The sequence below is a fragment of the Primulina tabacum genome, chromosome 16 (genome assembly GCF_025594145.1).
Source record: "Primulina tabacum isolate GXHZ01 chromosome 16, ASM2559414v2, whole genome shotgun sequence".
NCBI lineage: Eukaryota > Viridiplantae > Streptophyta > Magnoliopsida > Lamiales > Gesneriaceae > Primulina > Primulina tabacum.
In genome coordinates this window covers 29,512,380-29,584,468 of record NC_134565.1, presented here as the reverse complement: position 1 = coordinate 29,584,468, position 72,089 = coordinate 29,512,380, and the positions used below count along the sequence as shown (strand labels likewise).

Here is a 72,089-nt window from a genome sequence, read left to right as displayed (position 1 = left end):
AATAAATGCAAACATAATATTAAATTTGCATGTACATATCAAACACTTATCCACAATATTTGACATTATATCTAACATGCAAAAATAATTTCTAAACATGTATTAAAAATTACGTCGAACTTGAATTATTTTAATATGTACAAATTATTTAACTAAATGCTATATGTATACTGAAGTATACATATAACTTAATAACACATTAATCATTATTTATTTATTATTATTATTAATTTTTTAAAATAATAATAATAATAATAAAAACTTTATCGACAATTTTTCAATTGTCATATGTTGTGGGTTCCGCAATATTAATTGTAGGGTCCCACATTAATTATTTATTTTAATTAATAAAAAATAAAAATAAAAACTTGCATAGCATTTCACGTGAATGATACCAAATGATAAATTCTGAAAAACTTTCAACGACAACTTCTATCACATGGGCCATGCTCATTATATTTGATATTAAATTAAGTTATCAGAAGGAATTCAATTTGGAATGCAGTATTACTTCGTCTTCTTCCTCTCATCAATTTCTCTCATATATCATTTGTTCATCTCCGAAAATTTCAGAAAACAAAATCTCCAATTTTTTTTAAGATTTCAAGGAAGAAGTTTAAGGTGTAACCGAGAACAATACTCTCAGGTAAGTTTCTTAATATCATTTATAATATCCAAAATTCCATTTTTTATGTAAACTTTATGATATCGAAACTTCAATTTCTTAAAGTTCATGATATCCGATCTTCAGAAAACAAAATATTTCAAGGCAGAGGTATCACGGTTCTGATACCAAATGTTAAATTCTTCTTAAAAATCATGTTTTTACGTATATATGAACATGATAAAACTATATGCGGAAATAAATCGGGTTACCTCCGGCCATTGAAAATTTTTGATTTCTTTGCTTTTCTTCTCGGTTGATGCCTTCTAAGCACTCCGTCCTCTCGATAGATGGTGTATAATTTTCTTATGAGGTGTGTTCTTAGGGACCTCAATCGCTGCTATTTATAGGCATCTCATACCATCAACGAGTTTATTGTGGGAGCTTGATTGTCAAAGAAGAAGTGCGTGCACGTCTCAATTTTTCAAAAATTTGAGGCTGCATGTGCTGTTCATAAAAAATGGTAGGTTTCTTGGCCGTCGCCAATTTCTACACGCCACGTCTCTTTTATTATGTGTCATATTTCTTACATCACAATGATCGGAACCCCATTTGAGAAAACAGAAATCGTGCCCAGGATCGTGAAATTAAACAGCAAAATGTAAAAAGTGACAGCGTCAACGGGTATGTTGAATTGCTGCATGATCGAAATCAATATGGAGCTGCCCATGGATGAGAAGATAATGAAGACGGAGAAGCGCGTGTAGTGCACGAGAAATTTGGTGAACCGGTAGTAGAAGAGGAAAACGAGAAGGAAGGTTACGATGGTGATAATGAGGACGAAAACGACGGCGTTTAGGATAGTGCCCTCGACTTTTTGGACCGAGGAATCGGAAGGGGACTCGAGGTAGACTAAATTGGCGGCGGTGCGAAAGGTGGAGGCCCCAGTGGAGTCAGTGGCAGATGGGTTGTAGACAGTGTAGACTAGAAGGACCACAAGGAACATGCAGACGGAGACTGGCGACATAACGCCAATGATTTCGTGTCCGATCGTTTCCAAGATGCTGCCGCTATCCATTTCCGGTGCGGAGAGGACGGCGTTGGAAAACAACTAAATATGTTTGTTTGTTTGCTTTCTTTTTCATACAAATTTGAAAAATCATTAAAAAAAATTTACAAACAAGTTTTCTATTTTATTTTTATTCAATTCATTCAAAAAATTATTAAAATACTTTTCGAGAGTTAGTTATTAAAAATATAATATACAAAAATGCTACTAAAGTTAGAAATTAGATTATATGTTTGTGATAGTCAGAAAAATGAAAGAAAATTATATAATTGAGATGAAGAGAGTAGCATGTTGGTAGTATATTATCTAATAAACGTCAATTTAAATTTTTCATTAGCTAACACATATTTATGTTAAAATTTTATCATTTATTATTATATTCTATTTATTTACTCAACAAAATATAATTACAAATTAGCATATACATACCATCTAAAGTTATATCAATATCTGAAAGTAACTATCTTGATATTTTAGTGAAAAGATAAAAATATCTCTTATTTTAACCAATAAAAGTTATTAATGATTCAAACTTTTTGTATCATTGTCTTGGTACTTGTTTGAGATGGTACAAACTATTCTTTAATCTGCATATGAGGTACTTTTTCCCTTTTTCTACAAGTCTCTCTGATTGCTCTATGTAGATTTTTTCATCCAAATCCCTATGATAGAATGCGGTCTTGACATCTATTTTTCTCATCTCCAAATCAGACTCAACTGCTAACTCTAGAACAATCCGAATGGATGTCATCTTCACCACAGGTGAAAATATTTTGTCAAAGTTGACCCCATGTTTCTGCTCGAAACTTTTGACAACAATCCTAGCGTTGAATCTTGGTTGACTACTGTGTTTACCGACTCCAATGATGGTCATCTACGCAGCACATCTAAAAATATATTGAGTTTTGGAGGATCCAGACTTGAGCTTGCAGGTTACACAGATGCAGACATGACAGGAGATGTTGACTCCCGAAAATCCAAACTGGGATACTTGATAATATTTGCAGTGGGAGCTGTGTATGGCAATTAAAGTTACAAAAATGTGTAGCCTTATCAACCACTGAAGCAGAGTTTATTGCAGCAACTGAGGTATACAAGGAGTTGTTGTGTGCAAGATCAATAAAAATTATGTTTTGGACGAATTATGTTTTGTGTAAGATCAATACAAATTGTTCTGTGACAGTCAGAGTGCAATTCATCTTGGAAAGAATCATTCAATTCATTCAAGATATAAGCATATTGATGTTTGTTATCATTGGATATGAGATGTATTGGAGAAAAAGTTGTTACATCTTAAAAAAAGTTCACACATATGAAAATGGAAGTTGGAATACTGCAGAGATGTTGCAGATTTGATCGAATTCACAAAATAGACTTAAGGGAGAGAATTGCTAAGTAAACAAGCAAACTTTGAATTCAAATAATACCTATTTTAAATTATAAACACATGTGTTGATTATTAAAAAATTATTAGGTTTTATTATGCATGCAATGATGTATAATTGTTTGTTTTATTCTCTAAACTTCACATATAAATACTCATTTATTATTCATTTAAAAAACATACCAAAACACAATATCTTCTCATTTACAATCACATATATTGAAGTGAAATGGTAGAATTAGTGTGAGAGTTCTTGAGGAATATTTTATCCTTAGAATGAATAAAATTAGTATAGAGAAAATAAGTATTAAAATCAGAGCGTTATGAATGAAATAATTTGGATTTTCAATTATCTTTTCTTCTTTGTTATTAATAAAGAAATAATCTTCTTGGTATGTTTAAAGTGGGGGCAGCTTAATTTTGAGGTCATGAACCACTATAAATTTCGATGTCCATCTTATTCAATTGTTAATGTTACATTCCGTTATGATATTACTTTGTTTATTTCTCTGATATGTCAACAATTTCGTCGGTCATAATCAATGTACGAATTAACATTAATAGCAAATTATGCATGACTACGACATGACCATAAAAGTAATGTTAGATAAACCATCGAATATTGTATAATAATTATTGTTATTACTATTATTTTATAAAAATATACTTACATTTTTAATTTTTAATACTCAATTATTTTTGAAAATGTATTTGCCCAATAAAAGCTCCTGGCCCGGCTTTGAATTTAGAGTAGGTCTCAAATAATACATTCTCACGTTCACATATTTATATTTATGAGAGAAGTCGATTCAGTCCATATTAACAGTGAAAATGAATACTTTTGACATTAAAAGAGTTTGATCAGATATTCATATCACAAAATTGACTCGTGAGAAAGTCTTGTTGGAGTTTTTGTGCTGAATTTATTGTTTTATTTATCAAATATAATTACTTGAATTAAATTCTCGACCTAAAAGTCTTGATATGGAGTAAAGACATGGCCTAAAGCATTAAATGACATCTATAGGATTTGGGTCTATGTTATATTAAGAGTATTACTCTCGATGCATTTATACAAGATATTTATATGAATATCTGAATTCAAAACAAATAATTTGAGTAAAAAATATATAAATCATGTAAGCACTGTCGGTGCATGAACAGATAAGAAATATGAACTCGAGTAACAACTTTGATATTATAAAATTTATTATGATAAGGTTAATTTTGTCATTACAATCTAATATATAAATTTAATCACTCTTATTAAAATCATACCAAACATTAAATATAATATCATACATCTTATTTATCATTAACTTATCTTTATATTATGATGTGATCCGGGTGAAATGGGTGAGCTGGGTCGGGTGCTCCGCCGGATCTGCTATCAGTATGATGAGGGAAATAAGAGCAGAATGTTTGAAACATAAGCTTTCCTCCTTTAAGAAGCCAAGAAGATCTGTGAACAAGAAAGTAACTACGTGAATAGGCGCCGGAGGGGTATCCGGCGTGACCACTCCGATGCTTAAGTCAGTGAAGGACTCAAGCTATAAACCAATGTAACCAAGTGATGGCTATGAGATTGGTGTGGAAGGTGAGTAGTAAATGCACAATAAATGAGTGTATTCAATATCTGAATAGATAGTAAATGCAAAGAGTGAACCTAGTATTTATAGTAAAGGATGTAATGATGACCTCGTTCTTTGTGATGCTCATTAATTATAGTAGGGTGGCTGATCATACCCTATTATTCTGACATGTCAAATCTCATACTAGTCACATCCAGCCTACCTGATTTTTTCAACCACTTGTACTGGTGTCAGAGATAGGTCGGTCGCACACACCCTACTTTGTCGGCGTAATTAAATGTGGCACGTTTATCGAAGTGACTCGGGTGGAATGCCTCTCGCGAATTTACATGAGAGCCTGGGCATCCAATAGCCCGGGTAGGTTAAGTTCCGGGTGTTCAATGACCCGGTCTCTTTACATATTCTCCTGTCAAGTCATACTCCCAACGTCTCGAGCAGCTTAAGATCCAGATTTCTACTCAGATTATCGTCTTATTTGACCCGGGAGTAATCCACCCTCCTGACCCGGGCACTATCCATGGCCCGGCTCCATGACCTGGCTCCAATGCCCGGGACATCCCGGGCATTATCCATAACCCGGGACATCCCGGGGTATCATCACTCCCTCCTTAAATAGTCGGGCCAGAGTCGTACTCGCTGTCCCGATCAGTCTTGTGTGCCCGGTCAGGAGAAATAATTTGTCGCTTAGTTTCCCCGAGGTGATAAGGATGATGTCACCCTATTGGTGTTGACGTAAGCTCTTTCTTCAAGGATAATATCTTCTTCTGAGGAGTAGAAGATTTCTTCTATTTTCTGGTCTTCTAATTCTTCCAAGAATCTGTTGTACATTCTAGTATAAAAGTAAAAAGTTTTGGGGGCATCTGTATAAAAATCTGAAAAATGATCAACGCATGGTGATGAACTCAATATGTAGATTTTGTAAATCTAGTTCATAAAATATAATCTGTAGTCTTCGTTTCTTTTTTCGATGAATTTATGCTTGAAGGCTAATGTCTGTAATCTCTGATGTTTTATTTGTTTTTGGATTGTAGCACTGCAAATGGCTGGATGATGGACTTTGGGTTCCGCTTCTTGTCTTAGCCATTTAAAAAAGGGCTTGACCCAAATTCTGTGAACTGCTGGTTCTAAATCTTTTCTAATCCATTCTGGACATGTTGATCTTATTTCTAATTTTACTTCATTATTGCCGGTATCAAAGATATATTGGATTGCACTTTTAAGGGCAACACTGTTGAGACTGTCTATGTTATCTTTATCTGTAATGATGATTTCGGAAACTAATCCTAAATCTAATAAGGAATTTATACTTATTCTTTCTTCCTTATTATTAAATTGAAAGAAAAAATCTCTAAATGATGAAAAGTGTATTTGGGTAGAAAGGATGTAGAATTGAAGTTGACAAGAACAATTATCTATGTCTAAAGTTTCTTTTTCACAATCAATTTTATGTTTGGCATATTCATTTATTCCTTTTAAAGGAATAATTTTTATGTCATCAGGTTTTAAGAAAAGAATTTCTAGGATCATTTGGAATTTTTTGTAGAAATTTTCTTTGGCTTTTGAGAAAATAATGTCATTTATTTGGGTAGGTAATATGCTTAATTCTGTAAGTGGTCTAAAGAAAAATCTTGTTGGGCTCAGTTTTTGGCTAGAATTAAATAGACTAGGTCTGTCTAATAGACTGGGTTTGTCTATTTCAAAATCTTGAATCTTTTTAAGAAGGTCCAAGTTTATACGGTTTGCCTTAAGGGCTGCTTCTGTTTTTTGTAATTTTTCCGTCAATTCCTTTATTTTATCAGACATTAATGATTTCGAATCATTTAGTCTTTTAAAATTTTTTACCATCGTCTCGCAATGATTACAAAATTGAAAATCAGTTTTTAAATCTTTTTTAGGAATTTCATAAAAACTCTTTTTTGGAAAATTATTTTCATTGGCTATTTGTTTACCATAACTCTATTGGGTATTTATATCTTTTCGGACTGGATAATCAATAAAGTAATTTGGACCAATAAAACGGTTGGCTGATTCAAGAGCTTCAGGAAGGGTTTTAAAACTTTTATAAAAAGAATTTTGTTCATTTTTAATAACTTCAACCACTCGGGTCCAATGGTTGTAGATTTCTGTCACCTTCCCTTGGTAAACAACGTAATATAATATGGTTTCTGAATCAGCTTCATGTGCTGATTGGGAAGAAAGATTTATTTGATTGAAATAATAGGCCAAGGTGTTTAAGACTATGACTTTTTGATTGGAATCGTTTGGTTGGACGTTCCATATTGAATTTAATAAAGTTTTTTGGGATTTTTCTAGATGAAAAGGTTTTGAAGTCCTGAAACATTTTTGTGAGTTTTGAGGATAAACAGGGAGATTGATATCTCCAAAAGAAATTAATTCTGTGGGGGATTTCTGTTGGAAATAATTAACTTTGCTTGATGACGCCATTTTCCTGCATGGATCAAATAAATTTGTTAGAATTCTTTCATAATCCCCAGAAGTTTTTATTCTTTTTAGAGAAATATTATTTTGAAAATTTTTTCCTTGAATTAGTGCATTAATACTATTTTCATATATAGAATATGTTTTTATTAAATTGAGATTTTTTGTACGAGGTTTTTCTAAGAATTCAAAATCTAATTTTTTATAATTAAATTTAAAAGAGATAGAATTATTATTTACTTTATATGGAGTAATTAATTCTATAAAGGGTGTTCCAAGAATTACAGTATGATGTATGTCATTAACTAAAATAAATGTAGTTTTAATAAAAACTACATTGTTTAAAATTCATGCTTCTGTTTTTGAATTAACATTTAATTTAGAATTGTTAGCAGCCGAAAGTTTTTCATTAGTTTTTTCTTGAAAATTTTTAGGTACTATCCCTGATTTTATACAATTTAAATCAGCACCAGTATCAAAAAGCGTTATTGTACTGATTTTAAAATTTTCTGAAAATACCAGATTTATTTTTAGTATGTATTTTCTAGAGGTTATTTCTCTTAATACAAAAAGAAAATCTTCTGGAATTTTCTCAAGGTTTTGAATGTTTTTAATTTCATTATCTTCAGATTCTTCGGAATTTTTAATATTATCTAATATTCCTTTGAATATTTCAGAATCTTGTTTTTGTTTTTCTTTTAATTCTTTTAGTTCTAGTTTTATTTCTTTTATATCTTTTTGTAAATCTTGGATTGTTAACTCTTTATTTTTTCTAAAATATTGGTTAGGTCGTAAGTATTTTTAGAATTATTTGGTAAAGTAGTATATTTTATTTCTATTTTTTCTTCTTTATTTTCTTTTAGAGATTTTAAAATTTTATCAAGATATTCTTTTTGAATATTGGGTTCATTTATATTTTTTAGAATATCAATAAGGAATTGTTGATCTTTTGAAATCATGTTAATTTGTTTTTCAGATTCGTTACTAGATGTAATTAATTCATCTATTTGTAAAGACTCATTTTCATCTTTAGAAGAAAACTTTTCTAATTCTGACTCAGAAGAATCAATTAAAAGATTAGAAATTTTATTTAATATTTCTTCATTTAATTCTAATTCATTTAACTGTTTATTCAATCTACAATAATTAGCAGTATGTCCTTTTTTATGACATTTATAACATTCAATATTGTAAAGGCCCGTATTTCGTATTCATAATTTTGCGGAATTATAAAAATTGTTCTAAATAAATAATTATCTTGTCTTGTTTAATTAAAATAAACATGTAAATAATTTTTAACTTTAAAATAACAGCGGAAGCGAATAACGTTTCAACCAACAATTTAAAAATAAACTAACGTAAACATCGATTTAAAATAATCCAACGTATTAAAACTGAATTTGAATAATAAAAAGTGCATAAACTAAATCATGAGGTCCTCGGGTTTACTACTGCTGTCTCAAGATCGCTCACTGGTCCACGCCCTCCGTCTCGGCCTCAACAATACCTACAACAATCAAGTCTAGTGAGTCTAAAGACTCAACATGTATATATCGTGAATAACAAGAAAATATATCATAAAATCGCATGCAACTTAAAAATAAAGTATCGTAAGGCGTACGGGGAAAATCGTATCATGAATAATTATAACTACGTGCATATCTGAAAATCATACGTAAAAGCTTTGCTCAATAGAGCTCTGTCATAACATATCATAATTTTCTGGTAGAGATAATGTTTCTAAGCAAGTGGCACATAACATAGCGTAAGCGCCTGATCAGACTAAACCACAGTATACTGGGCGGTAGAGATCAATCACAGCCCTTGGACTGGATGTCCGTACCCATACATAATCATAAACCGGTCGTAAGTCACCGGGCGGAGAGGTCCTCGGTTGCGCCTACCGACTTCCAAACCCATAAGCATAAGGTGGCCACAAGACATATAGCATATATCTCAAAAATAAACATTTTATATTTTTATGCACGTAACATAATTATAACCTTATTTTTACCGGATAAGTTGGATCGTTCCCATGCTTGCTGCGACTCAATTCTAATATGTGACACATGCAATAAATCTTAACTTGACAAAAACTTAACAATCGAACTAAAAACGAGACAAATAGAACCAATAACTTGATTTTTACCCATGGCTTCGTACCAACCCGACCCAACATTAAACCGACGTTTAACCATGATTAAAAATACCACAAAATACTGAAAAATATGCATAATAAGTGTAAAACACGAAAATAGGTGAAAGGAGTCCAAAAACATAAAACGCTCTTTCGAGAGTCATTTTGGCACCTTTCGCCGTAAATTCTCGTACGACCTCTAAACTCGACCAAATCATGAACGGCCAAAAACATGACCTTCCTAACTCATTGAGGTACTTTCCAGTCCAAGGCCATGGGCTAAAAGCCAACCAAGAACTCATACCACCCCAAAAACCGAAACCATAGCTGCTGTCAAATTTCAGTAGTGACAGTTTGTATCTTTTGTAGTGAAATTCCTGAATTTTATGACTATGGGCTTGAACCACCACCCAAGGACTCTTACCAACATCCTAAGGCATGGCTTGGACCATGGCTAAGGGCTAAAAGCCAACCATAAACCAAGCCATTACCTAAGACACTGAAACATCCCAACCGAGAACTCAATTTCTGTGTAGTGATATGTATTGAATTGTTTTATTATCTTGTGTCGTTCCAATGGCCATTTCATCGACCATGGCTCGATCTAGACATGATGTAGTGTTGTATGAACTATGGCTATGGGCTAGGAGCCACCCACAATCCAAGCAACACCCAAAAACCGAACTCATACCCACACCGAAATTCAAAATTTAAAACCGATGAGCACCTTACTTGGTTATTTAAAAATCTTGTGGATCCGTGAACCAAATATTGAAAGGATGATTTGATCACGTCCTAGACATGATAAGGAATGATTCTAACCCTGGCTACAGTCCTTAAGACAACCAAGATTCGAAACCCCACTTTAAACACCCAATGACAGAAACTTGAACATAAAACTGTAACTCATGGAAATGATGGAAATGTTGCTGTAACTTCTTTGTTGTGCTTGTATGGACTTGAACCATTGAACCAAAATCATCCTAACACATTCTAATTTATTCCTAAATGCAGCCTTGTGTGCCTGGAAAACGAGACAACCTCCTGAAGCACCAAACAATTCAAAACTGTGAGTCACCAAGCATAAGCCAAAAAAATCTGTGCAGAAACCTTGGTATTGTTGCTGTCAAAATCTCGTTTTTGCCTCATAAATCCTGAGCATATGGTGTTTTAAAATATCTATAGTACTTGATTGAAGAGCAAAGAAGCAACATATACACGCCTGGAAATCGTTTTGAAGAAGAACAAACCAATACGACATTACGGCGCGGCGGAACCGAGTTGGATTTCCTTTCTTGTTCTTGTGCTGTTCTTACACGATTAAGCTGCTGATATTCTGATGCATTTTCGAAGGTGAGGGTGTAGGTTTGTTAGGCAATGAAGAAGGGTGTTATAGGAGGTGTTAAGGGGGTAATAATATGCATTTAGTTAGGAGTTACAAGTGCAAGAGTTGAATGGGTTTTTGAATTGTGTCTTCTCCCTTAGTTGCCGATTCCTTTCCTCATTTTGTTGCATGATTTCGTTCAGTTACTAGCATGATGGGTTAAGGAAGACTCTAGGTATATTATTGTGTTTGAATTCACTAATAACTAATGAATTAAAGGTGAGGAATTGTATTCACCTTAAAGGCTAATGAGGTGATTTGAATGAGGTTTACTACAATTTTTGAATTGTCTTAACATAATATTATTACTACCTCTTGCATGGTATGCTAGTGTTTTATTTCTTGCATTTTAAATTCTTAAGGTTTAATACATTCATTATATATTTTTTTTATGAATGACAATTTAATTTAGAATAGAACATTGCATGGCATACTTGACTTAAAATTTAAGTATTAAAATGTTATGTTTAATTTCTTGACTATTTTATACCTAGATTAATTCATCCTCCCTTTATTTACATATTTTTTTTAAGCTTTAATTAAATATTAATCAAAAGAACTTATTTACCAACTTAACTCTAATTAATTTATTAAATCCCAAGGACCTTCTTTTTCTTTAAATTAAATTATTCTTTGACTTAAATTAAATTTAGGAATGTCTTTCTTATTATTAATCTTATCTCTAATCTCCAAACTCCGGTCCGGCCTCGCGTATTTAACTGAAAAGATAAAACTAAACTTTTGCATTTAAAATAAATAGTTATGACTTGTCAAATATCAAAATGAATTAGACCCTTCATATATATATATATATATATATATATATATATATAAAATCATTTTTAAATTTAAATAGTAATAATTATGCATGGCTTATACGTAGTCTGATTTTCGGGTCGTTACAAATATCTTTAAAGGATTTTTTAGGATATTGTTTGAAATTTTTAATTTTCTTATAAGGTTTCTTATAAAATTCTTCTTTTGATTTAATATTTTTCTTATTGTATTTAAAAATTTTTCTATATGGTTTTTCATTAGATTCACTACAGTTTCCTAGGCATTTAGAAGGAGAAGGTGTATTAGGATTTATATCGAATTGTTGACAGAAAGTTCCTAATTCTTGTTTCGTTCTTTTCATTTCCCATTTTAAATATTTTTGAAAATTTAGATCTTGACATATTTTTAAACCTTCTTGTTGAGTTAGACTAATTAATTGACCATAAGTAAATTCATTATAAGGAATTATTTGTTTTTCACATGATTCCCTAATTTTATTTCTAACCTTTTCTCCTAAAAGAGTTGGTAATCCTGCTAGGAATTTTTCTTTCCAAAATGGTTTATTAGAGTCTTCCCTAAGCATAACTCTGGTTAGAAAAGTATTTTTATACCATTGAAAATCACTTAATTTTTTACATTTAAGATTTGATAATAATTCAGCATTTTTACCTTTTAAATGTGAAGGATCACCTATAAAATGTAAAGAGATTGTTATGATTAAAGTAGCTACAGCATCTTGTTGGGGATTTTCATCTTGATCTAAAATTGGTATCCCGTCTTCATCAGTTTTTATAGAATTTAGAATTTCTTCTTGTTGTTGATTTGTAAGATAATAGTCCCACCAACCCTTAATTTGACCAGAAAAACCAGCTTATAAGGAGTTCGGCTATGGTTCTATCTTGTGTATTTGTTTGAGTTTTATAAGCATTTGCTGCCATAGTCATTTGTTGTAAAATACTAAGAATATTATATTCAGTCATTCCATCTATGTTCCAATCATAAACGGAAGAAGCATTAAAACGAAATTGTGTTATGGGTTTTATTATTCCTAAATCTGGAGCAGGAATAATTTGTAACTTTTATGAAGATTGATTCCAATCCATTTTATTGATTTTATTTGTAGGATTTTGGAATTGTTCTAAAGCTTCACTAATATCTGAATCATGATTTAAGGTATTTATTCTAAGATTAGAGGTTGGTGTTTCAGGAGCAGTTTGATCTATGGGTTGATTTGAGCTACTAGCTGTTGTTGTCATTTTACTTAATTTATCTTGCATTATTTTTATAAATTCAAAATTATTCTCTTTGATATTTTTAACACTATGTTCAGTTATTTGGTATGGTTTAAAAATTGGGTTTTTAAGTTTACTATCTGTATTCGAGGTTTCTATTTTAGTTGTTGGTTGTTTTTGCATTTGTTTTTCTATCCGATCTAGTTGTTTTCCTATGGTATTTAAATTTGTATTTGTGAAATTATTTTGTATTATGATGTTTTTATATTAATTTTATCATTATCCCCTGGATTTTTTATAGGAATTGCTTCAATTTGTTGATTTTGTACCAGTATTTTAATTCCTTGTAAAGAAGGATGATTAGATTGAATTTTTCTAGAATCAGTAATGGTTTTCCATTCTGGTGATTTATTTCTCATTGTAATAGGATTTACATAGTTTGAAAATGGGTATTCTAAAGAATTTTGAGAGGAGTATATTTCAAACCAATCGAAGAATAAAATGTGAATTTTATATTTATTTATAAATTCATAGAATTTTTCTTGAATATCTTTTCTGGTATTCATAAAATTTTCAAAAAATCATAATCTTTTTGCTTTATTATGTATATCATAAAAATCTTTATGTAGAAAGTTTTTATCTATTTGGAATTCTTTTTCTATAACATTTAGTTCATTAATTATATTTTCTGTTATTGAGGAAAAAGTTGGACTAGTTGGATCTTGTTCTGATTCAAATTGTTGTTCTGGAATATTCAATTGTCTTTCTATCCTATTTTTGGTATATATAGGTCTATGTATTTCTGAGGTATAATCTACATTTCTTATTACAGAATTGGGTATATCTGAAGTAGAATATCTAGGTTGAGTTTTATAAGGAGAGTTTATTTGTGATATTCTTCCTAAATCTATAGTATCTGAAGTTGAAGAATCATCAGATCTACTGTTATGACTACTTGTTCTATCAAAAGAAAGTTTAACTTTTCCATCTAAATATTGAGTTATTTCTTTTAATTGGGTGTTGGGTTCTTCTTGTTCTATAAATTCTGTTTTGACAATACCTTCTAAAATCCATTCTTCTGGAAGTGTTATATCATTCCATTGAATCGGTTTAGGAATTACTGTATTAGATTTTCTTAAATCTGTTTGTAATAAAAGAGTTTCTCCTTTTTTACTATGAAATTTTACTTTTGTCGCAAAAGCAGAAATCATGGCTTTATAATGTACTTTAAAAATTAAGGCTACGAGAATTGAACCGTGAAGCATATTATAATTATGAGTTTTAACTTGTAGAACTAAAGATTTTAAAATATTTTTATCATTTAAGGAGACTGAAAATTTTGGATAGCAATCAAAAGAAATTGGTCCCGTACACAGACTGGATTCAACAGAACTTAACAAGGAGTCTTCAAAGTTTGTGAATCTAGCATCTCTTAAAATAGCAAGAATATAGGTATTTAATCCTTATTTTGTTAAAGGTTTTATCCCAACTTGGACTAATCCAATATGAAGGTATTTATAATTCTTTTCTCTATGTTTTTGTAAAGAATTTTGGGAAAATAAATTTATTGTTTCAAATGGTTTTGTAAGTTGGATATCTCTTTCTTCTGTTTTGATTGTAAAATCAGTTTTGAAAAATTGATACCTTGAAGTTTTATAGATTTGATCTTTATTTATTTTAGGAATTTCCCAGTTATCAATTGATTTATCAAAATCTTCTATGACTATTTCTTCGGTATTTATTATCCTTCTATTCTCATAAGAAGTTGAAGTAACAGAGTTAAGAGAAGTAGATCTACAGAAAATTGAATTCATTTTATTAAAATTTGTGTTTCGATTTTTAATTTCTCTCTACAACCCTAAGCAATTCTATGGTTTTACAGCCTTAACGTTAGGACTTACTACCCAGACCTTCTTAGGCAAAAAACACTCAAGAGAAACTAAAATTCTTAAACTCAAATTAAAATATCGTAAAAACAATTCTTATAACTCTACCCCCCCGGGCTCTGATACCAAAGACTACCCAGTGATACTTAGGGGGATAATTGAACACCAATAGAAATATTCATAAACAATAATAATGAGCAATTAATAAAAAGAAAATGCAACAACAATAAATAAATTAGGCGGTAGAACCAGCCATATAATATGTATAATAATATATATATATATAAATGCGGAATTTAAAGACATGAATTTAAATACAAGAATTTAAATGCAGGAATTTAAAGATCTTTAAAGATTTGAGGTTCCTCCAGTTTCTGATTGCATACAATCTTTAAAGGATTGTATGTAGAGCATACTTTTGCAAAGAACAAACAAAATCTTCAAAGATATATATATATAATATATATATATAGGTATTTATATATATTTAGGCGGTTTAACCGGCCATATAATATAATATATATATATATACAAGTATTTAACACATAAATAAAACACACCTTGGAATCAAAATAAGAACTTCAATATAAATCTTCAAAGGATTTACAAATTCTTCAAGAACATAAAGCTTGAAAGGTAAGAACACCTTGAATGTGAGTGGAGAAAGTAGGAAAAGTAAGAAAGAGAAGAGAGAAGAAAGAAAGAGAAAGTGGGAATCAAAACTTGGTATCAAAAAACTTGCCTTTCCTCGGAGGCCTTATCTTCTTTTTATAGACATCTTCAAGGGTATTTTCGGAATCTTGAATAGTATTTGTCTTTGTCATGCTTGCATCATTTTGATGTCATTTTTCATTTTTTTAATAATACAAATATTACAATCAAAATACAAAAATTATAAATTACAATTCATATTTACATTCCACTATTTCCAAAAATAGGTCCATCATCATCATCGTCCAAATGGATAGAGGGCTCTGGAGATTCTGATCTGTTTGATAAGGCTGGTGTAAATTTCGTCAATATCGCCTGCATTTCTTCAGGAGTTTTTGTTGTTGCAAGCATAGCTGCCATTTGAGATTTTTGTTCCAAAAAGTCTGTCTGCTGTGGTGTTTGGAATGTTTCTGGATTATTGATATTACAGTCTTTAATCCACTTTTTAATATTCATAATTGAAAGGCTTGGAGGACTTTTAAATTTATCTCACCATTTAACTTTGAATCTTCTTATGAGCACTGGGTGTTTTTGATCAGAAAGTTCTACTGTCCATGCAAGAACCCATGGAACATAGAATTTTGTACAAAAAAAGGGCCAAGGGTTGTAATGATTTTTCTTCATCTGTGGGTTTATACTGGGCTTTGAATAAATCGAACGAACTTTGGATTGGGGGTTTTAGAATTTCATATGATGATCTGAAAAATTCCCACCATGAATTTCACCAAAATGGAAATTGTTTGGGATCACATATTTTTGTGTCAAAATAGAAAAGCCATGTGTGTTTATGTTTTTGGTTTTGGATCAAAAAGGAGTTTTACCATGCTTGTTGATAATCCCAATAATTAAAAGGTATTTCAAAGAAAGGTGTTTCTTTAAGTTTTTCTGGAAAGAATAGGGATTTGGTTAAGTCATATCCCCAATCAGCCGGAGCAATGACTTTGAGAATCTTACAAGTAGAATATGCCGGATCTTCATGTTTCTCTTCTAGGAAGAAATTTTTAAATATTACGGATTCTGTAATTTCAAGAATGGCTTGATAGAAATAAGGGGTTTTATTAAAATCATATGGTTTATAATATCTTCCTTTCCCAAAATATTTTTGAAGAATCTGGAATGGTTCAGAACTATCGAATCCTCTTTCAGTATTAATAATATTTTGCCACATAGGTTTTTCAAAAAATTCTGAAGAGGTTTTTAAATAAGGTTGGGTCAAAGAAAGCTGAGGATTTAAAGATTGTTTTTGTGAAGATGTTGTAGGGGAATCATATGAATTTGATAATACCTGGAAAGTATTTGAAACTTGGATTTTTGAGGTTTTTTCTTCGGAATTTTCTTTTTCTAGAGCTTTTTTGTCCTTTGATGCTTCAAGAAGAGCTTCAAGAATTTGAAGTCTAGTTTCAATATCACAGTTTTCTTTCTTTGGAATTTGGAGTTTGTACTGGGCAGTGTTGAGCTCTTCTTCATTTGTAACAATTTCATACCAACTTTTTGGTTTTACTGGATCAACAGAGGTTTGGATAGGCTTTTTGTCTTTATCTTTTTTCGGCGGCATTGACTCTGTCTTGAAGAAATTCTCGAGTAAGGAAGTCTGGTAGAGAATTTGTATCTCCTTTGATAAATTCAATATTAAAATCAAAAATACTTAATATAGCCTGTCATCGTGCAAAAATTTGTTTTGATGCAAGATTTTGAACATCTTTTTGTAAAATTTCTTTCGCACTTTTACAATCTATTCTTAGTAAAAAATTTTGATTTAATAAGTCACTTTGAAATTTTTGAATGCATAAAACAATGCCCAAAATTTCCTTTTTTATAGTAGAATAATTCTTTTGGGTGTCATTCCAATGGGCTGATGTATACTGAACTATACACTCTCTGTCTCCTTGTTTTTGTTTTAAAATACCTCCATATCCTAGATCCGAGGCATCTGTCTCAACTATTTTCGGTAGGCTAGGATCTGCAATATGTAAACATGGGATTTCTAATACTTGTTTTTTGATTATCTGGACTAATTCTGTATGTTTTTCTGTCCATGAAACTGGGTTTTTCTTAAGCCTATCATGTAAAGGTTTTGCTATTCTATTAATGTTAGGACAGAAATCTAGAACATAATTTAAACTTCCTAAAAATCTTTGTAATTGATTTTTATCAAGTATTTTATCAGGGAATTTATTTGCAAATTGCAAAGATCTTTCAATAGGTGTAATAGTTCCTTGTGATAAGTAGTGTCCTAAAAATCTGATTTTAGTCTGAAATAGGCTCATTTTTTATTTGGATACCACTAAACCATTTTGTTTTGTAATATAAAGGAATGTTTTTAGGTGTTTTATATGCTCATCTATGTTGTTCGAAAATACTAAGACATCATCGATATAAACTATGCAATATTTTGAATAATCATTGAAAATTTCATTCATAATTCTTTGGAATTCAGAAAGGGGCATTTTTCAACCCAAAAGGCATTACATTTCATTCATATTGTCCAAAAGGGACTGTAAAAGCAGTTTTGTATCTGTCCTTTCGAGAAATTTGTATTTGCCAAAATCCGGATTTCATATCAAATTTTGAAAATATAGAAGCATTATGAAGTTTTTGTAATAGATCTTTTTTATTTTGTATAGGGTGTCTGATCCATTTTAATGCTTTATTTAATGGTTTATAAATTATTACTAATCTGGGAATCCCTCTTTCGATTTCAGAATTTTTATTAACATAAAAAGCAGCACACAACTCCAAGGAGATCTAGATTTGGAAATTAGACCTTTCTTTTCTAAATCTTGTATTTCTTTTTTACAATGTTCTTCTAGATCAGAATTCATTTGTATTGGTCTAGCTTTGGTTGGGATTTGTTTATCATTAAAATCTTGTTCATAAGGGAGATCTACAATATGTTGTTTTCTATTCCAGAAAGCATTTGGAATTTCAGAACAAATTTCTGTTTCTAATAGTTTTTGGAGTTTTGAAATTTTATTTTGAAATTCTTGTGTTTCTAACTGTTTTATTATTCTTTTTTTGGAAATATCTTTTTTGAGATTTTCTAGGTGAAAATTTTTTCCTTGAATTAGAACATTAATACTATTTTCATATATAAAATATGCTTTTATTAAATTGAGATTTCTTGTACGAGGTTTTCTAAGAATTCAAGTTCTAATTTTTTGTAATTATATTTAAAAGAGATAGAATTATTATTTACTTTATATGGAGTAATTAATCCTATAAAAAGTGTTCCTAGAATTACAGTATGATGTATATCATTAACTAGAATAAATGTAGTTTTAATAAAAACTCCATTGTTTAATATTGATGCTTCTGTTTTTGAATTAACATTTAATTTAGAATTGTTAGCAGCCGAAAGTTTTTCATTAGTTTTTTCTTGAAAATTTTTAGGTACTATCCCTGATTTTATACAATTTTAATCAGCACCAGTATCAAAAAGCGCTATTGTACTGATTTTAAAATTTTCTGAAAATACCAGATTTATTTTTATTATGTATTTTCTAGAGGTTATTTCTCTTAATACAAAAAGAAAGTCTTCTGGAATTTTCTCAAGGTTTTAAATGTTTTTAATTTCATTATCTTCAGAGTCTTCGGAATTTTTAATATTATCTAATATTCCTTTGAATATTTCAGAATCTTGTTTTTGTTTTTCTTTTAATTCTTTTAGTTCTAGTTTTATTTCTTTTATATCTTTTTGTAAATCTTGGATTGTTAACTCTTTATTTTTGATTTTCTTTCTTTTTTCTAAAATATTGGTTAGGTCGTAAGTATTTTTAGAATTATTTGGTAAAGTAGTATATTTTATTTCTGTTTTTTCTTCTTTATTTTCTTTTAGAGATTTTAAAATTTTATCAAGATATTCTTTTTGAATATTGGGATCATTTATATTTTTTAGAATATCAATAAGGAATTGTTGATCTTTTGAAAGCATGTTAATTTGTTTTTCAGATTCGTTACTAGATGTAATTAATTCATCTATTTGTAAAGACTCATTTTCATCTTTAGAAGAAAATTTTTCTAATTCTGACTCAGAAGAATCAATTAAAAGATTAGAAATTTTATTTAATATTTCTTCATTTAATTCTAATTCATTTAACTGTTTATTCAATCTACAATAATTAGCAGTATGTCCTTTTTTATGACATTTATAACATTCAATATCTTTAAAGGATTTTTTAGGATATTGTTTGAAATTTTTAATTTTCTTATAAGGTTTCTTATAAAATTCTTCTTTTGATTTAATATTTTTCTTATTGTATTTAAAAAATTTTCTATATGGTTTTTCATTAGATTCACTACAGTTTCCTAGGTATTTAGAAGGAGAATGTTCATTAGGATTTATATCGAATTGTTGACAGAAAGTTCCTAATTCTTGTTTCGTTCTTTTCATTACCGATTTTAAATGTTTTTGTAATTTTAGATCTTGACATATTTTTAAACCTTCTTGTTGAGTTAGACTAATTAATTGACCATAAGTAAATTCATTATAAGGAATTATTTGTTTTCCACATGATTCCCTAATTTTATTTCTAACCTTTTCTCTTAAAAGAGTTGGTAATCCTGCTAGGAATTTTTCTTTCCAAAATGGTTGATTAGAGTCTTCCCTAAGCACGACTCTCGTTAGAAAAGTATTTTTATACCATTGAAAATCACTTAATTTTTTACATTTAAGATTTGATAATAATTCAGCATTTTTATCTTTTAAATGTGAATGATCACCTATAAAATGTAAAGAGATTGTTATGATTAAAGTAGCTACAGCATCTTGTTGGGGATTTTCATCTTGATCTAAAATTGGTATCCCGTCTTCATCAGTTTTTATAGAATTTAGAATTTCTTCTTGTTGTTGATTTGTAAGATAATAGTCCCACCAACCCTTAATTTGACCAGAAAAACCAGCTATAAGGAGTTCGGCTATGGTTCTATCTTGTGTATTTGTTTGAGTTTTATAAGCATTTGCTGCCATAGTCATTTGTTGTAAAATACTAAGAATATTATATTCAGTCATTCCATCTATATTCCAATCATAAACGGAAAAAGCATTAAAACGAGATTGTGTTATGGGTTTTATTATTCCTAAATCTGGAGCAGGAATAATTTGTAACTTTTGTGAAGATTGATTCCAATCCATTTTATTGATTTTATTTGTAGGATTTTGGAATTGTTCTAAAGCTTCACTAATATCTGAATCATGATTTAAGGTATTTATTCTAAGATTAGAGGTTGGTTTTTCAGGAACAATTTGATCTATGGGTTGATTTAAACTACTGTTTGTTGTTACCATTTTACTTAATTTATCTTGTATTATTTTTATGAATTCAGAATTATTTTCTTTAATATTTTTAACACTATTATCGGTTATTTGATATGGTTTAAAATTTGGGATTTTGATTTTACTATCTGATTTCGAGGTTTCTATATTATTTGTAATAGGAATAACAGAATTTGAAAATGGATAATCTAAGGAATTTTGAGAGGGATATATTTCAAACCAATCAAAGAATAAAATGTGAATTTTATATTTATTTATAAATTCATAGAATTTTTGTTGAATATCTTTTCTGGTATTCATAAAATTTTCAAAAAACCATAATCTTTTTTGTTTATTATGAATAGCATAAAAATCCTTATGCAAAAAGTTTTTATATACTTTGAATTCTGTTTTGATTGTACAATCTGTTTTGAATGATTGATATTTTGAACTTTTATAGATTTGATCTTTATTTATTTTAGGGATTTCCCAGTTATCAATTGATTTATCAAAATCTTCTATGACTATTTCTTCAGTATTTATTATCCTTCTATTCTCATAAGAAGTTGAAGTAACAGAGTTAAGAGAAGTAGATCTACAGAAAATTGAATTCATTTTATTAAAATTTGTGTTTCGATTTTTAATTTCTCTCTACAACCCTAAGCAATTCTATGGTTTTACACCCTTAACGTTAGGACTTACTACCCAGACCTTCTTAGGCAAAAAACACTCAAGAGAAACTAAAATTCTTAAAAGTATTAAGTCCTAACATGTGTCTATATATATATATATATATATACACACATGTTGCATGAGAGGCTAGGTGGCTCATTGCATGTTCTGCACGTCTCGCCGCGGGTGCGCTAGCCCTTGGACCGCGAGTGTGCTGAGCGTGCTGTACTACTTCCACAATTTTAGAAGGCACGACCGCGGGTGCGGTGCATTTTTGACCGCGGGTGTGGTGACTCTACTGTACCAACTCCAAAATTTCGGAAGAACCACCGCGGGTGCGCTGGCTCTTTTACCGCGGGTGCACTGGTCTTTCTACTCCAACACTATACTTTGAAACTAAATTCAAATTGAAACGTCGCTTCTCCATATCTGTTCTTCCATTCCCTTATTCATAATACATAATAACTCAAAAGTATTAAGCTAAAATCTCGGGCATTACAACTTGATTATTCAAAATCTGGGTAATTCGTGGAGATCCGAGTGATTAGCTAGTACTCGAACAAGTCTAAATAACGAATTTTGTGAGTTGTTACCTACATCACAAAGCAAAATGAGTGACATCAATGATTGCCAATCGAAAATACTATGACACTCAAGTCAATAGTTGCTCAATAAAAATTTCGAAAAACTAAAACATTTGACAAGAAAGATATTAGATTTTCATAGAGTTTTGCGAGCTTAGTTGAATTTATAGTCCTTGATTATCCTCAATAAATAATAATAATTAAAAAGAGGTTTAACCCGATTTAGTGGGCTGAATAATGAAACCAATTTAGTGAGCTAAATAATAACAAGTTATAACCCATCATCCACAACTAAATTTAACTTTAAATTATTCATATAAATTCATAGCTTTCTTCAACTATATATAAAAAATATTAGATTCTAAAATGTTACTTTCAAATAAATAAGAAATTATTCAACTATATATAAATGATATAAGATTATTAGATAGAGTTAAACGCTTTTAGTCTTTCAATCGAAATCATCCGCATGCTGAAATTCTCATATTTATATAGAGTAGGTCTCTTGTGAGACGGTCTCACGAATCTTTATCTGTGAGACGGGTTAATCTTACCGTTATTCACAATAAAAAATAATACTCCTAGCATAAAAAGTAATACTTTTTCATGGATGACCTAAATAAGAGATCCATCTCACAAAATACGACCCGTGAGGCCGTCTCACACAAGTTTTTGTCTATTTATATTTACCAATGATATATTGAAAATACACAACATTATTCAAAACGTCCTACAAATATTAATAGTATTCCATCCGAGATAAAAATTTATTGGATTATTTAAATAATCCTACCAGCTCATGATATAAATTTTAATTTTTTTTTACATAATTTCAAAAGATATGAATAACGACACGATTGAAAATGTTTAAGCAATCGATTAATTAAATGCTTAAACAATTGAAACTAAATTTATTTTTACTTTATATAATCAATGAATATATATATAATTGCTTTAAGTATCAGCATAAAATTTACATATTTTGCTTTAATAATGCGTATAAGTTGTGTGTCATTAAATTAACTAGTATTTAATTATTATTTGAGTAAATTGTAGTAATTTATTGAGTTGGAGCCGTTGAGACATAAATGAGTTGAAGGGTTATTAATAATATTTATATTATAAAAGTATTTTGTCAAATATAATGATTTAAATTAAATTCTGTACCATTATTCAAATATAATATAATGTAATAATAACAATAAATTCTTGACATAATGATTTAGAATCAAGGCTTGCCTAGCCTATTAAATGACGAATTTGATTAATCATCATTCTCTTACTCTCAAATATAAATATTGTATTTTTTTTAATTCACATATGTTCCAAATATACAGGATAATATAATATATTAGCTACTTTAAAATATATATATATATCATATTGAAATATTCATTAAATAAATTTATTTATGAAATTTGTTTTTCTAATAATTTTCTTAATTGTGTGAAAACGCAAATAAACATATATATTTGTTGGTAAATACTTGTGTGAGACGGCACGAGTCGTATTTTGTGAGACAAATCTCTTATTTGGGTCATCCATTAAAAAACATTACTTTTTATGCTAAGCTCCGTCCGTTTGGTACGTGTAATCGTCTAACTCATCTCACAGATAAAAATTCGTGAGATCGTTTTACAAGAGATCTACTTTTGTTTGTTTATTAGTTTTTAGATTTTAAAAAAAAATTATTGCAAATTTCAAATAAATTTCAGAAGTACCGTATAGTTTCGTCCTGGGCGTACGTCTTCCACGTTGATTGATAAATCTAAATCTGTCGCTCTACCTACCCAACCCCCGGTTAAGTGAACCCACCAACAGCGTTAGCTATCAAATTCATTTCCCTCTTCCGACAAAATAAAACACTCATTAATCATTATAGAATCTGAAAAAACCTTTTGATTTCACAATCAATCAGCAAGCTTCTGAGGTATCTTTTTGTTTATGTAACATGTGTTTATTTTCGTGTTCATTAAAATATTTCGGCATTTGAGTTATACTGTTTTAATCTTTATATTTCTTGCATCCTTATTCAGTGAATCTTTTGTGTAGTTGTTACATTGATGTTCATGTTTCTTGATTTTTGTTAGTGTTCGAACCATGTTCATTAATGTGCCAAGTACAAGACATCATCATTTTTCAAAGTGCTTGCACGTATGCTTTGGCTAATCAGTTTCGAGATTAATGTCTCGTGTTATGGATTGGAACCAAGATCTCGACTTTGGTGAAGTGGCCAAAAAAAAAAAGTTGTGGCTTTTGAATTATAAATAAAAAAATATTATGCCATTTGCTGAAATTTCAGTCCCCATTTACTGTTGTAGAGCAATGGAAGGTGCAATCCAAGAGAGGCTGCTCGACTCAGGAAAGGAGGGTGATTTGAAAGGGAGAATTTGTCAAGAATCGAAAAAGATATGGAGGGTTGCCTTGCCCAGTGTAATATCAAGAGTTACTTCTTTCGGCACTGTTGTAGTGACCCAATCGTTTATTGGGCACTTAAGTTCCGTGGATCTTGCTGGTTACGCACTTGTTCAGACCTTGCTCGTCCGATTCGTTAACGGGATATTGGTAATTTCGAGCTATGTGACCATTTACACGTCTTCATTGATTCTTTTAACTGAATCACTGCAACTCGATTTTCTTGATAATGATTAGATTTTAGATGTCGTGTTGGATATACCTTTTTCGAGTTTTCAGTTTTCATAAATTTGTTGCGCTGCTAAAACTATATGAGAGATAGTATTTGGCCACGCATTCCCTTTTCCTGATGTCTGTTTTCGCAGATAGGAATGTCTAGTGCAACTGAAACTCTGTGCGGCCAAGCATTTGGAGCAAAACAGCACCATATGATGGGTATTTTCTTGCAAAGATCATGGCTCGTTGATCTCATCACTTTGACAATCTTACTTCCCGTATTTTTATTCGCAACGCCAATCTTTAAGCTCCTGGGCGAAGATGAGAATGTCGCGAAATCTGCAGGATATATTTCTTTATGGTTCATTCTCTTCTGTTATGCCCTTGTCTTTAGTTTGACAATACAAATGTATCTGCAAGCACAGCAAAAGAACATTGTCATTGCATGGCTTTCGGTTATGCAGTTCGTGCTCCATGTTCCCCTGTCTTGGCTTTTTGTTAACGTTCTGGATTTCGGGATCGATGGTGCAATGGGTTCTCTGTGTATATCTTCATGGTTTGTTGTGTTTGGAGAGTTTATATACATTTTTGGCGGCTGGTGTGCTGAGTCCTGGAAAGGATTCACGGTGGCTGCACTGAAGGATGTCTTCCCGGTTGTGAAACTCTCGATCTCTTCTGGTCTTATGGTTTGGTAAATCTTTCCCTTTTATGTTTAGGTCTCAGCGAATGTCGTTTACTTGTGTTGTTGATCAATGATAATCATTGTATAGCTTGGAGATGTGGTACTATGCCATTCTTGTGCTAGTAGCAGGATACATGAAAGATGCAGAAGTTGCCATTTCCGCCTTCTCTGTTTGGTAAGAATTCGATTCAGTTTCATCCTGTTTTTGCCTTTTATGTAAAGATGGCCACTAAAATACTCAGAATCTCAGCATCAATATCAACGGCTGGGAGTTCATGGTATGCCTAGGACTACTTGGTGCGGCATGGTAAGCGTTCTGTATCTTGCGTGCTCCAATTCAAACCCATATATTACCACTTAAGATTTGAAATTTTTGCATGACAAGTCGCTTCTTTGATGTTAAAGCGTGCGGGTTGCAAATGAACTCGGGAGAGGAGATGCTAAAGCTGTTAAATTTTCAATCAAAGTCATACTCTCCACTTCAGTTGCATTAGGGCTCATCTTTTGGATTCTCTGCTTAATGTTTGGCAAGAAAATTGGATACGTGTTTAGCAACGATGAAAATGTTGCCCAGACTGTGTCGGATCTCTCTATTTTGCTCGCGTTCTCCGTCTTGTTCAATAGCATTTATCCAGTTTTCTCAGGTTTTTCTTATTTCTCCATCTATGGATTTCTAAACCTTAGTTTTAAACTACACTTCTGCGAAATATAAATGTTTCAAGTAAATGAAATATGTGAGTTACAAATCTCTCTGTCATGCTTGAAAAATCCCGGAATTTTGTCGTGGTCTTAGGTGTGGCTGTAGGAGCTGGTCTGCAAGCAACGGTAGCTATCATCAACGTCGTTTGCTTCTATCTGATCGGTCTACCAATCGGCCTGATTCTCGGATATGTGACCAATCTTCAAGTAAAGGTAAACAAGGCGTTTCCAATACAACTAACTAAATATTTACCATTTGATTCACTCAAGTTGTAGAGGATATATAACTAATTAACACAGTCTATAGCTGAATTGAAATGGGTAACCAAATATAATAGATTTATACTATCCCGACTCGTCCATCCGAGAGTTCTGATCATAAAGGAAAAGATCCAGCTTTCAGCAATCAAGAACACAGATACCACACAACTCCTCCTATGTTAACTTATAACTGAAATCCGGGTTCCCATATCTTCAACTCTATATTTTTCCTCCACACATTATGACACCCGTAGTTTTATTTGAAAAGTGACGACGATGATCTAACAGGGACTTTGGATTGGAATGCTGTGTGGAGTTATCACTGAGACACTTGCTCTGAGTGTCATGATGTGGAGAATAAACTGGGATGAAGAGGTATTCTCCATTAGCGGGATGGATTCGTCGCGCAAATGGTTAATTTTTCTCTCATTTTAGTGTGTGTTTATTGGTGTGGACTAAGACTCGGATGATGGACATAACAGGTATTGAAAGCTTCAGCACGACTCAAAAGATGGTACTTGGAAACTCCAGATGAGGCTAATCAAGCGACTAATCCTGCTTGAGTTCTAGCCCGGAACAGGAGCGTCAGCAAGGAGACAGCAGCGTGGCGGGCACCTTCGATGAAGGAAATTTGTTCAAATTTCGTGTTTAATTCTTTTGAATGTTATGCATATTTATTTCCATGGCGGAACCCACAATTCGTCTCTTTGATTTGAGTTTTTTTTTTGGTCATTTTTGTGACTTTTATGTTAAAAATATTACTTTTTATTGTGAATATCGTTAGGGTTTAGTCGTTTCACATAAATATTCGTGAAACTATTTTACAAGATATCTATTGATTCGTGAAACTATCTTACAAGATATCTATTTTTCTTTTAATTATTGACTCGTTAGAAATGACTGTATTTAAAAATATCATTCATGATTTGAAATATATAACGGTTATTCAAATTCATATATTGTATTTCTGAATATTATAATATGAATTTGAAATATATTCTGATTATCATTAATTTCAAATGATTCGACGCAAAGATGCCTATGATTTGTTTCGTTTGAATGTGTTCGATACTAAAAACAAATGTCAATTTACCGCATTTCATTGTCAGTACTTGATAAGTGGCCGATAGCAGTCGTCGTTTTGGAAGCGGCCACTGTCATTCTGTGTTGCTTACTTTTCGTATTGGAGGATGACATTTTCTTGACGTTAACCATTCATTTTCCCTTTAAAAAATATCACTTATAAAATATTAGCCATACTTCATTTTTTTAGTGGTGTAGCTTTTTTAACTCGACTCAAGCTCGGAAATTATCAGGTCTTGTCTGCCACACAAGGTTTTTCGGTGTGATTTCTCAAATGCGTACCAAAAGTAGCAACTACGAGTTTCATGTTACAAAAAAAAAATCAATTAAACTTTATAACTCCACCATTGCAACCATACAACATTGCATTACAACCACGTAGTTCCTCCCACAGCGGCCGCTGCACAGCACGAGGATCACACAAAGGCCGCTTCGCCGTCGACCATCACACGAGCTTAGATCCCTGCATGGACACGGGTATTCACAACAATATATTGGGTCCTCACACGATTGGGCTACGACGATGACGGTGGACACAATGACTGTGATGGTGAAGATACGACGAGAAGCGAGGCACCGTAGGATTTTATTATATTTTGTTGGTGATGCTTATTGCACACTTTAGTTTATATATCAGTCGGATTTGAAATATATTTATATATATAATATTAGTCGGATTATATTAATATATATTAGTTCAATTTTTTTTTTGAGAAATTTTAATTTAATTTATTATATTTGATATAAATTCAAAATCATTAATAATTTTTTTATAAAAAAATATATTAATAATTAAAATTATACATAGAAAAAATGATAATTATTTAATTATTGTTATTGTTAAAATAAAAATTTACGGTAAAGAATAAAATCTCAAACTCACAAAATATATTAAATTACACAATTTATAAAATTTTCTCCACTTAATTGTGTATCTTCTTCACAGATTGAGAGCCCTATTTATAGAATTTCTTTGAAAATAATCCAAAAATAATTACATCATTACATACGTTATAAAAAATTAATTTTCAATATTTTCAACTATTATTTCAACACTCCCCTTTGTGATGATAATCATGATATAATGATTGTCTTCATTACGTGTTTTTATATTGGATCGTTAAAAACCTTATTAAATAAACTCATTGGGATAAAAACCATAGTAAAGAAAAAAGTGCAATAACGTAAACCCCCATCAGATTTTTCACAAATTTCGTAGATTGCGCATCCAATGTTATACACATGTTTTTTGAATATTGTCGTAGGAAGTGTCTTTGTGAAGAGATATGATGAGTTTTCACTTGATTGAATGTAACGAATATCAATATCTTTTTTCTTCTCAAGTTCTTGGGTGAATGCGAAGAACTTAGGGGAAATATGTTTAGTTCTGTCACTTTTTATGTATCATTCTTTCATTTGAGTAACACATGCAGCGTTATCTTCATATAGTTGTCACAGGTTTCTTATCGAATGATAATCCACATGAGATTTGGATATGTGGGGTAATTGATTTTAACCACACACATTTACGGCTTGCTTCATGTAGTGCAATAATCTCGACGTGATTTGATTAAATTGTTACGAATGTTTGTTTCTATGAACGCCAAGAAATTGCAGTGCCTCCACGAGTAAATACATATCCGGTTTGGGAATGTACTTTATGTGGATCAGATAAATACCCTGCAGACCTCGTGGTATGATACACTTCCTAATGAGTTTGAGAAAGTGCCTTTAAGCGGCTGGTTCGACTAATAACCTGTTTAGAACATATGATACACTTCTTAATGAGTTTCTTGATCTTAGATTGCGAGGCAGACCTCGTAATACTTGTTGCATATTCAAGAGTTTTTTTATCTATGCAGCTTGCATATGTATATAAATAAAATATTTTTCACAAATGGATAAAATCATAAAATATTATTAAAATAAATATTGTTTTTATATAACATTCTATAAAGCCCAAGCTACAAGTTGGTTAACTGAACACCTATTCTGACACTAAGTTCATCTGGTAAGCAGGTTGAATACTTCCAAGCATGTGCCTTCTTCATTACGAAGCAATTTCACCATTTCTCTGAGTCACTTTCAAATAGCACTTTCTTGTAGCCTAATTCCCTCAAGTCTTTTGTACACAGCCAATAATTCGGCTTTCTCAGTAGTGCATGATCCGATGTTATGGATGAAACCTTTGATTCATTCTCCCAATCCATTTCTCCAAAATCCACCGTATCCCGTCATCTTCCCCCATGTTTTTGGAGAAGGGTTCCACCTGATAAAGCTATTAACAGATTCCTTCGTAGTATTCCACCTGATAAAGTATCATGTTGTAGCTTTGTCTTCCATTTTGTGTTAGGATATTTAATTGTTTGTTCATTGATTAAAATTTATTGGATCAGCGGTTGCAGCGTAATGAGAAAAATGGATTTCACAATAAATCTGGCCATTATTTCTTTTTAACTTTACGAGAAAGTAATTGAAATATTTAGAGAATAAACTAGCTATGACGTAAACTAGAGTCGATCGTTTTGTGTTTATAGAACACAACTGACCTCCCAACCAACCACCTTCTAGTGACATAACCCTGCTAACCAACCACCTAGGAAACACTTGAAGAGGTGAGCCCCCGCCAGTTATAGAACACGACTGACCTCCCAACCAACCACCTGGAAAACACCAAAAATCATGAAAAAGAGCATTAGAAAAGGGGCCGGAGGTGAAGTATCAAGCATATTCAAGCCATTAAAAAGGTTCAAAGATCGTGCATGGATATTTAAAGTGAAGTTTGGCAAGTATATCACATGCATTCATTGCGCGTATGGCACGCGACTGGCTCTTTGGCTAAGGCTTTGGTTGAGTTAGGTTATTCTAATATAAATTCGAATTTTAAAGTTTATATTTCAGAATTTATTAATTTATTTCGAAATTTAGGTCATATGTATTTAGGTTTCTTTTGTTCAATTGTAGATTTCCTTATTTAAAACGTTTTCTAATTTTGGTATGTTTGGTTCACTACGATATATGTAGTTGTAGTAAACTTTTGAGGATAATTATTGATTTTATATCAGAATTCTTTTGCATTTTGTAGTGTGGTTTTTATCAAAAATAAAAATAAAAATAAAAATTTATCAAAGTTTTCAACTTTGTGGTCACTACAAGAAATTTTTAAATCAACAACACTCATACGACAACAGTTTTAACTAAAACCGTATTTTCCAAGCATATGACATGTTCGTATTTTCCAGTGTCACACCAGCTCTCCAATATAAGATGATTGAAATGAAAAGAAAATGTAAATTACTGGATTAAGATTGTACATTGGTCGGGATTTGGATCATCAGATGTGTCTGAAAACACAGCACCAGGCTCTTTTTATACGAGATAATCAGCTGATCATCTCGTTACGTCTGAAAATGTTTCAAATTTATCTGACACTGTGTGAGGTCTGTTAGGTGATCAACTGATCATCTCGTGTAAAAAATGCACATCACCATGTGTCAGTGTTTTCAGTCACAGCAGAGGATCCAAATCCATATTGATCTATAAAATAACAAAAAATGAAAAACCTGCAATTTATATGACCCAAAAAACATAGTTTTCCCTGCAATTTAATGGGAAGAGATTTCTTGAATATTAAACACGAGAAACCTTGAACACCTCAATAACTTACAATACGTCCTCATTCAAGTAATGAAGACAATATTTAATTTTATTTGATCAAATACATAAATCAGAAATACAGAAGTTTCCACCTAACATAACAAACTTTCAACAAAAGTACAAACATAACCAAACTCGACAACACTTGTGCTTACCTTTTACTACATTTGATACTAACTATATGAATCAGGTCATAAATGATTTAGCATCAAAACGTAGTAAAAATTATTCGAACTACGAATCAAACCCTCGTCTCGTTTTCGCCCGTCGAGAGAGGGCAACATTCTCCGCAAGGTCTGCCACAACAACCACATCTACAGATACATTGCAGCTTCCGATGGGGTATCGCAAGCGCGAACTCCATACCCTTCCTCGCGAAGATTGAATCGACATATTCAGAACCATCAGCATCCAACATTGAACCATCCCTGGAGACAACCATGGTAGGGTTGTTATTACTAACATAACACCAAAGTGCAAATCCCATGAAAAGTGCAAACACTAATGTGACTATGTTACTCTTAGACATGATGAAGCAAATTGATATCCGATCGAATCGCGCTATGAGTTGTATGGCGATGAAAGGCTTTATATAACGGGTGAAATTATGGATTGAATTTCATTAATGATCAAACTTCATTGTTGATTGATTAGCATTGTGTTTGTATTTCTTTAAACAATTGAGTTTGGTCATGGGAAGTTTCTCCAACCCTTGAGAGGAAGACATGTATTTTAACTTTGGTGATTATACGAGAGTTGGACCAAGGATATTCGGCGGCTGTGGGTATTAATTAATTTAATTTAATTTAATTTAATCTCTCATTTCTTATATAAATAAAATAAATAAAGTAACAGCAAATAAAACAAGTTTAATTAATTTTTCGAGTATTTTTTGTAACTTCTAATCAGTTTTTCGGAAAATATCGGATTCAAATATAATTTGTGAAGAAAAGCCCAGGTGCAACGCAATTATTTAAAGTAGATATATATCTTAATGTTGAATCAACTAAGTTTTTGTGATTTAACAAACTTATCCAAATTGAATTGATAATGAGCTAAAACTGAAGTATTATAAGACAAAATCTGTTTGATGTTTAACTGATATTAAGGTCTATCGAATTGATAGCTGAAGACCAATTGGACGAAAAAAATAGTTGGCTAAATGAATAAACATTCACTGAAAATCAGTTAGACTACTCAAGGTTACATAACTGAATTATTGGAAAAAGTCTTTTGTACCAACAGTCTCTGAATTATCAGAAATCCGCGAGCACTACCTAAAATATATGAATTATCAAAAAGGACAATGACGTGAAAAGACGATCTTAATGGCTACCATATTTGGAATATATATAATATTTGATTTACTTACCGTTGAATCCAAATCTATAAATATAAGAACTTGTAAACTAGTTAGACTCTATGGAATCATGGCATAAGTTCAAGTATCAAGCTTTCAATAATCCAACTGTTTTCAAGAATTTTTAACGCATATTTAAGTATTATATCATAACATTGTGGAACAATTTGTGCTTCATATTTTCATTTCTAAATACTTTTAAACTAACAATTAATGTATTGCTAAGTGTTGTTTGAGTAAGTACGCTAAAATAAGAGTTTCAGTTGGACAAACTAGTATAATTCTTTATTCAACCATCTTCTAGCTAATCAATTGATCCTAACACATAAGATAATTAATTTGTTGAAATTTATTATATGGCGTGTTTGAAAGAGTTTATTAGTTGGTGCTCTTATTATTCCTAAGTTGGTATATAATTTATTTCTAACAACAATAATGAGAGAAATTAATCATGCGTTTGGACAAGTACTTTAAAAACGTTTTTAGTGTTTTATAAGTGGGAAAAAAACTTAAAAATATGTGTTTGAATAAGATTTTTTAAAACATTTTTGAAATTTTTTTTAAAAAAAAAGTGTTATCTTTCAAAGAACAATTGAAATGTGTTTTTTATTGTTATAGAAATGAAAGTAATGATGGAAATCAAAGCATATTATTTTTTAAGTATAATATGTTTTTTTATAAAATAGTTGTTCAAATATATATGTTAGATACAATAATTATCCAGCTGGGTAAACAACTTAAATCTGGTATTTGAGTTGTTGTACGATTAAAAATATTTGAGTTGAACCGTTACCGCAAGCTACTGCTTTTGGTAAAACTGCAAGTGCTCAGTACTCCAATTGATATATATATATATATATATATATATATATATATATGTATATTTGTGATCTCATACTCTGCCTCTCGACAAAATCCTTGGATTCGCCCCTGAACTTAGCCTTATCTTTATATACGTATATATAAACAGAGTTGTATGTTAAATTTAGTAAAATCATGCTAAAATGTATTTGTCAGAAAAGAAATAATAATATCATATAAATATCTGCGTAATATATTAAATATTCAATAATAAATATATAATGAATAAGTTATTAAATGTGAAATATTTTCAAATTTATTTTAAAGTTTAAATTTTAGTAAGATATTCCTTGAAAATATAAATTACATTTAAATGTTTGCATTGATTATATCATTTCATTTAATTTGGATTATGATTTTGAGTTTTTTGCTATACTAAGTTCTCATTGCTTTCTAAAATATTAAATGAAATATGATTTTTTTTACATAATATCACGTTTATTTTTTAGTGAACAATGTTATAGTGATTTTTTGATATATTGACGGTTCATAAATTGATATATATTATTATTATTATTGTGCGTGTTAATCTGATTTTAGTATAAATAATTTTTATCACGTTCTCAAAATAACTAAAATTTTAAATAAAAATTTATTCATTTTATAAATAACAAGAATTTTTATTTTTTAAAAAATATTTATTTATTCTTTAAAATTTTGTTGGACAAAATAATATATGATTTTTTAACATTTTTTATAGATTGTTTTAATAGTAAATGTTTAATTAAGCCAATATATCAAATACAATGACATAGAAGTCAATTTGACTACATAAGATTGAATCCTCGTTTGAGTGTTATCTCAAATTGCATAAACATTTATTATATAATAATTTTTTATAATAATATTTAAAATTAAATATATTTATTATATAATCTCAATAATTTTAAATTATTAATCATAGTTTAATAATTTTAATAAGTAATTATATAAAATAATACTCCATGCATTCAACATTTAAGAATATTTTTAGTGATTTTAAAAACATAACGTTAAATAAAAATTGATATAATCTCATTATATTTCACATAAAAATTTAGGCAAAAACTTGTGTGAGACAATCTCACATGTCGTATTTTGTGAGACGTATATCTTATTTGGGTCATCCATGAAAAAATATTACTTTTTATACTAAAAGTATTACTTTTATTGTGAATATCGGTAGGGTTGACCGTCTCACATATAAAGATCTGTGAGACCGTCTCACAAGAGACCTATTTAAAAATTTATAATATAAAATTGTATTTTAGATAATAAAAAAAATTAATTTACGAATATACATCATGTGCATATGTTTACTAATATTAAGAAAAGGATGCATATAGCATGCAACACATAATAATTAATATGATTTCAATAATTTTATTATGAAAATAGATATAGCTATTATAGATTTATAAAATAGAACAAACACAGTATATCGATAAATATTAAATTAACACCATTTTTAACACTGATTTTTTTTAGATTCATTTCGTGTATTTTACGTGCGATGAACATGCAACGTTCATGTACGTGCAACATACGTGCATTTTGTTAAGTTAGTAGAAAAAATATGAACAGGTAATGCTATAAATGAATGGGCAAAAGGGAACATATCAACTAAATCCAATTGGAACCTTGGCCAAGTTATACCTATGGTTAGATACTTTCTACTTGTAGTTAGCATTCTCCACATTTCTGGTTAGTTTGCATTCTCCACATTTCTGGTTAGAAAGAACCCTATCATACCCGGTATAAATGAATATGCAACAAAAACATCATAAAAAAATCCCTACTCCGTCAGTAACTATCATGGTAGTATACAAAAATGTCACTGTTTCTGTACAGGATGGATCGATGACTGGTGCTCGTAGGATCCAAAATGTCCACCACTTCCAGGTTGCTGATGCTGCTGAAATTGTGGCTGCTGGCTGGTTTGCTGCGGTGATGAGCCAGGGCCAGAATACACCATAGTGGGAGGTGGCAATTGGTTGCTCAAACCATGGTTATAAGAGCTACCAAGTGGTGGGCAAAACGGAGCTTGTGATGGGATCAATTGAGGAAAATAGGTAGAACTAACTACCTCGGCATTGTTCAAGCTAGAAAAAGGCGGTGATGGTGATTCTAGCTTGGGCCATTTCAAGCCACTGCTCTTTGATGCCGCCTCTTCTGCTACAAGAGATGAGAGAATGGAAGTAAGCATCTGCGCAGAAGATGATATGGAGGTAAGTTGTGCAGCTAGAGCAGCAGCTGTTGCCTTCTTGCTCTCCTCTTTGTTGGAAAACGAAGGCCCGACCCAATTTTTCACTGTTGAAAATCCTGTTTCGACTATAGGTTGATTCGCTGTTCGAACAGTTGGGGACGATGTTAGCTTCAGGCTTATATTTTCTGCTTTCTCGATCTGGCTCTGAGCAACCTGCATGTCACGAGAACAGTTGATGCACGAAAAGTGCACATAGTCTAGAATAAAGTGAACAAAAAATATACACACAGATAATAAATATCAATCAAGATCATATCAATTATCAATTCACGCTTCTTGGTGCATTGCTATGTGTGTGAGAGAGAGCGAGAGAGATATTACATGTAACTCATTTCGAAGCAGATCCAGCTTGAACTCCTGGAAAAAAAATCTCAGAATTTAACAACCGTAGGCCAAAGATACGTGGACTGTGTTATTATCTCTCTCTTAGATTAATTTAGCATTTTTACAAGAAATTGAGACACTAACCTAAATAATAAGAATATATGCCTATTACACAAATGATAACTAAAACCCTAGTCCAATAGTACAACGCATAACCAAATCCCGCATAACTAACTTCATTGTACGCAAAGGATTTTCGAGAAATAAGACCATACTTGATCCTGGAGAGCTTTTTTCAGCTGAGAAATTAGAGTAACTCTGATCGCCGCGGAGCCCTCAAGCTGGCTAATGCACTGCTGAAGGATGTTCTCTTGTTTCTGTATGTAATCCACTATGTCAGAACCCTGCAGGTTACCTAAAGACAAAGTTAAAGATCAATATTTGAGGTTTACAGGTTAAAGAATGAGTGTCTTAAGCTAAAGAACAACCACACGATTACATCAGAAAACAGAAGCTATCAAACGTAAAGCGTGTGATTGCTGAACCAATGGAATTACAGTGCTTTTTAGAAGTTTGAAGCAAGGCATATATTGCGTTTGAATAAAAAGAAAAAGAACTTTTGCTAATAAAACATTTGTTTTCGTATTTAAAAAGTGTGCTGTTTTAAAAAAATTGATTCCGTATCAAAACTCACCAATAGTCCATTTCCAACAATATACCTTGAGAAGAAGCACCTACAAAATCCAATATTTCTTGAATGCTAGAAACAACATTTCCACAAATGTTTAAGGTGGTTTCTTCATGGACTTCTTCTTCTTGTACCAACTGGAAAGTGGTCAAGAGTTTTCTTGGCAAGCCTCCAACAGCCGATTTCTGGGATCCACAAAAGGGGGAAGACACTAGTAAGAAATAGACCAACATATAGATGCGAAAGTTGAAAACCATAAAGCCAAAATACTGTTGTCAATCATATGAAAACTGGACCAATTAAGCCCAGCTTGGTTGAGTCTGATTGTTAATCAGGAGGATTTTCGAGCATTAACCCATCTAGGCATATATAATAGGACAAGTTTGTTTCATACTTGGGTAACTTGGACAGACCTATGTACGTAGTAGTGATGAAAATAAACTATTCTAAACCTTGTTAAAAAATTGTGTATATTTTGGTAACAAAAAACACGTGTTTGTCTAAATTGACATAATTCCTTTATTTCTAAATATTTAAAAGGTCACAAATTTTTAAAATATACATATAGGTAGGGTATTGGGCTGGGCAACATGTCAAGATGGGTTTTTAGTTTTTACATGGTGGGATTTTTTTTACTCTAACCGGACCAGGCTTAGCACTAAACTAATTTTTAGCTCAGTTCTTTCCAGGCAGGTAAAAATTTGGCTTGGATCCCAGGTTGTTTTCATCCCTATTCACATAACGAGGGACAAAAAACCACAAACAAAATAACATTTGGCTCGCGACTAGATGGAATTATACTTACATCTCTTTTTGCAACCTTGATAGGATTAGAATTGGTTCCAGTGCTAATATCAGGAGAAAGATTTCCACTGTGGACTGCAGACAGATTATTTCCCAGCATTTCATTTTTAAGATTTTGAACCCTCGATCCAAATACTTTCCTTTCTTCCCAGATGTCCACCTACGGTAAAGAGCATGCCCAGATGTCGGTAGCCAAGAAGATAAGACAAACTAAAGGGTGATTGATAAAAGGAAAGGGACATAGACTATGATTTGGAAAAGCATAGAGTTCCATAAAAGTGAAGCATTCAAAAAATAGTTAGTGGACCACAACTCCATCTTAGAATTGTGATCAGAGGTTTTATGGTTTCACAAATATGATAAACTGTTGCCTGTCGGATAACACCAAATAAAAAAGGCTGAAATGATTAACTATATTTATAGAAGTTCACACTCAATACACAAACAAAAAACATAGTTATTGAGAATTTTCTTTGATGGCATTCAAATTCCATTCTTCATTGACATAATGTAACTTATCTTCTGCCACATGGGTAGAACAAAGAAAGTAAATACAAGGTATACACTCCCACTCACCGTTCAGAGTTCCTATAACAAGTGGCATAAACTGAAAACAGAAAACCCAGTGGTAACAACTAGATCTGCTAAGACAAGGGCTAATTCACCTGGGCCCGTAAACTAGACAGGATGTTAAGTTAGTTTTTCATTGGCCAAGGTATTTTTCCAGGTTTTTTTAACACAGGCATTCCTCCCTAGCATGGTTGTAGTTTTGAGTCCGTTATTTCTGTCACATCTCTTACTTGTCTTAATTTGGTTTTATTAAATTTTCCAAAAACAAAAGCTACTGAAGTTTCAAATAATACTATCCCCATTTTTTTGGTAAAAAAAATTTATCATTTTATTTTAGTTTTGTGTATTGAAAATTAATATTCCCATATTAGCTCCATGTAAACCCACGCCTGGTTAAAGAAGCTACCCGGAATGAGCAAGAACTGTGCTTACTTTTAAGAGGCTTGGTTCTATTGGGTCAAGTTAAAATTTGGACTTTTTAGTGTCATATAAATCATAGGAAGTCGATCTTAATCTACTTGATACAGAGAATTCAAAGACAAGAATCAATCCTCATCAACATATAAAGCTGAAAGGCGTGAACATTTGTGTAGGATACCAAAAAGAGCATAACAGTTTATACTATCATGATTCACGATAAAGCAAGCCATGCACACACGAGCACGAGAAAAGAGTAAAATGATGATAGATCGAGTAAGCTAGCGGAAAGAAAAGTACCAATCTAGATGCGGCTTTTCTGCAGTTTTCGTTGCCAGTTTCATGAACGAACTTGAGAGCCGATGGAAGGACCTTCAAGTACTCACTCACAAATTCACTGCCCTTACGCCTGCTATTTTGTAGCACGTCATTAGCTAAATATAAAAAGGAAACCAGTTGCTCCTGTTGTGCAGATTTAAATAATCTATCCCATATTTCAACAACTTGCTGGGCCTTTTTGCGGTGAAAAACACACCACCGAGATAAAGCTGATTAGTGATTGGATGATGAAAGAAAACCACGGTATATTATGTATCTAAATTATCACATTCTACACAAAAATGGTCATTGTCTCAAAAGAAAGGATACTTTCAATGCTTTGTTGAGAACTGTTTAGTTTAGACAGTTTCTCCATCAACAATTTCTCATCTAAAATGTCATCAGCCATTCTTCTATTTGAGGAATTTATTTACACCTAGAAATGCCTGCAATAGAAAGCATAAAATTAAACCGAAGAGAAGCGGGAGAAAACTTTGTTTGCGGGTGAAGATGGTAAAGAGATCATGTCCTTTAATGTAATAACAAATAGGATGGAGATGAAAATGTAGCATCTCAACCCAAAGCTAAGAAGTAGTTTAAAAGTTCAAGCAACTAATAATGCCAGTAAAAATAGAACAAGGGAAGAACAAAGGGTAAAGAAATAATCTATATTGTAACGGCCTTTAGGGATGTTCAACGGTTTGATTCGGTTTGGGTTTAGTTGAAAATTCGAATAAAACCATATTTAATCGGTTTTACAAATTTTAAATCAAAGCAAACCATGAATTATTTATAGCCAAACCAAACCAAACCAAGCCATGAATTTCGGTTTGGTTCAGTTTGATCTAGTTTGGATGATTAATTTCAACTTTTGAATTTCATAGTGAATTAATGCATGAATTACTTTAATTTCTAAAAAGTAGGAACTGACCGTTAATAGAAACTGAGTAAACATTTTATTTGATCGTGGGCTAGAAATTATAATTATTACAAGTAAAATACCATAAATTAAAATACTTATACGGAGTAAATAATTTTACAACTTATAAAAAAACTTAAACTTTTAGGGTTGTCGTTATATTTATTTGAGCTAGAATGCAATAAATAAATTCTTAATATAATTCGACCATAACAAAACTCACTAATAATAGAATACATATTTAAAATCAATTAAAATATTTTTAAATCCAAGAAAAATAGCTATCCTTCTATGGTTCTTAATGGTCTCTATTAATGGCTTTAAGGGGCTTCCTAAAGAACTATAAGAGTTAAAGAAGGGGACCTCCGAAAATGCTCGTTCCTTTGTTGTTGAGAATAAAAATTTGACTTTTTCGAGAAGGTATTCATGGACTTTAATAGAGCGATAGCCGCCTTCTGGTAGCCTTTACTATCCCTAAGAAAAGATAGATTTCTCCGGTTTCCGTTGATGTCCTTTGCTTTCTAAGTCCATCTCTTAGGACTTCAGTTACATCCCTTGGGAGGTTCTTCTACCTTCGATCGACGCCCTATCCATTGTGTTTTCTGCTGATCTTATTCAGACCACGGATGATTCCCTATTCAATTTGTCGATTTTCTTCTTCAATATATGAAAATGGCAGCTTAATAGAGAGCGCAGAGTAAATCGGTATTGACCATATAATAGAAGAAGTTCTTGGTCCATGGAGTCCCAAGAAGGTAAAAACTCCAACCTTTCTGATGCTTCTTCGGCCAAATTCAATATACAAATGGGATAGTGAGAGACATCCAAAACTTTGATCTTTTATTAGAACGATAATATTTTTTTTTCTTAAGATAAAATTTTCTGCTGGTTGGTTTGAGCTTGAAGGGGATTTTCTCACACTAAATTAACAAACTTTATTACATAATTTTTTATATTCATGTAATTGGTTTGGTTAGGTTTATTTTTATCGAAAAATTTGAACCAAACCAATTTTTTCGGTTTTGTTTAAAACCAATCCAAATTGCGATTGACAGGAAACAAATCCAAACCATGCGTTCTGATTTGGTTTTATAGTTTGGTTCGGTTTTTGAATACCCCTAACACTCTGTCACTACAGGAATCCAAAATGATAGAAGCAACTGGTTTCATGACCGATCCTATTGATCACCAAGCTTTTAGATTTTGATTCCTTAGCAGAAACAACTAAAATCGGGATTTCAAACCTAAATCTAAACCCAAAAACAAATTATTTGCAGAAGCAAAGTCTCTCTCTGGCAGACAAATGAATGCGGTCATATACCAAACAAAACAGAACAGAGAGGAAATGAATAAAAAATAATTTATTGTGTAAGATTAGAATGTTGCTTAACCAGGAATTCAACTAAATAAAATTACGAAGTCAAAACAATATTCATTACATTTCTCCAAGAACATAAAAAGAATTCTCTTATGCATCTCAGATATTTAAACATAATTTCTATTCAAATATGGACCGACTTCTCAATCTCAACTTCTTAATCCTCGAGCTCCAAACCTCTAACTCCATTCCTCCATTTGTCAAAAATATATGGGACCAAAGTCTAAACAAAGCGAAACTGAGCATATACTTATCATACTTGTGGTCCCTAAACTCATAATCATCTCAACACGACTGTACCATAAGTACTGACCATGCCCGCTAAAAGAGTGAATTGACAAATACTGACTCCATCGCGATGGGTCTTACACCCTTATTTAGCCTCGTTGTTTACGAGTCGGAATGATGGAATTCATCCCGTCGTCATGGGTCCAAAACAGACTTTAACCCATCATTAGAGCTTAAAATGTTATTTGTCACAGCTTTCAAATCTTTAGTAAGTGCACATGACAAGGATAAAAATATTAACACAAGTTTGATGCCCCATTTACTAGTTCATTAAATTTTGTATTCTACAAAAAGTGTGAAAGTACAAACTAATTGGCTTGACACATCATAGATCTAGGATCTTCGTTTCTTATTAAAAAAAGAAAAAATTCATAGATCTATGATCTAGCCATTACCAATTAGGCGATTGGGACTTGTATTTACTCTACAATCCTCAAATATCATACTTGAGATTTGGTCAGAACAAAAGAGAGTATAAAAGAGGAAGTCTAAACCACCAGTTAGAAATATGAGAACACTATATCTGGATTGTTGATATGCAATTAAAATTGGAGAATCAAACATAATAAATCATAAAATCAAGATATCAGCACACAAATGTAAAGGAATGGATCTTACAAAATTTTGCCTTCGTGCTGTAAAGCAAGGAACAAATTAGCGCTGAAATCAATTTTCTAGCATTTAACTTCTATTCACTGTCTGAGTGAAGTTGTCCATGTAGCAATCTGCCTATAACAACAAAAAATTGTTCAATGCATTGAAAAATGTAACACTGAATGAATACATTTTTTCTCATCCATTTTTTTGTTTCCAGATATTGAATAACTTGGTTTGAATTGCAAAGAAGTTTGTTGAAGATGAAGGTTTCTAGACGGTGCAATGGAAAAATTTCTAGGCGGCGCAGAGGGAAGGGAAACAGAAACAAAGTGGGATAAGTTAGGGTTTGAGAAATCTATATTGAAACTTGTCGCTATTGCTGCATGTTAGTCGTCAACACGTTTCATTTAAGCGAATATAGTGTCGCATTTTCTGCATGTTAGTTGTCGACACGCTTCATTTAAGCGTATTTCAAACCAAACCCTTCTCATTTTGGATGATATTTCCCAAGAGTTTGACCACATTACCAAAACTCAGCATTTTTGTGCCGATAGACATACCAAGGCACCATCCTTATTAGACATGTACTTTGGCCTAAAGCATGCATCTTGATGCATCGTAAATGAATGGATTCCGTAATTGATGTGAAATTTGATTTTACAGCCATTCATATTTGCTGGATAATATTTGATTTCTTGATGTTGAATGGACAGAAACTTTTATATCATAAGTTGTAAGACATAATTTACTCTATGCATCTAAAATTTGAAATATTATTCATTTGTGCACTCTACGTACATGTTTTCACTTGTGCCTGGCCTTCCAAGGCACATGTTACCTTCGCATTGTGACTATAATAACTATGATTCATACATTTAATTAACAAAACAAGGTTGTTCTAGGAGACGTGTAATCATGGACAGGGGACAAAGAAGTATAAGGCATAGATTGCAGGTTTGAAATGTACTAAAGGAAACATTCTAAATTAGAAAACCCAAGGCTAATAACAATTTGGTTTTTCTGCCATTTCATCATAACATTACACATCAAAAAGCCGATGATATATGATATAATTCATGACACACAACATAACTAAATTTTGGTTGAAGCATACACAGAACATAAATTACATATGCCAAAGTTACCATAGTTGCATCATTCTTCGAGGAATCCAATAGACAAGATCTTCAATTAATTCGAAAAAAAAGGAATTCTTTTACTTGCAATAGATCCTTACCATCACTAAAAAATAAAAGAAAACCACAACTTCATTGAAACACGCTCCTTCCAGTAAGTTTTACACGTTGGTGCTCAACGTCAATTGGCATACGTATTACAAGTACACACACGTTTATGGAGATGCATACACAAAATATTACAAGTACAAATATGATTACGAGTACAAATATGAAATATCCATGCATACAGTTAGAATACACAGTTCTAAGAATATTTTTACCTCAACTCCACTCTTTTATGACAAAACTCAATAAAACACGGTTAAAGAAATACGTTAAAAACTAATAGCGGCACCCAGAAATACCTGTAAAATTACTAACAAAAACTGACCTACAAAGTAATATTGCCTTCCACCTGCTGGCTGGCTGCATTTCCAAGGTAGCAGCTTTTTTCCAAACAAAAAAAACCTGAAAAAATTAAAATTTATATATGTAAGCAAATATTCACAAAATTCAAGTAAGAAAACAAACGGGTTCGATTATACTCACATATGTTAGCAAAAAAATTAAAGAAATTGGGAAAAAAAACCGTTGAGGATATGGGAAACTGTTGTTTCAGCCGATAGAGGTAGAAGAGGACGTGGGACCTTATGTGTGGGCTGAGATTTAGGAAAAAACCTTAAAAATCGAAATGAGTAAATAAAGAGAAGTTGAAGGGGTCGAATGAAATTGCATGGTGGGGGTAGATTGTAATCTTGCATTTTATATTTTTTACATAATTTTTTAAACCAATTTTTTTTAAAAAAAACAGTATATTTCTTTTTTAAAAAAAATATGAATATAAATAGGGTTTTTTAATAAATAAACTTTAAAAAATTTCTAATTTTCAAAATTAATGTACATGGTGGAATTTTGCAAATAAAGGCTTATAAATTGGTTTAATTAGCTTAAGTAACTAAGAAGTTTTGAAAAATGGAGCACACAAATTAGGTGTACTTGATAATTGATATATTTTGTGTTTAATAATAATTTTTGTAATAATATTTCAAAAATTAAAGTACAAAATATTTCATGTGATAATAGATTTCTCCACCTCCCCTCTCCCTTATAATCTTTAAAAAAAATTAATTGTAGCTTTAAATATCATTATACGGTCTTAACTTTTCACAACAATGAACTTTAACGTTTGATTAATTTGATTATTATTAAACCGATTTTTTTATGACGTGGAAACCTATAACTGCTATCTTTCAATGTACATTATGTAAGCTTTCGGACCAAAGTAATAGCATGCAATTACAAGACCAATCCTTGAGGCCTATAAATAGTGCTATAAAACAAATCCAAATTCACCGTCAAATTATATATTATAAGTATAAATTCTTCCACTTTTAAAAAAATTCGGCCGTTTGGCAAAAATTTGTGTGATACGATCTCACGGGTCGTATTTTGTGAGATGGATCTCTTATTTGGATCATCCATGAAAAAATATTATTTTTTATGCCAAGAGTATTACTTCTTATTGTGAATATCGGTAGGGTTGACCCGTCTCACAGATAAAAATTCGTGAGATCATCTTACAAGAGACCTACTCAAGGTGTTTTATCATTTCAAGTTCATTGTAATGCTGTAAACTATGAGATTTTTATAAATTCGTGAATATTGAAAACATGTAATATGTATATATATTTTCCCATCAAAAGATTCATATCCAAATGATTAATGTCTAACACCGAAAATATTAAACATACTATTCATGAAATATTTAACTTTCTAATACTCTATAATATTTTGAAATTGACATAAATTTTTTTATTAATATGTATATGTTCTTGTTATATTTGATTTATTGTTCTGTAAATATTATTTTAATTAAAAATTGGAATCATCACATTTAACTTGTTTTGAGACTCTCATTATCACTGATCTACTTTACCACATTCAGGGTAAAGTATTGTGGATTTGCTATCAATGTTAATGAAATAAATATTTTGCTATTTTATTTAGATTTTTTTTTTTTCACGGTTGTATTTGAGAATTTTATAATGTAAAGATGTTTTTTTTATGCAATTAAAAATTGATTATTGATTTTTTGTACTATTGAAGGTTGTTATTTTCGAACACTTAATTCACGCTACTATTTTTGTCTTTGATTTCGAGGCATCATATTTTATCCGTAACGAAGAGTTAATATTTATGTATATGTGTAATAAATTATTGATTTGAAACTTAAGTTTTATCACTAATTTAAAACTAAAAAAAAGGAAAATTACATATATAAAATCACGCCAAAAGACCACACATAATAGTTGTTGAGTAGGTTTCTTGTGAGACGGTCTCACGGATCTTTATCTGTGACACATGTCAACTCTATCGATATTTACAATAAAAAATAATAATTTTAGCATAAAAAGTAATACTTTTTCATGGATGACCCAAATAAGATATTTGTCTCACAAAATACGACATGTGAGACCGTCTCACACAAATTTTTGTCATAGTTGTTTTACACTTCTCTTGGTAAATAACAACAACAACAATGTCACAAGATTTTGACTAAGTTGCATCATCATTCTAATAAAAAAATTAGATCTCGAGACCTCAAATTGTAACCTTCTTAAAAAAAAATTAAAAATATATTAGTAATATTTATAATTATGTAAGTAAGTATGGATACACAATTTTTTATTAGACGTGATTGCATAAATAAATCGAATAATACGAAGAAAACTTGATTTAATCTTGGAAATATATTTCTTACATTTCTTCATTAGATAATGATTATTACTCAAGGTTCTAAAAAGCGTGAAGCGTCCCGAAACGCGGATGTTGAGTTCCAAGCTTTTCAAGCTTAAACGAGATTAGCACATGCTTAAGCGTGAAAAAACGTTTTTTATTTTTAGTGTAATTGTAATTTTCTCAAACCAATAAATATGATAAATTAAGTTTGATGCATTAATTCCCATATTTATAAAAGCATAAAAATCTCAAAATTGCAATCTTTATTTTTTTTTTCAACTAAACCACATTAAAAAATGTTAAATATTTGTCAAATCATTATCAGACATGCTTAATCATAATTAAAATTAAAAAATAAACATTTAAATTCTAAACCTAATTTATTATTTTAAAATAAAAAGACATACCTTCAAAATGAAAAAATTAAAAACAAATAGATTCGATTAATTGTGCTTAAACACACTTAATTAAACGTCTTAATTACGCTTAATTCGGTCAAACTACAGTTAAACCTTTTTTTTCCGAAGCAGAGCGTTTTTGTCGAGCTTCAAGCTTAAGCGGGTTTTTTAGAACACTGTTATTATTATATATAATAGAAAAAACTAAGAAAACATCTAGTTTTTTCGAGAACATCTTATTAAGGAAAAAATATCTAATCATGAATACAAATTATTATTATTCTGATTTAATATTTGTTCTAACAAATGTTAACTATCTTTTTTTTCGAAATACGATATTTCAAAGGTACAAGAAACGTATTGTTTGCAAAAACTTTATTTTAAGTGATTCACATATTTTAATTATAAAATTTTAGAAATATTTAAAATAAGTTATTATTAACACTACCTAAGAAATGTCCGAGAAAATCGACAATCGAGGACCGAAATGTATAATAAGAAATATAGAAGGATGGTATGTAATTAAAAGGGGTTTAATTGAGAATACTTGTACTTTATGGGGGCCAAATCGAATTACCTGAAAGCATAAACCCCGGCAATCAGCAGCAGCAGCTGACGAAAATGGCTTCCGAGAAAGAGGCTGCTCTTGCTGCTTCCCGCTCCGATTCTCCCACCATGTAAGCAACTCAGATACGTACTTACATATACATACATTTATTTTTGTGTGAATTTGAGTATTTGATTTTTCTCGAATGTTGGAAACTACAGTTTTGACAAGATTATCAAGAAGGAGATACCAGGCAATATCGTGTTCGAGAATGAAAAGGTTGTCTTTTATGATTTTTTTCCCTCTCATTTTCTGAACATGTGACCTTGTGGATAATTTAGATTGTGTTATTTTTCTCTATCGTGGAAGGCGCGAATTTTTTGTGAAGAAATATGGAGTAGAATTTTTTAATTCTCGCGTTGAACATGGTTGTAACAAAATTGAATGTTGCTCAGTCGTCACAGAATGCATTCATTGACATTTCGAACTTTATCGTCAATTCTTCAAGAACTCTTTTGATCCATAAAATTTCACACACCATTATCCTGGGCTCTAAAATTCTGCCTCTGCGCCGTTACAAGCTACCACATTGTGCTTCTTACTTCTCCAAGTGGCAAGATTTCTCCGCAAAAAAGTGTCTTACCCCAAAATAGATCTTTGATCTGTAACTGAACCAACCAGTCTATGTCTGTAAATACCCACGCTGACCGGAGCTACTGTGGCTCCATATGAAAGGGAAGGGAAGGGATGAGTCAATGCGAGGTGCCATGCTTGTCCGTTGTTAGATGAGATTAAAGAAAGCATGGACGCAGAATCTCCATCTACTGATCATCAAGCTGCCCAAGAAATGAGATGGGAGATGTTAAGCACAGCTCCAACAAAATCATTGAAGTCGTCAAAAGCATTACTTTTTAGCAAGCTGCTGAGTGAAGACGTGACTAAGATGGCCTTTCAGCTTTCTGGTCTCAAATCCAATTTTGTCAAAAACTCAAGCAGACGTCATACTAGCTCAGACTGATCTGTCATCTTTTGCCACTGTCCATACGGACTCTCTTCGATAACTCGATTCCAAAGTCGAAGCTCTAGATGCTATTCAGACTTTGGATAACCGAGTTGGAAACCTTTCTGAGCACTTATTTGAATTTATTCATTAGGTCAAATCCACTAATGGAAAAAGATGCTAGAAAAAAGCAGAAGCAAAACCTGTACGAGATCAAGTTGAGAATGAAGAAGAGGAAATCAATGATGAGTAAAACACTAAATATCAGTATTTTTAAAAAAAAAAACTTTTATTATTTGGTTACAATTACTACATTATTGTTATGATCTTGATATTCTCACTTTCCTTATTTCTGTTCTTTTATTATCTGTTTTATAATATTATAGGTTTTGGCATCACCACAAAGAGAGAAATTGTTAGGACATCTTTAATTGTGGTGATGTACTGCTTAAGAAAATCAGAACTTTAGTTGAAGTACTGTTTAAGAAAAACTAGAATTGCATGGTTTTGCTTATTTTATGGTTGAGGAAAACCAAAACACTCACTAAGGAGAAACTTCAATAGATAGTCAAAATCAGACATCAACAAATCTAGATTATAGTATTTCATAACCAGAAGCAACAGACTTCGTGCTAGTCTCTTGTGATAACACGTTAGACTAACATCAAATCATATCATCCTTAATAAGAGACTTGTGATATATGTTTTGTGTGTACTATCCATAAGAGGATGTCCCTATTTTAAGGTGGTCGTTCTGTACAAAAGTACAAGTTCATTTAATGTAATTAAATGAATTGTACAAGATCATTCATTACTGTCTTTAACAAAGTCTATTATTAGATTCAGGTATTCTCAACGGGTAAAAGAATTGTTCTTACTAAAACGTTAAAAGATCAACTGTATAAAGGCTTCTCAAGGATTCACAAAATAGCTCTCCAGCTCTCGAACTCTAAATTTACTGTGAATAATCTTTCAAAAAGACTCAAGCTTTTCAAAGCCTCAGAAAAACCAACACACGTTTAAAGCTTTATCAGATTCAGAAGATCATTTGTGCTACTCTTATTCACATTTCTTCATTGTTCCAATTACTGTAAAGTGTGATTTGTAATATGTAGAAATAGTCTTTCACATAATTAAATGTTGAGTTATAATACTAGGGAGTTTCAGTAGGTAAAGATAAGACCTGCTGAAGTGGGTTTGTACAAGTGTGTAACAATCAAAGTCTTCTAGTGATACCTTCTGGAAACAGAAGAAAGGGAGACGTAGAAGGGTTTTGTCCTTCGAACTTTCAATAACAAGTCTTGTATCTTATTGTCTTCTACTACTTTTAGTTTAACTTGAAGCACACTTTTCAGAAAAAAGAATTTGAAGTTTAAAGTATTTATTTAACCCCCTTCTAAATACTTAACCGATCCTAATAATGTGCTAGAGCCTATTCCTTTGTCAACTTTTGTTTCTCTTGCACCAAATCTTCCCACTTTTTGAAATGTAAAAACTATACAAATTTTCAAGAATAAGGCAGCTCTCATTCATCAATTGACCAATTTTTTCGAACTATGGTCATATCTTGCTGGCCGAGGAGAAACACTGTCAGAGTCTTGACTACCTTCTTTACACTGCAAAGCTTGTTGCTATACAAGAAGGCCTCGAGGATGATTTCAGGCTCGTGATTAATGACGGTCCTAAAGGATGTAGGCGCCAGCTTTCTGGTTATCTTATGCCTTCAATGTATCATTAATTTTCCTTTGGTTGATCTCGACTTCAAGATTATTTTGGCAGACCAATCTGTTTACCACCTTCATATTCATCTGCTTGGGGGACGACAGATGAACTGGCCTCCAGGTCAACATGATGGAGTCATGATGCATTAGTTCTATATGAGTTTCGACCGCCCTTTACTGTTCTTAAGTTTATAATATCCAATAAATTTATTAACCATATTGAGATTTGACCTGCTGTGGCACAACTTTTACCTTTTCGCCTTCATCAGTTTGTTGATTCCCACATATATTGAGGCTTTGCTGCGCTGTTCTTGAATCTGCTCTTTTTCTAGTTTAATATGGTTTTTGGTATCCAAACTGTTTGGAAGAAGAGCTACTAGTGGTTGGCGGTCTCGGGACTCTAATTTAGTGGACTTCTAAATCTAAAATATATTATTGAACATGAAATTTATATCTTAAAAGAAATTATATATGAAGTTTTAATTTTTTTTATTTATTTAATGGTATCAAGGGATTGAGAGATGGTTGGATATAATTATATCATGACAAATTTATTAAATGGTTTTATACAATATTGGCTATTTGGCTCTGTCAACTTCAAAGCAGTAGCGTGCTACCCTCTAGGATCAAAGCGTTATCCTAGGATTAGGACTTCGGAGAACGGCTCTTCCTTAGGAGCTAAATGACTAGACTATTACCGAGTCATATGAGAGAATATAGTCAGGATCTACCGATCCATGTCCGGAAACATTGTGAACTTTTGATAATTTGATTAGAGATGTTCTGTTTAAACATCTTGTTGGCCATATTTGAGTAGTAAAATTTTAGTTTCTTTTGGTGTGAAGTTATATCTAATATTTTTGTACAAAATCATATCCAAAATGTTTTAAATATTTCTCAATTCTCCCTTGTTGTGTGAAATGCTCATATATCAGTCAATTGAAAAAACTGGATGTCATAGTGTATATAGTTTTGTTATGTTATCTACCAACAATGTTCACATTTGTGTCTATCAATAGATCTCACTTTTTGGATATACAAATTTGATATGATTCATCATATCTAATAGGTGAGTGTCTCCTCATAGATGAGCACAAAAGTGAGTGCGGTTGGTGAACGACATAACAAAATTATATATACACACACATTTAGTACAATGCCTAAGAATAAGATATCACTAACTATGTACATGGAGTTAGAATATAGTGGGAAAAATGCACTTTATAGAGGACCTGCGGTTTTAATAATTAAATATTATTGGAAAGAAATCTTTATTTCAAAGTTTAAAGAGATGCAGAGGCAAAATCTAATAGCCATAATATTTTTTAAAGAAAAGAAAAAAGCCATAATACTTTTGACTTCGTTAGACAAACGTGTTTGTTTACACCCAATTCTCTCTTTCATAAAAAAAGTAATTTTTTTTCTGAAAAAAAGAATCTTATTTCTGTTTCGAAGCGAGTCATATCCAACCCATTTGCAAGGATTATATTTAATTATCAAAAGATCGAGGAAAGAAAAAAAAAACAACTTTTTAAATCCGACGTTGTAACTTCAAATTCCACGTTCACCTGCGCAACCAATCCAAACCCCAATGAATTAAAGAGATGAGAAGATCAATTAAAACAAAGAAAAATTAACACATAAAACCAAACAAATTGATAACATCACCCAACTTACATCTCATTTTCCAATTTTCATTTTTAAAGATACACTTCTATAAAATATTTTTCGAAAGTACCAAAATTCAACCGATCCTTGCAAGTGAAAAATCAACTAGAAAGCAAAAGACCATGGCAAATGCTACTTAAATATGAGTAGCTTACCAGATAACATGGTGTGTAAATCATGTATTCGAGCCATAATAAAATGTGCGAATGTGTCAAACCCGAAAGAAAAAAACCCAATTTACTATATAATCAGTTCCAATAGATACAGACTCAGAACATAGTATTTACGACAATAATGTACATACAAGAACGAGGCTCATAACACTACAAGAAGTCTGAAGACTGTTCACACATAGAAAAACTGGAAGATTACAACCTGAGGCTGTCGTCTGGACAAGATCCGGCATACCACAAGCACCAAAGACGATGAAAACAAATACTACCGAGTAAAAACAACAGCAGAACAACACGATGAATCTACAAGACCCTCATATGGGGGCAGAGCTTGTTCTCCTAAGCTGATACTTTGGCTCGGGTGGTGGCATGCTAGGCAACACCTTCTCCCATTCCTGCAAGTATAATTATAGAAATGGATAAAAGACGTGCATCGAGTGCGGATTCGTGACATCAGAAAGCAATTAAAAGAGAATGTATGCTTTGCGAGCCAAAAAGAGTCTTCGGCCTTTAGCTTGAATTAAAATATTGTTATACATCATCACAAATTTTGTGCTCGAGTCAAGCAAATAGGACAGAAAAGCTGGGAAGGGTGACCAATAACGAACATATGTTCAAATAGATAAATCAAGGCTCAGTTTGCTGAAGTTGTTGCATTACCAGCTAACTGGGACACGGAATTGAAACTATTCAAGCAAATTATCACTCCTCCACCGATGAAGTACCCAATCTGCGAGAAACTTTTCTTGAAACAAGAGGTTTGCTTCATTGATTTGGAAGGGAATTACACTAAGAGAAACGGGAAAGTAAAAGCATGGACAATGACTAGATATGGGCCAAAAATTGTAATAACTAACACATTTTATAGGTTGGGTTTATACATTTTCGAGCATTAATTCCATCTTCCCTTCCATTCCATTCGATACGGGAACAGGAATTATGGGTTCAAAGAATATGGCACCCCTACACTTCTACGTCACCCCAACCTCCAAGAGATCCAAAGTGGGTAGACCTTTCACTCTCATTGCCACTCCATCCCACTTTCATCTAACCTGGGAAGGCAAAATCCAGTAGTGGAGCAACTCATGCAAATGACATCCTAAAAGAGAAACTTAGATCAAAACCCTGTGGACTCCCTTCCAACTAACACAAGAAAGACAAATTCGATAGCAAGAATACTGCTATATTATTTTGCCAAATATTTTATGCAAGGAAAATGGTTTAACTCAGATCTAAACAGGTTCCATGGAATTTATGATGCAAATTGGATTCATTTGCATTCTAGTCTGTTAAGAGGATTAGGCTCAACAGGACTCCTACTCGCTCAAGGCATAGCTGTAGAAGGAGGATTAGCTAAACAGCATCAGGTTATGTTACTTTAACCTAAATAGCATGCCTGAAGATTCTGAAGTTGACATATGTCTCCTATTTTTTCCTCTTAACATTGATGCACACTTCAATGATGAAATTGCGAACAGTTTGAAATTGATGGTTCTTACTGGCTCTCCACGTAGCAAAGCATTCCTTGAAATCTGAATCAAGTTCTTAATCAAAATCTCACTGAAATTGGGCAAAAGTCAATTTTCTCATTTTGACTTTATGTTAATAAGAGAGAGTAATAAGGCGGGACAGTAAGTACTTAGGTTGTTATTTTAAATTTTCTGATCAAATAGTTCAAATAAATTTCCGAATGAGTTAAAAATCTACATGGGGAAATTGCTTATATGTTTTAGCTTCCCACAATAACATGTCTCATTGTCATCTTTCGAAAATGAAGTTAGCTGTTTAGGTACTATATGTGTACATGTTCTTTTATCGAAGTAGATAGACGAAAATAGAGATAAAAAGGCAACCTTTTGTCTCTTGAGGCGTTCATTCTCCTCCTCAAGGCGTGAAACCTTGTTCTCCAGCTCATGGGTGTAAGCCTGCACAGTGCAGGTAAAAAAGCTGATAATGTGTGTCTATAGCCAGCAAGAAGAACCAACAAAAAAAGGTCCGGATAGTTTTTGCGCGAAAAACACACCTGCTTCCTAGCTCGTGATCGAGCAGCCGATTCCCTGTTCTTGATCATCCTCTTTTGTCTCCTCTCGACACTCCTTTCAACAAAATCACCAGGTGCAACCCTTTTTCGTCCGGGAGTTTGGGTATCCGATAAAGTACCCGACCGTGGAGATAAAGACATGGTTATTTGAGTTTCCGGGTATGCAGCATCCATTATATGATTTTCACCAAGAGGAACAGTTTGTTGAACAGATTGGCTCGGCATGAAAGAAGGACGCCGCTGCATCGGAATAGAGGGGATCTGATAGTTCATCCATTGGGCTTGCAGAGGTAATCCGATCACATCAACTCCTCCAAAAACCGAGCCCGGATTATTTTTCCCTGCAGATGATTCAACAACTACTCCTGCCTTAACCACGAAATCCTCCAAAGTCATTTCACCGAGAGTCCTTTTCCGATCAAGACTACTCCTTTTCTGTCCTTGCTGAATATCATGCCACACCTCATCAACGGTCTTTCTGCTCAGATCCATGGATAATGAGAGGCTTGACTTGCGGTTCAAAGACAAGCCACACTCGGGCTGCCCAGGTGGCCCATAATCAATGCCTCCCCTAGCTTGATTATTTGCCTCAACTGTCCACACGTTCTTCAAAAGCTCATCAATATTCATGCTAATTAAAGGTTTCCCCAGATCCCCCAATTGATTCTGTACCTCATCAAGAGTGAGGTTGTACAGAGACCCTTGGCTAACCAAGGGGTTGGATTTCGGGTCCGGATTTTGAACTTGCACCTGAGCAGGGGTTCCCCCATTGCTATTACTACCACCCCCTTGAGATCCCATTTTCTCAACAACTATTCGGTTACTTCACATTCTCCCCCTTCTCCACTTCCTTCTACACCCACAACCTAAAATTCAGTCCATCAAGAAATAAAAAATTTCCAAAAATATAGAGATAACAAATCCTTAATCAAAGCAGCAAAACAAACTCCTGCCACACAAAGCTTTGCATGAAATGCACCATTGAATCTAATACAAACAAAAAGAGCAACCCATCAAATTAGCAAGCCCTCAATCAAAAACTGCAGGAAAAACATCAATTTTCCCAATAATTAGAGGCAGATCAAATCCCACAAAATGCATGAGAACTGGAAAAAAAATCGAGAAAAATCAAACACAGAATCTTAGTTACCAGAAGGATTAAAAGAGTCCCAGAAAAGAGCAAACTTTTACACTGCGATTTTGGTTTGCATGCAGTCACTGCGCTCCAACGCACTGTGTATGTAAAGAAACAAAAAACCCAGAAGCCACAAAACCTGAGAACCTCAATCTGACTCAGGAAAAATCAATTTTAAATATGGAACAATTTATAAATGCAGAGGAATTTGAAGTCAGACCCACATTCTGTTCTCCCCCGAGAGAGTAAACTGGTATACATATGCTCGACTTAAGGAAACACCAACAAGCCTCGTACTCTTAAAAAAAAAGTCAGAAATTTACATATTAAATTTTATAACAATTAAATAAATCAATAATATTAAATGAAATTGATTCTGGGGTCTATTTATATTAAGAAATTAAATTTTAAAAATACTTTGAAATTTTTTTTTTCGTTACCCGTACTTGTGCCTCCTTTTCGAAGTTTTTTGTATTATATTATATAATATAATATACGTGGTTTTAAAAAATGAAATATATAATCTGTGCTTATGTATTAAAATACTTGCCGTAAATTCAATGAAAAAACCGGTTTAAAGTAATTACAATATTATTTTAACCTTATAATATTTTTATTAGAGGCAAAAACATGTGAGAGACGGTCTTACATGTCATATTTTGTGAGACAAATCTCTTATTTAATTTGGGTCATCCATTAAAAAATATTATTTTTTATGTTAATAGTATTACTTTTTATTGTGAATATTGGTAGGATTGACCCGTATAATAGATAAAGATTCATGAGATCGTTTCACAAGAGGTCTACTCTTTATTAAAACATTAATTTTTTTTTTGAAAAGCACGATTATCCTTATTATGTACTCTATGCTTTAATTTTATTTAAAACTAGTTCTCTTGTGAGACGGTCTCACGAATCTTTATCTGTGAGACGGGTCAACCCTACCAATATTCACAATAAAAAGTAATACTTTTAGCATAAAAAGTAATATTTTTACATGGATGACTCAAATAAGAGATCCGTCTCACAAAATATGATTTGTGAGAACGTCTCACACAAGTTTTTACTTATATTTAATAATTACCTTTTGGATTATGATATTTTTTTGTTGAATCTAAAATTATCAAAATGGTGTAATAGTTAGTACACACCTATCAATTTAAAGAAAATTAAATTATGATGACATTATAGACTAAGATGCCAGTGTTTATGTGTAGTAAACGTCATGTTCTATTATGTTAATCTGTATTCTATAATTAGCAAGTGCTCATTATGTAATAATGGAAGAAATAATATATCATGATCTAGTTAGCATGTAATGAGTTTTGATTGATGAATTTAAGTTTAAATTCATTAAATTGTTTATATGGACCAAATTCAAGTGAACTTTCATTCAACTATATATCAAACTAAGTATTTTCAATAGAAAAAATTACGGTAGATTTCAAATAAATTCAAAATGATTATGTTAATTAGAACAATCAAAATTTGTGCTTTAGATGTTGTATCATTTAGAATATTTGAGTTACATCATTACCACCAACTATAGTTTTTGGTAAAACTACAATCACTCGATCCATGTTGGGTAGAATAATCAAAACGTGATTCTTGATCTGTTGTACGATTTAAAATATTTGAGGTGCAAAATTACTACTAGCTATATCTTTTGGTATATCGGCAAACGCTCAGTCCAACAAAATGTCATTAATTTGAAATACATTCATCATATACTTCTCTAAATCAAATCTATCATTCCAAATGCGACTTAAGACATACGATCTTATATATTTTTAAATGAATTTATATTTATCTTGAAAATATTATTAAAAAATTCAATAATTTTCTTAACTTCAATCTCATTTCTCGTTATATATATATATATATATATAGACATTGACAGCTCAATCTATAAAGTCGTCATGATTTTTAATTTTGTTTAAATTTATTTGTGTATTAACAAGTGCACCTCTTGATAGACGTCGTGTTCGATTATGTTAATATGTATCGTATAATTAGTAGTACACTCACTGCATGGTAATGGAATAAATAATATATTACGATTTAATTAGAGTGAAACGGAAATGCAGTTATATTTGGATGGATAGATTTCAAATTATCTTTTGCTATATATTGTATGTTTTAATTTTAATTACCCTCTGGATTATGAATTTTTAAAGATATTATTAAAATAAGTATTGTTTTAACATTACATTCAATAAAGTTAAAACCACACGTTGCCTCGCTGGGCAACTATTTTAATATCATTTTCCACTATTGGTTTTATTTTTTCCTGTGGTAAAAGGATGACCACCCTTCAATTGAACAAAAACTCTATTGTTGCTTTTGAAAAGTATTCGAGTTGGTAGAGTAGATGAATGTTTGATTAAAGATCAGCAGTTCGATTTCTCTTACCAACAATTTCTCAAACGTATGTCGCATATGGTTTGTCCAGTACGGTTTATTTGACTAACGTGATTTGCAAAGTACTGTATCGGTGCTGGGGAAATTTAGCCAATACTTATCTGATGATAGCGATTGTAATTAAAAAAAAAAAAAAAAACTACTCTGCTTCCACTTCACTAAGCTGAAACATGGAGCAAATTAAGCAAAAACAAATAATCTCCCAAACGTGATACAACTACTCCAGACATATCCCGATAAATGTATAAATTCAACCCGATACCCCATGGATGGGCCCACCACCCTTGGCCCATCCCTAGCTCAATCCTTGGCTCATCCCTAGCCTAAATGGAAGACAAGCCCATCAAGGGCCCAGATATTCTCCTATAAATACCAGATTCAAGCGTATTATGATTCATTCACTATATTGTTGTCAGCAGCACCCTTAGCTGCTCCCTTCATATATCCTCAGTCACTGACTTGAGCGTCGGAGGGGCAACGCCAGAACACCCTCCCGGCCCTCTTTTAATGGTCTTTTTCGTGATTTCAGGCTCAGGACAATTTCAAAACTCTGTGTCTGTACTAGTGACACTTGCCGGAATCGGACCCTAAATTTTTCGTGAGTATTACAACCTAATAGATATTATCTCTGAAAGACTCCAAACTCTGACAATGACATCAAAAAACTGTCATCTTACCAGGCTCCACTGGCACATGAAACCTTGATTTTTAATTGTTCATCTTTAATAGAAAAAACATGAATTATATATTGAGTTTGTGAATCTAATTTAATTTAAATATAATTTTTTGAGAATGATTTATATATTATATAATTATAAAAGATCGAGTTGATTAAAAATATAGTCCTTGTGCACCTTAATCCTCGAGTTGTTCTTTGCTACATCTATTAGGACATTTTAGAAGAAAAATCTTATAGTTGAGTCATGTCATGTAAAATGGTCGGAACTCATGGGGCCATATGTAGGTTGGATCTTAAAAATTTGACTCAAACTTGGTCAATTAGTTTTGTATCTATTAACAAGATTTTTTATAATCATCATAATTTATATTGATAAGTATATCAACTATAATTAATAAACATACAATTTCTAGCTGGTAAAGTAAGAAAACAATATTTTATTTGGTGGACTGCAAGTTTTAATTTGAACTGATTCTATATGTTTGATTTTTTTAGGGAAAAAAAAACGGTTTTATCTAATTGTGACATTTACTTTATATGTATACTCATGCAAAGCTTCATAGATAGAGTTTTTGAATATACAATAGGTATCACGAGGTCTGCCTCTCAAGGTAAGACCATGAAACTCATTAGAAAGCATATCATATATTCTAAACATGTTAATAGTCGATTCACCTGCCTAAATAAAAGATAAATGTTGTTTGAGCTTGAGACTATCATATGTGATGTAAACGCCATGATGATGCACCAAACAATCATCTCTCAGACTTTTCAAGTGGTTATCTTATCGAGTGGAATAATCTGATGTTAGGGTTGTACATCATTAGTCATTTGACCTGGGACAACGTAGATGCTCTACGTACTAACATGAAATTTGATCCGTTTACCAACTCCGTTGTGGGTCATCAGGTGATGAGGTTGCTTGTAGTTTCGTAATATGTAGGAGCCAATGCATTGTACTTGGGGATTTACCGCTCGCCTACGATGAAGATATCCGATGTGATCTGATGGGTTATAGTGCAAGGAGACTCTGGTCAGAGCAAGACATGTGTAGTTTGAGGGTCACACAAGTAACATATTATATATTCCCGTTGAGATATTCATATTCAAGGAGTTTAATTTCGGATACTGTAGTTTGATGGAAATAAATGAGTTAAGTTGATTCCATGTAATGCATGTATGGAAGTTAGTTTAATTGCTAATTAAATGAGTAGAGTGGAACTGTGTGTTTTAGTGGAGGAGTTCAGCCACTTCCTTCCGCTGTGCCCTCGTACCGCCATTGGATTTTTGAAATTCCGGTGATCCGATGATCTAATCTCCAGACAAATTTCTTTTAGATATCTAGTATGATCTATACAAGGAATTCAGTATCTGATCGTTGATTTGATTAGACGATCGATCGTTGATTTGATTAGACGATCGAAGAAAGAGGTGATCCATTCATATGGATTTACAAGAAGAGCTATGTCCGCTTAAAATCCAGAATAGTTGAAAGCAGCGTTATATATACAAAAATAAATTAAAATAAACACCGTATAAATGCTTATTTAAATCGTACGACACACGAGAACATTTTCAATTGTCAATTTTTTTTAAAACTTCCACTAGCGTTTTGTACGGAAAAAAAAACGATACTCCCACAAATGATTGTCTCATCTTCTGACCCCACGTCATACACATAATGGAGGAGCATTTACTGTTGTGGCACTCGTCCGAAAGACTTTCTTGATTGATTGCCATTCATTTTTCAGTCTTTCTTCTGCGTAAATGAATCGATACCTTTCTCTCTTTTTTTCCATAAATGCATCGTAGAATTAATTTTATGGTAGACCCCCTTAGCTTCGACGACCGTAACCACCATAGATTCAGGTCCTTTAAAAAATAACTCCATATATTCGAATTAATAGTGAAGATTAAATTTTTAGTAGGGGCAATATAGTTTCTAGAGGTGTTCAGAAATGAAATCAAATCAGACCAACCCATAAAACCAAAATTAACCTCATGGTTTAGATCGAGATCTTAAAATCAACCAAATCGAAAAAATTGGTCTGATTCATGTTTTAGATAAAAATAAACTAAACCACTGGTTATATTAGCATAAAAATTTATCTACTAAATTTTGTTAGTTTAATGTGATTTTTCTTGGATACATAAATATTTTATTTGATTAGTTTTTATTATATCATCAGTGGGCATTGTATAAGTTGCAAAATTTAACCTAAATAAACATAACAACCACTACAAAAGTTTCGGTTTTTCTATAAATCCGAAAATTACGTGACTTGCATAAAAATTTTAATTTATTATATTTTACATATAACAATCGACTTCTATCCATTGTCAATTGATAATTTGTCCAAATTACTAGACCTCATTCAATAATTCACTGTTAAACTCAAACTTAAAAAATTAACAATCCAAATCAGATCAAACCGAAATTCATCGTTAAATTTGGTTATAATATGAAAATTTTAAAACTGATAAAGTTTGTTTTTGTTAGATTTTTATCTACATCGGAACCAAATCGCAGTTTAGCATCCATGTTCCTAGTTATTATGTCTTACAACTTAGATGAAGTCTCTTGTGACACGGTCTCACGAATATTTATCTGTGAGACGGGTCAACCATATCGATATTCATAATAAAAAATAATACTCTTAGCATAAAAAGTAATAATTTTTCATAGATGACCCAAATAAGAGATCTATTTCACAAAATACGATCCGGGATATCATATCACACAAATTTTTTTCCTCGACATATTTCATCGAGTAGATAAGATTTTGGTCCATTTAGGCAAAATTTGTTCCCACTGTAATTTGAAATCGAAAACTCGGATTCGACCTCATAGATTCTCTTCGTATTTTCACTCACTTTTTCATGCTTATGTCAACTAAGCGAGCCGCGGACGCGAAATGAGTGTCGGCGCCGCCGCCTTCAAGTCTCTCAAGTTGTCGTCCCTCATCTCCTGGAAAAACGTGCGTTTTCCTCTCTCTGGAATCTATGTACACACACTCGTACTAGCATTTTATCAAACATATTTCGTACATGCAGACGGGCAAGCTGCAGCAAACAATTGCAAATGGCGTTGAGAGGTCTGGCCGAGGACTGCATTCCGGCGATCTGTCTACTGTTAGAATTATTCCGGCGGACGCTGGCAGTGGAAGGTATTTCGTTTTTCGATCGAATGTTATTCACGCTTCCATTGATAATGCTGTGAAGGCAAGTGGTCTTTGTACTACGCTGTCGAAAGATGGGTACAGTGTTCGAACTGTCGAACATTTGCTCTCTGCTTTGGAGGCCACCGGTGTTGATAATTGTTGTATTGAGATTAAGGGTTCTAACCCTGGTGATCAATCCGTTGAGGTGATAGCTATCTTTCTTTTTGTTTCCGAATACATTTGTAGTTAAAACAGTGGTTGCTGGATAATTTTGCCACTGCACGAGACTTAGACATGATGTTGAGTTGTCTTGATGAATGGAAAATTAGTGGAGTCATGGGCAATGGAAACATTCGTGTTATCAACAGAAGAGTGGATATCATCTGAAATGTGTATGTACGTAGTATGGATTTGTTGATCACCTCTATAGACCAGTAATTCAGCATGCAGAACAAATGTAGGATTAGTCAACTAGTCGACAACTCATGAAAAAGAATAAAGGCAGTAATTCATGAACCATGCAACACACACATGAAAAATTTCACAAAAAAAAGATCGTAATACCAATTACTGCTTGATATATTTTCTCTAATCGTAGAGGTGATTCAATCTGATGCATGTTATCCACAACTTTCTGTAATGGGGAAACAAAGGAAAAAAAATATCAAGCAGTATGAGCTTCTATGATTATTAGCACGAAAAATATTCACAGGTTCCTATATTTGATGGGTCGGCAAAAGAATGGGTGGAAGCAATTGATCAGGCTGGATTGAAGGTTGCTATGGATTGTAGTGGAAAATGCTGTGAAAAATTGGCACCATATCTCAATGAACCTGTTCATGTGCTGAAAAATGATTCTTTCGTGGCCGCTTTCCCTCATTCAAAAGTCAGCATCACTTATGGCATTGACTTCCCACAGGTAAATGCACCCCTTTTTTATTTTCAATGCTAAATCATACATGTTCGTGTTATCGCTTGTCTAGTGCTTCGTGATTGCAGCTTCATATTTTTTGCACGTTTAACAATGTTTACTCTGTGTTGTTGGTCGACGTGATGGACCATGTCTAGGAATCAGATTCAAACGGCTAAAATCAATACGGGAGCAGCAACTGATACTTGATATGAGGGATTTGTGACTGAGAGACTTTTTGTCCTAGCCCAACATGTTACACAATTGGAACGAACAATACTCCCTAAATTGATCAGTCAAAATAGTGTTTATTGCATTTACATTCTTAATCCATGTGAACCTAGTTGTCAAAAGCGAGTGCCTCTCGCCTTAAGCGTGAACATTGCGCTGGGGCTATCCCAGGCGCATCGGTTGACTAAGGCGATCCCAGACAAGCCCCTGGGCTCGCCTTGGAAGGGCACTCGGGCTCGCTTAAAGTACGGCTGAGTTGTTTTTTTTAATTTAAAAATTTGTTTTTTTTTAAATCACTAGTTTAAAAGACAAAAGGCCGAAACCGAAACCCTAATAGCTCAAGTCCCCAACACAAAATAAAAGAAGGGATCGGCATGAGCGCGTAGAAGAAGAGAAGGCGCAGTGAAGACCGAGAAGTTGGTTTGGCCCGTACCATTTCTGAAGACAAAATATGACAAGTTTGATTTCTACTCCATCTTGAACAGCTACAGCAGATGGCTAGTTTGTATTCGTATGGAACCTAAAATGAGTTAACTGGAATATAGAGAAACCCAGAATGTTATTGTTTATTTGATGCATATGTAAGGCTGAATTTAGTTGCATGCATGATTGTGAATTCTATCTCAGGATATTTGTGTCTTAAATAGGTTTATTTTCTGCATATTAATTTATTTAAGACAGAAGAAATCATGGATATTCATATTTCATGGTTGCAAATTCTAGTCTAGTTTTACTTCAGTTTTAAATTTTAATTATATAATGTTCTTGTTTGGTCTGCATGGTTTATTAATTTATGTTATCATATATACTGAATTATGATATAATATGTTACAATTTTTCCTCCAGATTAATGTCGGTTCTGAAAATTTGGAGAAATCAAAACGATCCTGGCTGAAACTATGAGAAATTAATCAATCCAAAAGACACTAATTCCGTGCAATATGTTTTTTGTGGCAAAATTCTAAAGGAAGGAATTTTTCGTCTCAAGCAATATCTTGCTGGAGGCCATCGAAATGCCAAAGCATGTCCAAAATTACCCGAGCATGTTAAAACTGAAATTCAAGTTTACATGTCAAAAAAAAGAAAAAGAAATCAAGCGGCAAATGAACATGAATCCTAATTTTGATGAATTTGCTGAGCAATTGGAAATTTTGGAAGATAATGATATGTTTCCAATCCCTCGAAAAGGGAAACAACCAATGTAAAGTTCAACAGCGAGTTCAGCCGCCATCCCCTTGTTTTCTCAAGTCAAAAGACAAAGACTGTCGGTCCTCTTGAACATCGGGATGTTCAATTCATTGTGGGTGATTTGGTTCTGTACTTTGTATTTTTTTATTTAAAAAAGTTACCCTAACTTTATGGTAACTTGGGGGCTTCCAATCATGAGTACAGTAAGATGCAGCTCTACAAAATTCCTTAAAGCTATCATACTTTACAGCGTTGAACAAAATACATGCATCGTACATCCATTTGACAAAGTACTGCAGCACAGAGTCTCACACTTTTTTCTGACTTTCATCATATTTCTTTAGATCTTTTGTTTCTTTTTGCTTTCCTTGATTTTTCGAGGGATCGGAAACACATCATATTCCAAAATTTCCAATTGCTAAGCAAATTCATCAAAATCAGGATTCATGTCCATTTGCTGTTTGATTTTTTTTTTTGACATGTAATCTTGAATTTCAGTTCTAACATGCTCAGATCATTTTGGACATGCTTTGGCATTTCGATGGCTTCCAGCAAAATGTTGCTTGAGACGAAAAATTCTTCCCTTGAGAATTTTGCCACAAAAAACACATTGCACGGAATTAATATCTTTTCGAATGATTAATTTCCCATAGTTCCAGCTAGGATCTTTTCGATTCTCCAAATTTTCAGAAACCAACGTTAATCTGGAGTAAAAATTGCAACATATTATATCAGCAATTCAATACATACAATAACATAAATTAATAAACCATGCAGAAACCAAACAAGAACATTATATAATCAAAACTTAAAACTCAAGTAAAATTTGTAGCCATGAAATATGAATATCCATGATTCCACGTGTTTGAAATAAATTAATATGCAGAAAATAAACCTATTTAAGACAAATATCCCGAGATAAAATTCACAAGCGTGCATGCAACTAAATTCAGCCATCAAATAAACAACATTATGGGTTTCTCTACATTCCAGTTAACTAATTTTGGGTTCCATATGAATACAAACTAACAATCTGCTGTAGCTGTTCAAGATGAAGTAGTAATCAGACCCTGACAGATTTTGTCTTCAGAAATGGTATAGGGCAGACCAACTTATCGGTCTTCACTGCAACCTTCTCTTCTTTGTTCTGCTGCTGCGCCTTCTCTTCTTCTACGCGCACCTGCCGCTCCCTATTTTATTTTATATCGGGGACTTGGGTTGTTTGGGTTTGGGCTTTTTGTCTTTTAAACTAGTAATTAAAAAAAACACAGAAGTTGAACAATTTTTCAATTTTTAAGAAAAAAACTTTAAGCGCGCTTCGAGGCTCACTATAGTGAATCGATGCGCCTAGGATGGCCTCGGGCACAATGTTCACACTTGGTGGCGCCTCTCCCCTTAAGCTCGCCTTTGACAACTATGGCCTGGACAATAGTAGAGGAGGTGAGAAGGGGTCGTCCATAGACGACCTCAAAAGGAGTAGCCCGAAGGGAGGAGTGAAAACTCGTATAGTAACAAATTCTGCCCAATCCAACTAGGTTGTCCATTTGGTCGGAGAATCCCCCAAGGAGCAGCGTAAGTACATTTCCACCACACGATTAGCAGTCTTTGTCCGACCATCCGATTGAGGGTGATATGCTGAGGAAAAGCAAAGTGAGACGAAATAATTCCTTCCAGAAGGCTCTTGTTACGGTCACATCAGTGTCACCCACAATAGAGTTGTGCAGCCTATGCAATTTGAAAATATTCTCAAAGAAGATGCGTGGCACTTGAGGGGCAGTGTACGGATAGGCCAATGACACAAAGTGTGTGCATTTCGAGAAGCGCTCCACCACCAAGAACAAGACTGTCTTCCCATGTGATAGGGGAAGGCCTTTGACAAAATCCATCAAAATTTCAGTCCAGATGTGAACCGGCACCGGGAGAGGGTGTAATAACCCAATGGGTTTCAAATTTCCAATCTTGTTACGTTGACATACCAAGCAGGAGGCCCCAAATTCCTTGTTTTGGGTCCGCATTTCCGACCAAAAGAAATATCTGGAAATGCAGTGCAAGGTATTTTGATAGCCTTCATGACAAGAATTATGGACAAAGTAAATAATTTGTGAGATGAGGACCAAATCCTCTGGCATGTAAACCCGTTGTTTATACCATACGACTCCATCTTTAAAATTCTCAGGACCAATCGCTTCACCCTCTTGAATTCTGGTCACCAAAGTCTGCATCTTTGAGTGTGATGCCAGTTCGGCCATGATATTAGTTCGATCGGCCTTGTATTCGACCTTGACATCAAAGCCCAATAACTTGTTCACCCAACGTTGTTGAGGGGAAGTAGTGATGTGTTGTTCTAGTAAGAACTCTAAACTGTAGTGGTGAATATGGATGATGAAGGGATTTCCCCAGAAGTATGTGCGCCAGTGGCGAACCGCTCACCAGCCCGATTAATTCCTTTGCATAAGCTGGAAGCTTTTGACGTTGAGGAGCCAAAGTATGGCCGTATAAGGCAATAGCCGTTCTTCTTGGAGCAAAACATCATCCTGAGGCGTCACATTCAATAATAAATGGTTTTGCGAAGTTAGGCAACGCGAGCACCGGGGTGGAGGTGGGTACCGTCTTCGAAGCCTCAAATGAGCGTGGGGCTGCGTCATCCCATAGTTTTTTATTTTTTTTTGCAGTAGGCTCATGAGGGGAACTTCAATAATACCAAAGTCCCGTTGAACTTGTGGTAATAGCTCGCGAGCCCAAGGAAGCCGTGAAGAGCACGGACAGATGTGGGCGTTGGCCAAAGGGTGATGGCCACATGGCCGAGATAGGCCACCTCCGATTTCGCGATTAAACATTTGGATTTTTTGAGAAAGAATCGACGATGCTTGAGAATAGAGAATACCACCCGTAAATGAGACAAATGAGCAACCCAGGACAAGCTGTAAACCAGGATATCATAAAGAAGACTAGGACAAAACACCGTAAGTAGCTCCCAAATATTGAGTTCGTAATAGACTGAAATGTTGATGGAGTGCTGGTTAGCCCAAAGGGCATGACCAAGAACTCGAAGTGGCCATGGTGAGTATGGAAGGCAGTCATATGCACGGCCTCGGGGTCCATCAGCACTTACTGATACCCCGCATGGAGATCCAGTTTTGTGAAGTAACATGTGCTGTTGAGCTTCCCAATAATTCCTCAATAACTGGTATGGGAAATTTGGTCTTGATGGTCTTCGAGTTAAGGGCCCGTGATCTATACGAAAACGCCAAGAAGAGTCTGCCTTTCTAACTAACAAAACGGGAGAGGAAAACGGTGAAGTGCTGGGTGTAATTACCCTCTTAACTAGCATCTTTGAACACTGATTTTCAATCTCATCTTTCTGGGCGTGGGGGTAACGATAGGAGCGCGCCACTACCTGGTATGTGCCTTGCAACAACACAGTCTTGTGATTAATGGGTTGAGCCGGTGGTAGTCTTGTAGGTTCTTCAAAAATGCATTCGAATTTGCCTAGGAGGTGTTGTAACCCATCGGGTGTCTCCGGTGGCGATAAAGAAATTGAATAACTTGTGATTCCCGGAGCGGGCTCCTTCCGAGTGGCCTTGAGTTCGATGTTATTTCCATTATAACATAACTGCATTGTCATATTATGGAAATTCCAATTGATCGGCCCAAGCGTGCACAACCAATTTATCCCCAATACCACCCCAAAATTGTCACAATGAGATGACAAAAAGATCAATAGGGAAAACACTGCTGCCCAATTTCAATCTGAAAATTTGAACACACCTGAGCAATATAATTGTCCACCGTTGGCCACTGCTACTCGCAACGTTTGCCTTCGCTCGAGTGGTAGTGAAAGAGTGTTTGTCAGGGATGCGTCGATGAAGCAATGCATATTGCCTGAATTGATAAGAATGGTTACTGGAGATTGGCCGACGTGACCATGAATCTGCATAGTGTTTGCACTTGAAGATCTCAAGGTAGCGTATATCGAGACCTCGACCTTCTCATCCTCTGTTTGATCGTCATCACCCTCACTATATGTGCCCTCTTCAACTCCATCAATAAAAACAATATCTTATAACGATGTACCCGAACGAATGAGGTCTACCAATCCTGTAGATAAATAACACCTGGATATTCGAATGAGTATTCCGCAAACGCAAGTCTGGAACTCCATAACTAGAGGAATTGGACTTCATCGCAGTTCAAGCAAAGGCCTTTGGAGCGCCGATCATCCATTTCTGCCCTGGTTAATCGTTTAACAATTGGTGTGCTTGGTGGAAGAGCACCCTGGCGGTGGCTGGGTTGTTGTTGTTCTTCTCGTATGGCTGTCCCCTGTACGTTGTTCGTAAAGTAGTGCCTGATATATAGCACTTTTAAGATCTTGAGGTCGCTGAATATGTACCTCAATTGCAATGGACTCCTTTAAACCACTCAGAAATAATTGTGCTTCCTGCCTCGGAGTCATCGAGACTGCCTGGGCCGCAAGCTGCTCGAATTTCTCTTGATAATTTGCCACGGATCCAGTCTGGCGAAGCTTAGATAGTTCGCAAAAGGTGTCTGTGCAAATCGGGGGGCCAAATCGGATATGTCAATGATCCTTAAAAGTCTTCCACCGTAGATTCGAGTTTTTTGATGCTCGAAAAGTGGTCGCAACGACTAAGCCATGCTAACGAGTCGTGCTTTCCATTGTATACCAGGAACTCCATCCTTGAGAATTTTGGAACGGAGAAAGGGTTATCCCGCCTGTCAGTAGATCGCGACTCCTTGCCCGATGAATCATGGTATTCCCTGCGGCTGCTATCGCCCTCCGGACCCTTCTGCGAATCTGCCCAAGACTGGGCCACTTGTAGCAACAACTCCTCAATTTTGGTGTAGAGGTCACGCTACCGCTGTTTGTTGGCAAGTTTGACCTCCGTGATTACGGCTACAAGAGTCTGCAGTTGGTTGTGAGTGGCTTGGAAATCACCCATAACTCCTGTCTTTGATACCAAGTTGTCACGAGTGCAGGAAATGACTCTAGTTATGGAATGATGCACGCGGAAATCCTCAATGATTGCATTTTTGTGTTTCATAGTCTTCCTTCCACTGCGACTTATTTTGATATTGTGTGTAGAGGCTTGATTGAGGGAACCTCTTAACCTTCTTCGACTAAGTATAATTAAGAATGAAAATTCAGATATTTTATTCAAAAAACCAATCCATATAAATATATGCGAGGCCCTTATCATGATAGAACCAAACGCAAAAAGAAAAATCACCAAACTGAGATTATCATTAAGAGGATAACCCTTGTTCACAAACCAACCTAAAGATAAATATCGTAATATAAAGAACTCAAGGAAAATAAAAGGCTAAGTTGTTGTCCTCCGGAATCTGCCGTGTGTCTTCCTGTGATAAAAAATGGCATTGGTTGGGCTTGAGTCTGCGCTTGTATTCTGTTGGGGCGAAGGAACCATGACATAGCTTCTGTTGCATTTGTTTAGGTCGTTGCTGTTGCCTAAAATTCAGTGAATTTTTGTTTATAGTTGGGATATTGTTCCCACTCTTGGAATGCAACTTGAATATATTTTTGAAGATGTTAGAAGTGAGAAATTTAAAAGATTTTTGTGAACTGTACTATTGGTATCATTGTAGTACTTGTGCATTACAGTTTTTGTTGTTCTGAATCATCCGCATGGATAGCATGTCAGCGAAAATTATACTGATGATGATATAATTTTTTCTCTTTTTTAAAAAAATTTGCCATAACATTACATCTGCAGTTTCGTTCATCTTTGTTTAATACTAATAAAATTTCTCTCTTAAAAAATTCTTCTTACAGGCACCTGCGATCGGTTGTCAGTGGTTCTCTTCCACCCTATTTGATGAATCTTTCTACTTTGAACAAATAGCTTCATCAAGAACCTTTTGCCTTTACGAAGAGGTGACATGAATATTTTCATCTCCCAACTTTTTCCATCTCTATGTTGAATTTGTGGATTTTGCAGTGTTTATGCCATTATCGTCATTTGCTTCTTAACCTTATCATGAACTGCATTGTTTTTGCTCTGAATGTGTGTAAATGTCTTTACCATCTATTCTATGCTGGACCTTAACTGGTGATTGTAACAACTCCATTTTCTTAAAATGTTAGTACGAAGCAAGCCATGGCTAATACTTTCAATTATCTGGTGTGGGTATATGCATCTTGCTGCTTCTTCTGGAATCTAATTAGGAATTCTTTGCAGGTGGAACATATGCGCAGCTTAGGACTTATTAAAGGTGGTTCAGCAGAAACAGCCATCATCTGTAGGTTAGATATATTTCTGGGCGTATAAGTAAAACCAAATACTTAAAGAAAAAGCCTCTAGATCCCCACCCCTCCAAATTTACAGAAAAAGCCACTACACCCTCCCACTCCGTGAGCGTGCGTGCGTGTATATTTTTTATACGTTCAATTTTGTGAATTTGAGTTTGGGCAGTTGTGAGATGTGATAAAACATTTTTTTCCCATGGAAAAAGAGAGATTTTGTCTTCTCCTAGAATATTTTTTTTTTTTAAAAATTCTACTAGAATTATTTTATCGATTCTTTATGTTATGCTTTTTTGTTCGGTTATTGGAAATCTTAACATCAGAGTCAAGATCTAATTCATTATAAATCTGCAAATTTGTTGAGGGCGCTTTTTTCTTTTTGTCAAAAAGACATCTTGCTCATCATGGGACCCAGATTTTTATTCTATTATAAAATTTGGTCATGGACTGCAATACCTTGTTAATTTGTTATGCCTGTTTGGTATCTTCTGTGCTATGAGATGTCACAGATATTTTAGGTAGTTTCTGCACGTCTTATTTCTTATGGCTTTATGTGTGCTCTATATGCATGCAGTGTTAACAGTGGTTGGCTGAATCCACCTCTGCGTTACCATGATGAGCCATGCAGGCACAAGGTTTTAGATCTTATTGGTGATTTTTCCCTTTTGGCTCAACGCGGTAATCAAGGACTTGTGGTGGCACACATCATTGCTTATAAGGTTTTGTTCGTTTTGCCTTATAATTTCAGTTTTGTGTCGGACGCTTGAAATCGGTAGAGCTGCTAGCTGTTTCAAATCAATATCATACTTTATGTATGATTGATTCCTTGTAAATCAAAACCTTGCATAAAACCACCCTCTTGTCCTGGGAATTCACTCGAAAAGATTTATCATTTGTGTATTGCTCGACTGATGCAACTCATGGCTAAAATTATTGGAGAAGCTTGTAGCCTTAGCTTCAATTTGTTTCTTGTAAAATAAAAAAACTCAGAAATGCTTTTGCACATGTTGATGAAAATTACTTTCATGGGTTGATTGCTTAGTCCCCCATCTTTTCTAATGTTCACACAGGTATAACTCGCTTTACCTTACATCTATATTCTATCCTTTCTTTACAAAACTAGTTATGTTGGATTTGTGATTCCTATGTACCTCCTTAATTTGTTTCAAACCACCAAATGATCTAGTTCACTTCACAGGGTGGGCATTCATTGCACACAGAGTTTGTTCGTCGTCTCTCAGGAATCAATTAAAATGGGGAATGCCCTCATCGCTTCTCAGAAGGTGAGGAGCTCAGACCCAACTTCCTGTTTCCCAATCTGTATTAGATTTCATTTTTCAAGGGTACCTCGGAATCAATTAATCTAAAGTATGAGGCATTGGGTTCAGAATCACATGAATTTTGCACTGAATTGAGAAAGGTATAGCAAGTTCCCATATTATGAATGGATTTTATCAGATTTCAGCTGATCCGAATCTGTCATATCCGGTTCGGGTGATATAGTTTGGTACACATGATAAGATAAACATGTGATATATAATATATGGATAAGTTAATGATAAATATGATTTTAATAAGAGTGATTAAATTTATATATTAGATTGTAATGACAAAATTAATCTTATTATAATAAATTTTATAATTTCAAAGTTGTTGCTTAAGTTCATATTTCTTATATGTTCATTGGACGACAGTGCTTGCATGATTTATTTATTTATTTTTACCTAATTTTATATATTATATAATATGATAATTGAGCCCTTAATTTTGTGAGTCAAGTCAAATATAAATTTTTAAGTTTAATCGAGTGATAGTAATAATTTTATTGAGATTTATACAAATCATTTATATAATTCTCTCAAATTCATTTGTATAATTATCATATTATATAATATATAAAAATAAATAAAAATATTTATTTGATTTTAATTTCTATCTACAAGTTAAATGAGAGAATAATATGGTTTAGAATTTTTATATATTGAGGGCAATTAAGTTATTTGTAGTGTTTTATCATTAGATTAAAATTATCACATCTCATAAAAAGAGATATTTTATCCCTATATAAAATTATTTATCACGAATATCATGGGCTTTTTAAAAATGTAGCAAACGTGGGATAAAGATGATTATTTATCAATTTTTTTCATATCTTATGTACCAACCTGTATCTAAGAGCACCATGTACTAACTCTGCAGTCATCATGTAATTTGTTTAAAACATTCTTCTATCTTATCAAACTAATTACATGATTTTAATAAGTTATGATAGTATTTTTTTTTATATTTTATTTAATTTACGAAATTTCAATTACAAAAATTTAAATTTTTTATTTTAAAATAAAAAATGTTCATTATTTAGTTTTTTAATAAATAAACGTATATATTAAAAGTTATTATTATTTTTAGTATAAAAAACATTTAGTGATAATAACGATTTTGTTACAAATAAAAAAGATCTTAAATGTATGGTTAATAAAACAATCATCAGGTGTAGGAAATTATGGTTCCGTTTAAATAAGTATTTTAAAAAAAGTTTTTAATGTTTTATAAGTGAAATTTTTTAAATAAATACTTTGATAAGATTTGTGTAAACATTTTTGAAAAATCATGTTTCAAGTATAGTTTTTAAAGAACAATCGAAATGAGATGTGTTTTTGAAGTTTATAAAAATGAAGAAAATGATGAAAATCAAAGTATATTATTTTTAATTTTAAAAATATTTTTATAAAATAGTTATCAAAACACATATTTGTTCTTATAAAAATATTCGATAAGTTCTTGTTCAAATATAACCTACAACAAATTATTTTATAGTTTATAAACTTTTTATCATAGGCATTTTTACAATTAATAAATAAATAAATATTATCAATGGGTATTCAAAATAATTATTATCTCTTGTATTCTTGCTTTTATTTATTTTAACTAAAAAAGAATTAACTTTAAATTCATCAAATTATCTTAAGAAAAAGAATAAATACTAAAAATCTTACTTTTAAATTTGGTATGCATATTTATAACCATTTTTGTCGAAATTTTTTCCTTCTTATTGTTAAAAATATTCAAAAATAAAATTATTATTTAAAATATTCAAAAATAAAATTAAATTATT

General features: G+C 32.7%; 5 protein-coding genes and 1 long non-coding RNA gene across 18 annotated transcripts in view; 3 read left to right on the top strand and 3 right to left on the bottom strand.

Annotated features, from left to right (window-relative positions):
• LOC142528470 (presenilin-like protein At1g08700) overlaps positions 1-1,682 on the bottom strand; it is a 5,847-nt gene extending 4,165 nt beyond the window's left edge. The window contains exon 1 of the mRNA XM_075633522.1: positions 1,195-1,682. Within this exon, the coding sequence (XP_075489637.1) occupies positions 1,195-1,682 (488 nt within the window). The remainder of the gene's footprint in view (positions 1-1,194) is intronic.
• Positions 1,683-23,985: 22,303 nt separating this feature from the next.
• LOC142529870 (protein DETOXIFICATION 24-like) lies at positions 23,986-26,739 on the top strand. Its single transcript, XM_075635553.1, has 8 exons — positions 23,986-24,287; positions 24,503-25,044; positions 25,124-25,210; positions 25,286-25,342; positions 25,441-25,679; positions 25,829-25,947; positions 26,284-26,370; positions 26,478-26,739. The coding sequence occupies exons 1-8, from the start codon at positions 24,003-24,005 to the stop codon at positions 26,556-26,558; spliced, it is 1,497 nt and encodes a 498-aa protein (XP_075491668.1). The 5' UTR covers positions 23,986-24,002; the 3' UTR covers positions 26,559-26,739.
• Positions 26,740-34,529: 7,790 nt separating this feature from the next.
• LOC142529043 (uncharacterized) lies at positions 34,530-43,383 on the bottom strand. 5 transcript variants are annotated; one of them, XM_075634407.1, is made up of 10 exons: positions 43,232-43,383; positions 43,074-43,150; positions 41,526-41,636; positions 38,653-38,768; positions 38,305-38,552; positions 37,019-37,177; positions 36,245-36,398; positions 35,801-35,940; positions 35,523-35,558; positions 34,531-35,354 (listed from the first exon to the last, which is right to left on the bottom strand). In XM_075634407.1, the coding sequence occupies exons 4-10, from the start codon at positions 38,729-38,731 to the stop codon at positions 34,770-34,772; spliced, it is 1,401 nt and encodes a 466-aa protein (XP_075490522.1). In that variant the 5' UTR covers positions 38,732-38,768; positions 41,526-41,636; positions 43,074-43,150; positions 43,232-43,383; the 3' UTR covers positions 34,531-34,769. The 5 variants fall into 5 exon arrangements, with proteins under 5 accessions (XP_075490526.1, XP_075490527.1, XP_075490522.1 ...); XM_075634409.1 differs by having other exon boundaries at positions 41,526-41,632; XM_075634408.1 differs by having other exon boundaries at positions 41,526-41,632; positions 43,078-43,150.
• A 3,002-nt stretch (positions 43,384-46,385) lies between these two features.
• On the top strand, positions 46,386-49,317 carry LOC142528204 (uncharacterized). Of its 2 annotated transcripts, XR_012815663.1 has the most exons (4): positions 46,386-46,496; positions 46,588-46,645; positions 46,831-49,057; positions 49,146-49,317. It is a non-coding gene; the product is annotated as an uncharacterized LOC142528204 (long non-coding RNA). The 2 variants fall into 2 exon arrangements; XR_012815662.1 differs by having other exon boundaries at positions 46,588-49,057.
• A 1,659-nt stretch (positions 49,318-50,976) lies between these two features.
• LOC142529257 (ABSCISIC ACID-INSENSITIVE 5-like protein 2) lies at positions 50,977-54,421 on the bottom strand. 8 transcript variants are annotated; one of them, XM_075634730.1, is made up of 5 exons: positions 54,325-54,421; positions 54,120-54,202; positions 52,952-54,009; positions 52,782-52,853; positions 50,977-51,323 (listed from the first exon to the last, which is right to left on the bottom strand). In XM_075634730.1, exons 3-5 carry the CDS (start codon positions 53,768-53,770, stop codon positions 51,243-51,245), a joined length of 972 nt encoding a protein of 323 aa, XP_075490845.1. In that variant the 5' UTR covers positions 53,771-54,009; positions 54,120-54,202; positions 54,325-54,421; the 3' UTR covers positions 50,977-51,242. The 8 variants fall into 8 exon arrangements, with proteins under 8 accessions (XP_075490845.1, XP_075490847.1, XP_075490844.1 ...); XM_075634732.1 differs by having other exon boundaries at positions 52,952-53,835; XM_075634729.1 differs by having other exon boundaries at positions 52,952-53,956; positions 54,325-54,420.
• Positions 54,422-59,973: 5,552 nt separating this feature from the next.
• On the top strand, positions 59,974-70,423 carry LOC142528935 (putative UDP-3-O-acyl-N-acetylglucosamine deacetylase 1, mitochondrial). Its single transcript, XM_075634226.1, has 7 exons — positions 59,974-60,182; positions 60,259-60,570; positions 61,078-61,284; positions 68,504-68,605; positions 68,910-68,974; positions 69,549-69,693; positions 70,173-70,423. Exons 1-7 carry the CDS (start codon positions 60,120-60,122, stop codon positions 70,224-70,226), a joined length of 948 nt encoding a protein of 315 aa, XP_075490341.1. The 5' UTR covers positions 59,974-60,119; the 3' UTR covers positions 70,227-70,423.
• Positions 70,424-72,089: the final 1,666 nt, after the last annotated feature.

Excerpts from the sequence above, each read along its gene's own strand:
- LOC142529043 (XM_075634411.1), bottom strand. The coding sequence starts at position 38,731 with ATGGCTGATGACATTTTAGATGAGAAATTGTTGATGGAGAAACTGTCT. Across the intron at positions 36,399-37,018 it reads TCAAGGTTGCAAAAAGAGAT|AAATCGGCTGTTGGAGGCTT; the intron begins GTAAGTATAATT and ends TGTGGATCCCAG. Across the intron at positions 35,355-35,522 it reads TGCTTCGAAATGAGTTACAT|GTTGCTCAGAGCCAGATCGA; the intron begins GTAATATCTCTC and ends CGTGACATGCAG.
- LOC142528935 (XM_075634226.1), top strand. The coding sequence starts at position 60,120 with ATGAGTGTCGGCGCCGCCGCCTTCAAGTCTCTCAAGTTGTCGTCCCTC. Across the intron at positions 60,183-60,258 it reads CCCTCATCTCCTGGAAAAAC|ACGGGCAAGCTGCAGCAAAC; the intron begins GTGCGTTTTCCT and ends TCGTACATGCAG. Across the intron at positions 61,285-68,503 it reads ATGGCATTGACTTCCCACAG|GCACCTGCGATCGGTTGTCA; the intron begins GTAAATGCACCC and ends TTCTTCTTACAG.
- LOC142529870 (XM_075635553.1), top strand. The coding sequence starts at position 24,003 with ATGCCATTTGCTGAAATTTCAGTCCCCATTTACTGTTGTAGAGCAATG. Across the intron at positions 25,045-25,123 it reads TCTTCTGGTCTTATGGTTTG|CTTGGAGATGTGGTACTATG; the intron begins GTAAATCTTTCC and ends ATCATTGTATAG. Across the intron at positions 26,371-26,477 it reads GAATAAACTGGGATGAAGAG|GTATTGAAAGCTTCAGCACG; the intron begins GTATTCTCCATT and ends TGGACATAACAG.
- LOC142529257 (XM_075634730.1), bottom strand. The coding sequence starts at position 53,770 with ATGGGATCTCAAGGGGGTGGTAGTAATAGCAATGGGGGAACCCCTGCT. Across the intron at positions 52,854-52,951 it reads GATCACGAGCTAGGAAGCAG|GCTTACACCCATGAGCTGGA; the intron begins GTGTGTTTTTCG and ends TGCACTGTGCAG. Across the intron at positions 51,324-52,781 it reads AACGCCTCAAGAGACAAAAG|GAATGGGAGAAGGTGTTGCC; the intron begins GTTGCCTTTTTA and ends TTATACTTGCAG.